General features: G+C 35.0%; 2 protein-coding genes and 1 non-coding gene across 48 annotated transcripts in view; all 3 read left to right on the forward strand.

Moving 5' to 3' along the window:
- The window catches only part of fnbp1b (formin binding protein 1b), a 174279-nt gene extending 156170 nt beyond the window's left edge, over positions 1-18109 (forward strand). For 21 of the 43 annotated variants that reach the window (XM_087300615.2, XM_087300619.2, XM_087300622.2 and 18 more), the window contains 5 exons: positions 2442-2551; positions 4189-4321; positions 4413-4540; positions 4977-5140; positions 6449-6642. In XM_087300615.2, coding sequence (XP_087156741.1) covers positions 2442-2551; positions 4189-4321; positions 4413-4540; positions 4977-5140; positions 6449-6627 — 714 coding nt within the window. In that variant the 3' untranslated portion in view covers positions 6628-6642. Of the gene's footprint in view, positions 1-2441; positions 2552-4188; positions 4322-4412; positions 4541-4976; positions 5141-6448; positions 6643-15128 lie in introns of those variants that run through there. The other 22 variants (XM_087300623.2, XM_087300640.2, XM_087300635.1 and 19 more) reach the window with 6 other exon arrangements.
- A 4340-nt stretch (positions 18110-22449) lies between these two features.
- Positions 22450-22577, forward strand: LOC137488893 (U6atac minor spliceosomal RNA). The gene has a single exon (XR_015520958.1). It is a non-coding gene; the product is annotated as a U6atac minor spliceosomal RNA (small nuclear RNA).
- A 1892-nt stretch (positions 22578-24469) lies between these two features.
- Positions 24470-49874, forward strand: cenpt (centromere protein T). Of its 4 annotated transcripts, none has more exons than XM_087300594.1 (13): positions 24470-24622; positions 29343-29442; positions 30741-30882; positions 32290-32383; positions 32459-32601; positions 34974-35073; positions 35624-35787; positions 38442-39104; positions 46473-47252; positions 47550-47649; positions 47731-47877; positions 49482-49586; positions 49673-49874. In XM_087300594.1, exons 1-13 carry the CDS (start codon positions 24588-24590, stop codon positions 49800-49802), a joined length of 2703 nt encoding a protein of 900 aa, XP_087156720.1. In that variant the 5' UTR covers positions 24470-24587; the 3' UTR covers positions 49803-49874. The 4 variants fall into 4 exon arrangements, with proteins under 4 accessions (XP_087156720.1, XP_087156721.1, XP_087156718.1 ...); XM_087300595.1 differs by having other exon boundaries at positions 35639-35787; XM_087300592.1 differs by lacking the exon at positions 24470-24622 and adding an exon at positions 27089-27315.
- The last annotated feature ends 22215 nt before the right edge of the window (positions 49875-72089 follow it).

A 72089-nucleotide genomic window follows, 5' to 3' on the forward strand; every position in this document is an offset into this window, starting at 1 on the left:
GCAATAATACTGTGCATTTAACACAGTGGCCATATTCATCTATGTAAACGCAAGAAAACAACATTAACATTATGCCAGACACTGTAAGAAAAACTCATCCCCAGTCACTAGACTTTTCTGACTGGGTATTCGAGTGTCAGAATGTTGTGGGACTGCTTTACAGGAGATATTATTAGGGATTATAGATAGCCAAATTTAGCTGTTTTTATTTTAGCATTTTTTTTAAAGCATGGCGGTAACACTCGAACACGGTTATGAATATAATAAAGCATGTGCTTGTTGTAAAAATTCGTATTAATGACAAAAAAATACTAATTTGTGGATCTCCTGACTTCCGGGTGTAACTATCTGCCATTGTGATTGGTGTATTCTGGGAAATTTTCTTACCCCTTGATTTTGAGTGTGCTCCGGAAAAATCTTCGCTTGAAGGGGAATTCACCCCTTCCACTTAGCCCTACGCCTTCAAGCTAAGGAGAATTGGGACACCCCTACCACTTCACGGGAAGGTGCAAAATGAGGGGTAGGTGTTAAGGGGATGGGCTAAGGGGTAGAATTGGGATTGGGCCCAAATTTGATACAGTGTGCTTTATTGGGTAAAAATAATCATAAGGGCTTTAAAGGGGACCTATTATGCAAATATTAAACAGTTGTGTGATAACTGTGTGTGAGTATAACCATCTTCTACTGGTAAAAAATTAATGAATTCTATTTTTACCCTAACCCAAACCAAAACTTTCCCTTTGTACGTGTCATCAGAGGGGAAAGGCCCCGCCTATTAGTGACTATCTTTTACTCATTAACATAAATAGCCCTGAGTGAGAAGCAGCCGTCCACCATTAGAGTTGTTGCACTGTACCTGTTGAAGACAATGTCAGCGACTAAGGGTGTACTCGCACTATGTACAGTTGCCTTGAACCGGGCCAAAGCACGCTTGTCCTCCCTCCCGTCTCCCCCGACGGCCTGCACTCACATTACATTCGGGCCTGGGCATGCTTATGTCATCGATGCCGCGCTGTTCAGTAGAGAAGCTCTCTCGCTCAGCACAGTGGAGATTTCTCTAGTTATATTGTTGTAGTCATTTGGGATACGATGACACACAGTCAAATATTTTGCCGAACAGATCAGCCCCTTTTGACGCTCATAAACAGTTATAAAGTCCTCGTGCTGCTGGAATTAGGAGGTTTGCTTAAGGCGCAGCTGTCGTGCAGTGAGGGGTTTGCGTCTTTAATAAACTACGACAGTTTGCGTTCATTGAACGGTAAGAATGATTAATTATTCCATATGGAACAGTCCCTTAAAAGTCATGTCTCGCTTTCAGTTTCGGGATCAGGCACGTTTTGCGCTCACACACAAGCGTACCGCGCCAAAGCCCAAGTGAACCGCGAACAGTGAACTGTGCCTGAGCCTGATTCAGCGCGCACACACTTCTCAAACGATACGGGAAACAGGCCTGGGTACGGTTCGGATAGCATAGTGTGAGTAAGCCCTAAGAGGCGTTATAAATTTTAGGATGCACAAATGAACAGCAAAGTCTCCATAGTTCTTCTGAAGACACATTTCACGTTTTCGTTTTTTTCACACAGGTAACGTTAGTCTTGTTTTGAATCTGCTAACATGCAGGCATTTGAAGCTCCGCCCTCTTTTGAAAAGAGCACAAGCTCGTTTGAATTGAAAGTGACAATCACCTACTGCACAGTTTGGATCAAACCCTAAAAGGGTCAATTATAAAAACATTCTAAAGTTAAAGATATAAAACATTATCTGTGTGGTAGTTTGAGCTGAAACTTCACATACTGTACACACATCAGAGACTTATTTTTTGCAACTTGTAAAAAACGGCCTAATAGGTTTCCTTTAACATCCTCAAAATCACGGCTCTTTAGCGCCATCATGTGGTTAAGATTACAGTTCCTGTAAGTGAACTAATGTGGAAAAACATTGGCTCGAGTGTTTGCAAGATCAATACATTAAAGTAGACAGAAACAAGATATTACTGAGAGAGAGAGAAGCCGATAGGGCACATGAGGACATATGCAAAGCAAATCCATCCTTTAAGATAGGAATCAGATTTTAAAGTTTTATAGATTATAAACCAAGCAACAAAAAAAGGTATGTGTATAATGTGAGAATTATTTGTTGTTGGCATTGGACTGAATAGGTTAATTTAATCATTGATCTTAGATGTAATCAGCTCATCTGGTTTGCCTTTGATAAACAGTTGATTTGTAAGCTAACTGGCTGGTTTCCAAAGTCAGTTAGCCAACCAGATGACAGGAAGAGAGTCATTTCTTAATAGTCAGTTGATGTGGTTGGATGTGTCCTGGTTTGACCCGCCCTATTTATGCATATGCATATTTATTATTGTTGTATTTTCTGGTGTGTGTTTTTTAAAAGTTTGAGATTCTCAGTGTTTGTGCCTTGATGTATGTGTGTTGTCTCAGGGTTCCAATCCTGAGGACTTCAGTCATCTTCCTCCAGAGCAGAGACGGAAGAAGCTGCAGGCCAAGATTGACGACATCAATAAAGACATACAGAAAGAGATGGATCAGAGGTACACACACACACACACACACACACACACACACACACACACACACACACCTCATATCATTCTAAATTATATCTTTCTTTCTTTAAAGATGGGAAAAGGAAAGAAGCTGATATAAATATGTAAAGGAAAAAAATAGCAATGCATCCACAATGTTATCTGCCTGTCAATCTATCTATTTGTTTGTCTAACTTTTTATCTATCTGTCCATCCATCCATCCATCCCCCTATTTGTTCTATTCTTTAGTTTTTCCATCTGTCAATTTATTCATCCATCCATCCATCTGTCCTTCCTTCTTTCCTTCCTTCCATCCATCTATTTCTTTGTTTTCCATCCAGCCATTCATCATGTCTTTCATTTATTTCTTTCCATCTATCTATCCATCCATCCACCCATCCACCTATTTGTTCCTGTCTTTGTTTCTTCCATCCATCAATCAACCCATCCATCTATTTCTTTTTTTTTTCCAACAAACCAATCATCCATCCATCTTTTTTCATTTATTTCTTTCCATCCATCCATCCATCCATCCATCCATCAATTCATCAATAATTTTTTTCATTAATCAATCCATTTCTTTCTTTCCATTCATTTTTCATCCATCTATTCTTCCAAACATCCTTCCTTCCATCCATCCATCCATCCATCCATCCATCCATCAATCCATTCATTCACCTACCTGTTTCTTTCTTTGTTTCTTTCATCCATTAATCTATCCATCCTTCCATCCATCCATCAATCCATCTCTCTTTCCATCATTCCTTCCATTCATCCATCCATCCATCCATCCATCCATCCACCCATCCATTTCTTTATTTTTTCCAACCAACCAACCATTCATCTTTCTTTCTTTTTTCTTTCCATCCATTCATCCATCCATCCACCCACCCATCCACCCATCCATCTATCCATCCATCCATCCATCCATCCATCCATCCATCCATCCACCCATCCATCCATCCATCCATCCATCCATCCAACCATCATGTTGTACATTCATCAATCCATTTCTTCCTTCCTTCCTTTCTTCCTTCCTTCCATCCTTCCTTTACTCCTTCCTTCCAGCTATCTATTCTTCTTTCTTCATTTATTTCTTTCCATCCAAATATCCATCAAATTATTTACCCATTCAATCATCCATACATTCATTTGTTCATCCATCTTCCTTCGTTCCTTCTTTTCATCTCTTTCATTTTCATCCATCCATTTTGTACTTTTTTTATTTTATGTTTTCTTTAATCATGTCTTTTTTCCATCCATCCATCCATCCATCCATCCATCTTTTTTCTTTCTTTCCCTCAATACCTTTATTTAGGACATATGTTAGGGAATTTTTACAGCATTTCCCAACATCTCACAGGGTTTTTTAAAACACAATTGTAATCTTCTAGAAAAACATTAGGACAGACAGAATGAATAATTTACTTCAGTTAATCTCTTTTTCCCTTTAATTTGTAACGGCTGTTGAAATAGATGGACGATATTCATGCTTGTCAGCATGAGAAAGCCAATCAAGAACTCTTAGTTGAAACTCTTTTTTGAATCATCTTCCAAAAGACCAGAAACTATTGGGGATTTCTATAATGTTTTTAAATATTTCAGTAAAATGTTTAAATTTTTCCCTTTTTTCTCTCTGCAGAGATGCTTTGACTAAAATGAAAGAGGTATATATAAAGAACCCACAGATGGGGGATCCCAACAGTGTGGACCCACGGTTAGCAGAGATCGCCCACAACATTGAGAAACTGCAGGTGGAGGCACAGAAATTTGAGGTGTGTGTCATTGAATATTTCTATATAGCACAGGCCTGGGTGAGGAGTTCAGTGGAAATTAGTTTGTGTGTGTGTGTGTGTGTGTTTTTAGGGCTGGTTAGCAGAGGTCGAAGGAAGGATGCCGGTAAAGAGTGACACTTCACGGAGGACGAGCACCGTATACGAGACCCAAAACAGCACACCACCCACCAACAACAACTGTGCACAGGATAGAGAGAGGTACACACTCACACACACATAAACACACGTCTGTGCTTCTGAGGGACCTTTTGACTTTTGAATTTCATTTGATTTAAAATGAATGAACTTTTGCTTGAGTTCTAACTACGCACCTATTTTGTTTATTACTGGTTTAATCAATCATTTTCTGCATTTTATCGCAATATATTTTAATTTATCTCAGTTAAAACATTTAAGTTAATGTTTTGGTCACACTTTAGAATAAGGTTTCATTTATTAATGTTATTTAATGTATTAACTGACATGAAATAATAATGAAAAATACGTGTACAGCATTTAAGAATCATAATTAAACAATGAACAACTTTATTTCCTTTAACTAAGGTTAATGCTCACTCTCAGTTTCCAGTTGGTTTTGTTTTCATGACAGCTGCTATAGTTATTGTGTACGTGTGTGTGCGTGTGTGTGATGGAGCAGTCCGGATGGCAGTTACACAGAGGAACCGAGTTCTGAGGTCCAGACATCTAATGAATCTAAAGTCCAGCCAGAAACAGCCGAGTCTGGAGATGAGTTTGATGATGCTGAGGAAGACATGCTTCCGACCATCGGCACCTGCAAAGCCCTTTACCCATTCGAAGGTATTTCAGCAATAAATACATATTCACAGCAATAATATGAGCTCAGGCTCAAACCCTAGTGAGCACCCTCAAATCACTCCAAATGACCCAGCAACTGCATAGCAACACATTAAAATTACACTAACAACTGCATAGCAAAATACTCAAATCACCCCAGCAACCGCATAGGAACATACTCAAATCACTACAGCTACTGCATAGCAACACACTATTTGCCATTCAAGTTACCCACAGCAACCTCAGAGTTACATACTCAAATTACCCCAGCAACTGCATAGCAACATACGCAAATCCCCCTAACAACTGCATAGCATTAGCAACATACTCAAATCACCACAGCAACCGCATAGCAACACACAATGGGCCACTTAAGTCACCTACAGCAACCGCATAGTAACATACTTAAATAACCCCAAGTGACCCAGCAACTGCATAGCAACATTCTTAAATCACCCTGGCAACCGCATAGCAACATACTCAAATCACCACAGCACCGCATAGCAACACACTATGTGTCACTTAAGTCACCCCTACAACTGCATAGCAACATACTCAAATCACCACAGCAACCGCATAGCAACACACTAATTGCCATTTAAATTACCCACAGCAACCTCAGAGCAACATACTCAAATCACCCTGGTAACCGCATAGCAACATACTCAAATCACTCCGGCAACTGCATAGCAACATACTCAAATCACCCTCAGCAACTGCATAGCAACACACTATTGGCCATTCAAGTTACCCACAGCAACCTCATAGCAACATACTCAAATCACCCTAACAACTGCATAGCAACATGTTTTAATCACTGTTACAACTGCATAGCAACATACACAAATCACCACAGCAACTGCATAGCCACACACTATGGGCCACTCAAGTCACCCACAGCAACCGCATACCAACATACTCAAAACACCCTAACAGCTGCATAGCAACATACTCAAATCACCACAGCTACCACATAGCAACACATGGGCCACTCAAGTCACCATTAGCAATTTCATAGCAAGATACTCAAATCACCCTAACAACTGCATAGCAACATACTAAAATCATCACAGCAACTGCATAGCAACACATGGGCAACTCAAGTCACCCTCAGTAACCTCATAGCAACATACTAAAGTCACCCCAGCAACCACATAGCAAAGTACTCAAATCACCCTAACAACTGCATAGCAACATACTCAAATCACCACAGCAGACCAATCAAATCACCCCAGCAACCGCATAGCAACGCACTGTAAATGTAATCATAAGAGACTTGTTTTTCATAGTTTGCCATCACTCTCTCTGTAGGTCATAACGAAGGCACGATTGCAATAACAGAGGGTGAGCTCTTGTACGTAATAGAGGAAGACAAAGGTGACGGATGGACGCGTGTTAGAAGAAATGAAGAGGAGGAAGGTTACGTTCCCACATCCTACGTCGAGGTCTTTCTGGACTCCAACGCCAAAGGTGCCATAACCTACATATGACAGAGAGCTTCAGCTCCTCAGTCTGTTTGTCTATGAACACTCTCTAGGGTGTGTGTATATATTCCTGACTGTCTTCAAGCCAAGAATGTGACATTTTTTTAACTGTTTTTTGTAAAGTGGACAGACTTTTGTTTTTCTGAATGACTAAATGATTGTAAAAGTCTAAGCACATGATGGTTGTAGACATTAGTCCACCATAGTTTCATATGGCGGTAGTATCAAGGACTGTAGAACACACAAGACATGTTACTCGTATCTTTTTGAATGGGGAAAGTGTAACCGTCAAAATGGCGAATAAAGCCCCATCTACTAGTACAGAAGCCAATCATTGGTCGCTATATGGCGGATAAAGTCTGCCTTCTAGTACAGGAGCTAATTATCGATCGCTATATGGCTGATAAAGCCCGCCTTCTAGTACAGGAGGCAATCATCGATCGCTATATGGTGGATAAAGCCCGCCTTCTAGTACAGGAGCCAATCATCGATTGATTTCTGGCAAACAAAAGCCCACCTTCTAGTACAGGAGCCAATTATCAATCGCTATAAGGTGAATAAAGCCCACCTTCTAGTACAGGAGCCAATCATCGATCACTATATGGCGAATAAAGCCCGCCTTCTAGTACAGAAGCCAATCATCGATCGCTATATTGCGAATAAAGCCCGCCTTCTAGTACAGAAGCCAATCATCAATTGCTATATGGCGAATAAAGCCCGCCTTCTAGTATAGAAGGCAATCATCGATTGCTATATGGCAAATAAATCTCGCCTTCTAGTTCAGGAGCCAATCATCGATCGCTATATGGCGAATAAAGCCCGCCTTCTAGTACAGGAGCCAATCATCGATTGCTATATGGCGATTAAAGCCCACCTTCTAGTACAGGAGCCAATTATCAATCGATTGATGGCGAATAAAGCCCGCCTTCTAGTACAGAAGCCAATCATTGATCATTACATAGCGAATAAAGCCCGCCTTCCTAGTATAGGAGCCAATCATCGATCGCTATATGGCAAATAAAGCCTGCCTACTAGTTCAGGAGCTAATAATCGATACCTATATGGTGAATAAAGCCCGCCTTCTAGTACAGTAGTCAATCATCGATCGCTTTGTGGCGAAGAAAGACCGCCTTCTAGTACAGGAGCCAATCATCGATCGATATAGAAATGAAACTAATGAGACAGTTGTTGTTGAATTTTATTGTCGATTCCTAATATGAAATTAATCGTAAGCTTTAAAAAGTTTTGGGGAATTTAATATTTCCTTATTCAAACAGAATGCCCGAGCATACTGTAGAGAGGCGCTTCAATGATGGCCGCCGAGTGAAATGACTTGTCTTAAAAGGACTTTGGTAGTATCTTGTAGTATTGAGATGCAGCGCATGTTAGATTGTTCCAGTTAAATCTACACGCAAATGCAACACATATGTGGAGATACGTGCAAGTTTTTCTACTTTTTTCATACGTAGTCATTGTAAATAAACGTACAGTCCAGCCTAGATCATAGAGTTAAAAATAATGTTTGTTCCTGAAAAATGATTTTTACGCTCACATTGGCATCAGCTTTAAGCAATAGGAAGAATAACGTTTACAAGTAGCAAATGTTTTTAGGAAACCTTAATTGTTAAATCATCATTTGCTAATACTTGTCAGATTATGGGTTTTATGGCTGTTATGTTTGGGTGTGAGATATATATATAGCTATGGTACTGTCATAATAGCTTTAATATGATAAAAGTTTGTTTTAACTTTACTAAAAACAATCAAAATTCCACTAAATTTTTAGTAAGTTATAAAATATACATTTTTGTTTTTTTATATAGTTTCAATTATGATGTGGTTCAATAATATCGCCCTGTCCACACGAACATGGGTATTTTTAAAAACCAGCTTTTCCACAGTATGAGCTCATTCACATCTAAAAAACAAGACGCAATGCTTTGAAATGGTTTTTAAAAAAGCACATAAATAAAACAATAAAGACAAAGCATGAGGGTATTCGCAGTGTCGTAGCGCAAAATGCAGAGGCCCCCCTGCAGGGATCACTGACGGGGGCCCCTTGATGATTGGGGGGAGGGCGATCGCGGGAGACGATCGCGGGGAAGCGATCACAAATTAAGGAGCGATCACATAGAGCGGGAAAGGGGGGCGGGGTGGAGCGACAACGCGGAGAAGCCTTCATAAACTGAGGAGCGAACCGAAACCGAAATCGGCGAGAGCGTCAAAGTAGCCAGAAGTCATTCATTTTCAATGAGAACCGGCACCGAGAAACAGTGTGGCGCGTCTTCTCCGGTGTGAGCGTCAACGAGAGATCAAATCAAGTCAACTTTGAGCAATGATATGATGCGGTTCGGCGGCAAGCAATCAGAATGAAGTAGTCCACCGCTTGAGAGGTGTTTAGAGAACACAGACCTGTGAACTTTGGTTCCGACCACAGTTGTTCCCAAGAGTTTGATTATTGCGGTTGCTGAATTTTCAATTATTGAAAACCGCGATGACGCGGGCCCCCTAATCACACGGGGCCCCCCCACGGTGCATGCCCTGTGGGCCCGTCCGCTACGCCACTGGGTATTCGTGAACAGAAACATGGAATTATTGTCCCAACTCTGAGCTTTTCTAATTGGTCAACTGCTTTGGAACTAACAGTGATGAGCTGCACTGGGTGTAAGGCTTCTTTTAACTTCACACGGCATCTGAAAAACATGGAAAACAATCGTAAAGTAGTACATTTGAAAGGAAAAACGCATTCTGTGTGAACTGTCCCTATTGTGTCACTGAAACCAAACATTTGTTTGTCAAGAGTTTTAAAAATCTTGGGGTCTAGTACACTGTGCCACAGCCATATCACCCTGCAGCCCAAGACCAGTTACTCACTGAAGCTAAGCAGGGCTGAGCCTGGTCAGTGCCTGGATGGAAGACAACATAGGAAAACTAGGTTGCTGTTGGAAGTGGTGTTAGTGAGACCAGCAGGGGGTCCTAATGCCCCAGTATAGTGAAGGGTACGCTATACTGTCAGGTCCCAACTCTCTAGGGTCATTAAATTCCATGACACTACTAAAGAGTAGGGGTGTAACCCCAGTGTCCTGGCCAAATTCTCTCCATCGGCTCTTACCGATCAAGGCCTCTCAATCATTCCCATTCACAGAATTTTATCACTGTCTCTCCACAATAGCTGGTGTGTGGTGAGCGCAGTGGCACCAATATCCTGTGGCTGCCGTCACATCATCCAAGTGGATGCTGCACACCATGATTGACCCCCCTCAAGTGCTTTGGTTTATTGGTCATTTTACATTTTTACAGTAACTTACTGCATATTAGGAATGTGTGGTATTCTACTGTAATCAAAGTACTCAAGTACTGCCTCTGTAGGTACACAGTCAATTGTTTGGAATTTATTAAATTGTAAGTTTTGAACTGCTAGTATAAAATTACAGTAAACTACTGTAAAGTTTTCATACTGTAAAATTAAAATAAAGGGCATTTTATCATAAAAAGAAGTTGCAGTAAGTAAAAAATATGTAAATTGCAGTATGGCCCTGTTACTGTAAAACACATTTACAGGTAATTACTGTAAAGAGGCAGTTGGGGTAACTTTCTGGCAACAGTGCTACTAGTAAGTTACCGCAAAAATACAATAAAATGTCAAACATTTGGCTTATTATTACTATTATTTCCTAGCTTTGGGTTTTATGCAGTGATCTTCATTGTTTACAAGACACATGTCTGCGCAATGGCTGATCAACCAAAATACACCATGTTGACAGCCAACTGGGAGAAATAATTGACTTGTTAAGTCGTTGTATTTGAATTGAGAAATTATTCGTTTATGACCACTTTTTAAGTCATACCACACATTAAAGTGAATGGGCTGGGAGAACAACCTCATTTGAATTTAAAGCAATAGTAACAAATTTCGAGCTGAACCTTCACATACACACTCTAAGGACATCAGAGACTTATCAATATATATATATATATATTGCGATTGTGATTTTCGAAAGAAAATAAACCCATACAGTTTGATAAAGCGATTGGACCTGGAAGCCACTTCACGTGACGTCACACTATACAAGTGGATAACTGTTTTTATTGTTTTCTGATTGGCCAACATGACTTTACGGTTAGAGATATATCGCCACCTGTTGGTTTGGCATGCTCTTGACATCGTTTCATAATCGTTTTTACATTTTCATGTAAACGTGTTTTTTTAAACGCGCGTGTGTGAATAATATATACTGTATGTCGGTCACACTTTACAATAAGGTTCATTTGTTAATGTTAAGTAATCCATTTAATAACATGAACAAACAATGAACAATACATTTACTACTGTATTTATTCATGTTAATAAACGTTAGTTAATGAAAATACAGTAGTTCATTGTTAGTTCATGTTAACTGCATTAACTAATGTTACCAAGCATGAACTAGAATGTTAATAATGCATTAGTAAATGTTCAATTATGATTAATAAATGCTGTACAAGTGTTGTTCATGATTAGTTCGTGTTAGTAAATGCATTAACTAATGAACCTTATTTTAAAGTGTTACCTTTATTTCTTTCCCAAATGAAAGAAGAAAAACTCAATTTACAAAAATACCCATGAACTTGTGGCCTAGGATTAAACCAGCCAAAATACCACACTAAAAAATATTAATTAATTGGATTTACTCACTATTTTTAAGATGTGGTTGCAAACAAATGAAATGAATTTAAACAAATTAAGTTGAACATTTCTACATTTAGTTTGTTTGTTTAAACTCAGCTCATATAAAATATTTGTGTCCACTTACCTTAAAATAAAAATAAAATAAAAATCCAATTATTTTTTTTTTTTTCAGTGCAGCATCAACACACACTGAGCAAAATATTTGTTAATTATCATTTTCAGAGCTATCCAGAAAAAACAATATAGAGTTCAGTATTAGACACCCATACTGTTATGGAGCTTATTTATTCGCATCACGTTCATCGCATAGTTCAAACTAATAATGCTACAATTTTCCCCGGTTTTGCTCAGTTTTTCTTGACATCCACACAAGCATGTTTGGTTCTCCTGCTCTTTATTCCTCATAGCACCAACCGGATTTCACCAAGTAGGACATGTTCCTGGATTAAAATATGTGGTGATCCTGGAACAACATTCCAATCAGCCAATCAGAATCAAGAGATATGTTTACCGTTTTAAATTTAAGCGTACAGTTAGGTTTAAGCACTTCTACATGATTGTTATCCAACTATTATTCCTCTCTGATCTTGGGAATGATTTACAGTTATGGTTGGGTTTAGGGGTAGGGAATAGGTATGGATTACATTTTCCAACAAAGATGATGTTCCAGGATCAACATAGATGTTTATCCAGGATCACATCATACTTGGCAAAATGATGACGTGCTCTTAAACGGTCTAGTTTAGCTATTAGATATGTTTTTTGTGGATGTTTCCTCGCAGAGCTGTTTTCCTGGAGAAGGGTTTATCTTTCTGAGGGTGAGATAGAGTACTAGTTGAGTGTGTTAACCCTGTGTGTGTGTGTGAGAATGAAAAAAAAATCCAGCTAATCATATTGTGTTTGACTGCCTATGACAGCTTTGGGGTTTCTTCTGAATGTTGGGTTGGAATGTGCGTTTTAGTTTAAACATGCATGAACTTACTTTACAAGTTATTAATGTCTCCATTATTACACACACATGCATAAGCAGTGAATTTAAAAACCGACAGAGGGAACATTGGGAAAAACAACTTCTCCTGAGTGGCCTGTTTCTGTTTTACTGAAACTTTGACAGTTTTTTTTCCTTCTCTGCATAAATGCATGTTTGAGTGCGTTTCAGGCTGTGATTTGTTTGTGAATTGAACGAAAGAGATCGAATTACTCTTATCAACACGTCATGCATATTATGTATCATACTGGAAACTATTCTGTGTGTTTATATGCTCATTTTTTTCAACCCATTTTACAAGTGTACAGCTCATTTTAAGCATATACATGAAATATCATATATGTGTGTGTTTAGGGGCTTTTCACACTTGTTTTCTTGGTCGTTTTTAACCCTGGATTATCTTGTTCATTATTTTAGACTGTATGAATTGATTGCATATACTTTTAAAGTAAAATAATATAAACTATATATTATAATATAGTTTTAAAGTGAAATAATTCAAAATTGTAATGAAGAAATAAAGAAATGAGTAATTGAATTCAAATTTCTAAAACAAGCAACACTAAAAATGTCACCGAGTTATTTGTTTGAAAACAAATAATTAATTTATTAAAACTGAATAAAAAATTTAAGTATGAAAACAAATTAATTTTTTAATTAACTAAAGTTTAAAAATAGATTTTTAAAAATTAAATTAATTAACTAAAATTGATGACAAAAAGTAAATAATAATTAAAAATAAAAACAATAATAAATACAATTTTTACTACATTTTAATAGTAAATAATAATATATTAATAAACTAATAAATATTTTAAAAAACACTTGCATGCAGTGCATACAGTTGAAGTTAGAATTATTAGGCCCCCTGTTTGTTTTTCCCCAATTTCTGTTTAACAGAGAGATTTTTTTCAACACATTTCTAAACATAATATTTTTAATAAGTCATTTCTAATAATTATTTTATCTTTGCCATGATGACAGTAAATAATATTTTTCTAGACACTTCTATACAGCTTAAAGTGACATTCAAAGGTTTAAATAGGTTAATTAGATTAACTAGGCAGGTTAGGGTAATTAGGCAAGTTATTGTATAATGATGGTTTGTTTTGTAGACTATCAAAAAAAAATATATAGCTTAAAAAGGGCTAATAATTTTGTCCTTAAAATGGTGTTTAAAAAATTAAAAACTGCTTTTATTCTAGCCGAAATAAAACAAATAAGACTTTCTCCAGAAGAAAAAATATTATCAGACATACTGTGAAAATTTCGTTGCACTGTTAAACATCATTTCGGAAATATTTAAAAAAGAAAAAAATCTAAGGTGGGGCTAATAATTCTGACTTCAACTGTACATCAAAATTATTTTTAATGGAAAATTGTTATAATTATAAATTATTCATGCACATCCTCATTCCTTTTTATAATCCATCAACCCCTCATCCTTTTTGATCAAAAACATAATCCACTCTTGTTACATCCACAGCCATGAGGGAGAACACACATGGATTGGTCTAGGGGAATTTATTAAGATAAACAAACAAAGTAAAAACAAAGTATGAGAGGAATCACAACAAAACTAAGGCTGAACACTTAACCGTACGTTCACACCGAAAGCGGCGAGAGCGTCAAAGTAGCCGGAAGTCATTCATTTTCAATGAGAGCCGGCGGCGATAGGCGGCGAGGAGCAGCGCGGCGCGTCTTTGCCGGCGTGAGCGTCGAGGAGAGTTGAAATGAAGTCAACTTTATGGTAATGAGCTATGACGCGGTTCGGCGGCAAGCAATCAGAATGAAGACGTCCATCGCTTGATAGCAGTTCAGAGAACACAGACCTGTGAACTTTGGTTCCGACCACAGTTGTTCCCAAGGGTTTGATTATTGCGGTCGCCGGATTTCCCATTATTTACAATGTTTAATTACAGGAACATGCATTAAATAAGTTACTGGCGAGTTACTGATGTTCATTAATGTTATATAAATTTATCTTTAAAAAGCGGGAATCTCACGCGATGTGACAGTACAAAACAGTACTGCTGCTTCAGGATATTTCAGACATATGGACACATATTGGATAAATAGAGCAAAGGCACACCACATGCAACTTGATCTTCCATTGTTGTATGAATTTGATAAGAAGTGCGCAACATTTTCACGCTAGAAACATGTTTTATGCAGGAATGTAACTGATATGCTGCAAAGGCTCCTTTAAATATGAGATCAATGTAGCGAGTTTTGACGCTCTCGCCGCAGGAGCTGAAGGCAGACAGCGTTGTCGCCAGGGCGGCCAGAGCGACCTTGGACGCTCTCGCCGCTTTCGGTGTGAACGTACGGTAAGGAGCACAACTCCGCGTCTGGATGGCCGCTCAAGTCCCCGCCTCCAGGTGCTGCAGCTTGGGTTCCTATTAGCCGGCTGTTAATGATCCGTAGGTGCAAAGAAATCTACTCAGAACAAAACAGGCAATACAAAAACTCCAGAGGGCGACAAAATAGAATGCGCAAAAAGCAATATGGCCTTGAGTCGGAGCACTCACTCTGGTCCCCCCGGGCACTGTGGTGGTTGGGGAAATTCCAAATTGAACCAAAACACTTGATTACAATTGGCTCAAGGTTGACAAGCAAAATTCGGGACATTGTAACCTAAAAACTTAAAAAAAAAAAAAACTTATTATAACAGATATATAACAGCCAACAAAATAAGACAATCCAGGGTTAAAGTATGTGTGAAAAGCCTTTCATATAATGCACGGATCCATCCATTCACCAAGTCTAACATGTTTTTCTTTGTTTTTGTTTTTTTTTTTGTTTTTTTGTTTTTTTCATCTGTTTGTTTGTCTGTTTGTATGACTGCAGATTCGTAAAGTATGGAAGGAGGACTCAGTGGTGCAGGGCAAACAGCAGCCGCATGTTGGAGAAACTACAGCCAAGGAGAGACAGACACAAAATACAGAAACGAAACCAGAGTGACAGGCTCTAGAGACTCTGTAGAGTGTGACATTAACAGTGACATCAGAGAAATATGACGACTTTTAGATTTATTATGACCTGTGTGTTATTTTATAATGAGGTGAATATGATCTGCGTATATCATTTTTGCTTTACGGCTCTTCATCGCTGCTGAACGACGCTAATGTTCGTTTCTTTCAGCCTGTGTGAGTGAATGAATGTGTGTGTGTGTGTGTGTGTGTGTGTGTGTGTGTGTGTTTGGCCTGGCTTCAGATCCTTTGGTCAATAATAAACTAAAAACCTGGGAATGTGGTCTGTAAAAGGAGCGAAAGTTGCGGATGATATACAGTTGAAGCCAAGATTATGAGCCCTCCTGTGTGTTTTTGTTATATATATATATATATATATATATATATATATATATATATTTCCCAAATGATGTTCAACAGAGCAAGGAATTTTTTTACAGTATTTCCTATAATATTTTTTCTTCTGGAGAAATTCTTATTTGTTTTATTTCGGCTATAATAAAAGCAGTTTTTAATTTTTATAAAAGCAGTTTTCAATATTATTAGCCCCCTTTTTCAATTAACTACAGCAGTGGTCCTCAACATTTTTATCACCGCAAACTGGTCAACACTTTACAATTTTACCGCGAACCATTGACTGTTTTTTCAGAGGATGACAAGCTGTCACTCAGATACAAGTTTTATTTATGGAGAAAATTACAAGGCCACTGCAGATCATTAGTCTACCGAAATATGTATATTTAATACAAGCTGAATGGTCTGTTATTATCGAGTAACTATCGGTGCACTCCTTGAGGCATTCGTTCAACTGGGTGCATCTGGAAGGCGCTAGCATGACACGTCTCTTGCACGCGCAAGCTGCACACCTTCATTGAAAAAAACGAACTTGCGTGAACTTTAGAAAAGACGTGATATGCGAACAGCCCCTATAAGGCCGCCGTCATTTGAGATCTCCAGCATTTGATCTTCTTGCACAGACATGATGGATTTACCCTATTTGTTGACAAATGGGTTGCGGATCTATTCCTTGGCAGTTCACAGAACTTTCACTGGGCTTTTTCCCGTACGCAAAGAAACTTTCCAAAGACTTCTGTTTCCTACTCATTTTGCTGCTTGAGGGTTAAATTTGGGCGCTCAAGTGGCCGAGATGTAAGCGAGAGTATATGGTCATTTTTCAAAATAAAAGATTATTCAAATTAAAAGATCCTTCAGACTCAGATAATAAATAAAACAGAAACAATTGATTTTTGATTACCAATTGATAATTGATTACCAATTGGTCCGTGGCCTGGAGGTTGAGGACCACTGATCTACAAAACAAACACTGTTATACAATAACTTGCCTAATTAACCTAATAATTAAGTCTTTAAATGTCATTTTAAGCTAAATACTTGTATCCTGAAAAGTATCTAGTCAAATATTATTTACTGTCATCATGGCAAAGATAAAATAAATCAGTTATTAGAAATGAGTTATTAAATCTATTCTGTTTAGAAATGTGTTGAAAAAAATCTTGTCTTCATTAAACAGAAATTGGGAGAAAATTATACAGCGGGGCTAATAATTCAGACTTCAACTGTAAGTGCTGCATTTCATCCAGAATCACACCGGTGAAGATGAAAATGCTAATTAAGGCTGTGTTTATTTGACTGAAAAATATAGGAAAAGCAGCAAAATTCTTAAATGTTATCACAATTCAACAGAACTGCTTTATATTTTGACGTATTTTTAAGATGGAATTGAATCCTGTGTTGAAATGCTGAATTTTGAGCATCGTTACTCTTTAGTCTCACCTTCAGAAATCATTTTAATGTTATGATGTTGTGCTGATATAGTATTTCATTTATCAATAAAGCTTTTGATTATTAATTTTGGTAGTGTAGCAAGGATTATAAAGCGCTTGAAGCCACAAAAACCTCACAATATGAATAATATTAATTTTTAATAATATGAAACAAGCTTAAATTTGTAATAACATTTCAGAATATGACAGATTTTGCTGTTCTTCATTAAATAAATGCAGCCTTGGTGAGCATAATTGTTACGAATACATTAAAGGTGCTGTATGTACGCTTTTGACTCTTCTAAAGCATAAAAATACCATAATATGTTTGCAGATATTTAAGAAACATGCTTAAGTGAACATTCTTTTTTTATCTGAAAAACAATGCTGAAGTCAGATATTCTGCTTGGAAAATGTGCGTTACGTGCCGTAATGTCTGTCTTTGTTTTGGTTATTTTAACCCGCCCAATGCCAGTTTAGCCAATTATATTTCAGCAGCCCGGGTTGCCTTGGTGGAAAACTGCGTATTTAATTCATTCATCCAGTCAGGAAGGCTTTTAAACATGTGTCTGTGACCAAAATGCGACCTCTGGTGCACAGTAGCAGACTCCAAAATGAGTCTCAGATTCAGAGTTCCACTTGAGGTGGTTATTAAAGTGCAAATAATATAAATATTATGGACATTAACATTAGGTGAGCAGGTTACATTGTAACCCTGTGTCCTAGCAACACGCTACATGACGAGATTTGCAGTGATAAGCAATTTGGCTCTTTGCACCAAACTCAAAATGTCAGAAATTTAAATACAGCCATTCAGAAGCACAGAATAGTGCACTCGCTGCACTCCAATGAAATGGTATGGTTTATCTAATTAATACATATTAAACCTCTTTAACATTATTAAATGTAGATGTTGAAACACGAGTTGGTTTTGAGTTCTAAAGTTCAATTTCAAACGGTTTATTTTGTTTTGAAGATCTGCTGCTGCTTTCAGTAGTATGGCAATAAATGTCATGTAAAATGGCGTTCACACTCACATTATTAGCATTTAACACTGAATAAAGCACATGTGGTGTACCTGAGGTGATCATTGTCAGTTTATCCTGTTGTTCATCTGTGAGAAATAGAAGCCTTTTCTAAAATCTAAATTTCATCTGTTGGTTAGGACAGAAGCTTAATTTAACATGGCAAATGCTCCTTCTATCGTGTGCCGTTGCTTTTATTAAGAACACGACCTAAATCAGCCTTTAGGCTCGATAGTCATGCACACTCCTGTTGGTGTCATCAATCTGGCAACCTGTGCTTGCATGTGTTTTGATCCAGGAATGCAATACTTAGTTCAACCACTGGGTGTCAAACTTACATACTGCACCTTTAAAAACAATCTTTTGGTCGTCATGCTTATTTTTTTTCAAACTAAAAATCAGATTTACGCTGTTTGTGTGTCTTCAAGTGCCCTTCAGTTGCACTTTTCCAAGGTGCAACTAATAATTTTTTTTTTTTGAGACAAACAGCTTCAAAATCCCTCATGATGTCACTCCTTTATCAGACCACGCCCCTTAAATACCCTCCGCCTCCCAAATATATCAGCTGCTGGCCATTGGTTGCGTCCTCATGGCATACGGGGAGGCTTCACTGACCAATAGCATGTCAGCTTGCCCTGGCACCTCCTCTGTCTCCGCCCTTCCAGTGCAATTACTAATCACGTCTGTTTACCATCTCTCTTTTTTGTACTAAATCAATCCCTTCACCTTTTCATTCATTTTACGCTTCACCTTAACCGTCCAATCGTCATGCTTGTGCGCTGTTTTATTTTACATTTGTTTGTTTGTTGTCTGGCAGGGGAGGGGCTGTATTTACATACATGAATATGCTAACGTCCTGTTGATATGGGTATGTATTTATTGTGACAGCTGTTTTGTTTATGTCTTCATGGTTTTTACCCTGTGGAGAAAAACTACCCTGCAACCTCATCGTTGTGATTACCATAGCAAAGAGGCCTATATATATATATATATATATATATATATATATATATATATATATATATATATATATATATATATATATACATATATATATACAGTATACAATGGTTTAAATGTACTCTGAGCCAAATGTACAGGATAATCAGACATTTAACATGCATCATGTGAGCTGTGTTTGGGGTTTGGCTCTTATAACCTAAAGAATGGAGGCTGAAGTGATCACTGCAGGGTTGTTTTCAATTTATTTTATTTGTTATGCAACGTCTGTCGTGAAGAGATTATATATTTTACATTTTATCTTCTTCCACTGACTACTCACCATCCCTGAGGCACATAATAAGTTTCACTTTTTATTATTATTATGTTTTTTTAAGATATTGTGCAGGACAGGTCTTAGATATTTAATTGTTTTTATTTTTATCATTACTTGAGCAAATTCAAAACATCATGGAAATCTGCGTACATCTGCCGAATGCTTTGGTTTAATGCAGCGCTTATCAACGGATTGTGATATTGTATGTTGTTTAAATGGAGCAGCCTCTCCTGATAACTGACCGATGTGTTATTGCTGAGCGTGTAAATATGAAAGTGTTATAAATGAAAGAAGGCTTGAAACATCTCACCGTTTTAAAGAGGAAAACATTGTTACGTCCGTCTTCCCAACACTCTGTCTCGAAAGCAAATCATCTTTAATATTTCTGCATTAATCAGCTCTGCTGGCGATCTCCATATAACATAAACACACACAGCTGTCTTATTTGGCCCATCAGTGACCCTATACTTGCTCTATTTGGGGCTTCAAAAACACCCAAATCTGAGAATTATAAATATGAATATATATATGTGGACAAGTCTAAGGTAAGAGTCTATTTTTAAATTTTGATTAATAAAATGTCCTAGTTTTTGTTTTTTGCTTTGCTAAATGATTTTATTTGTTGTTTGTTTGTTTGAGGGGTCTCCTTTGCTGGGCTCTGCCAAATGTTTTTGCACTTCTTTTTTGTTTGTTCAATTGGTTACGCTTGCAGCACTGAATACTTTGTATGTGTTAACTGTGCCAATTAAAGATAGAGGGTAAAAAAAGAGTTGTTGTCTGAGTGTATTATTTTGAGTGTATCATGCATAAAATCTGAAATCCGCCAACATAAACTCTCATTGTTACACATAAATAGTTATTTTATCTGTTGCAAATACATTATATTGTATATAATGATATTATTTACATGTTGTACATGCCCTTTGTTCAAATCTACATGTGCTGACAGACAGTTTGGGCTACTTATCAGAATTATGGGAGATATCGGCCCAACAATATTTAATTGGATGCACATTTTTTAGTTTTATGCCTTACCCAGAATATAAAAATACATATAAACGCATTTAGATCATTTACTTTAATCATTACTATAGGGTATATGCTGAAGCATGCTAATAGGACTTTTAATTTGCCAGTAACCAGGGTTAATTGTTTCTAGTGAACTAAATGCCATTGCAAAATCTGTGCATTTAAGGTGTGTTTTATTTAAAAATCAGCGATCTCCACTTGCTGAGTGATATCTGATATAAAGTGGGTCTCAGATTGTACAAGAAGCACTAAATTACATTTTCCCCCGCCATGTCTTTATAATATGAGCATTTATTTTACCTCAGTGTATTCAATGGAGCTTCTGCATTAGCCTGCCGATTCTGTTGAGCGCGTGCGAGTAAACAGCTTTTTGTCTCGTTTTATGCTTAAGCAACTAAATGAATGCCAAAGTCTGTTTAACTGAATGTATTTGAATTACATTACAACATCGATGCTGTAAAAGGAACTGTAATAAATGGAGAAAAAACTCACATTAACAGGTCACCGGAAGTTTATCAGTATGGGAAAAACACAACACAATCTCACGGCAATTCGTAACTTTTTCATTTAGTGGCTAATTCGTATGAATTCGTACGATCTAATTCGTACAATTTAGTACGATTTGCTTATCCCCCAATGACGGTTGGGGTTAGGGGTGGGGTCAGGTGCCACGCCTCCTTTTAAAAATCGTACTATTTCGTACGACTGAACTCGTACGAATTCGTACGAATTAGCCACTAAACTGGCAAAACGTAAAATACTTACGTTTTCTCGTGAGATCAGGCTGGAAAAACACTAGCTCTGCATATACCCTAGACTGTAAAAAGACTTTCAATCAGCACAACAACAAATATTTCTAAAGACAATCATCAACTGCACCTTTAAGCAGCAAACGCGCATATTAAAGTTAATTTGAACAATAAATTGGCTACTGTTGTTATCCATTAATTTTCAAATGCACTTTTTTTACAAGACACTAGACAAGTTGTGAAGTTCTACATTATTATTGTTATTATGTTGGAAGTTTTGTCATTTAAATGGCAAGAAAAGATGAATGTGCTGTGTTTGATATTTGCATATAAATGACAATAGGCCACAGACTTTAGCAGGTTTTAAAAAATTGCAGTGATAAATTGTGTAATAAATTTGTATTTTAAAAATAAGTCTTTTTTTCAATTCTAAACCTTTAATAAATATTATTAGTACTTCAAAAAATGTGGTTATTATGACATCACCCCATCATTGGGAAACACCCATACACGCTCATTCACACACATACACTATGGCCAATTTAGCTTATTCAATTCACCTATGGCATAGGTCTTTGGACTTGTGGGGGAAACGAGCACCCGGAGGAAATCCACGCGAACACGAGGAGAACATACAAACTCTACACAGAAATGCCAACTGACCCAGCCAAGGCTCGAACCCACCGCGCCACCGCGTGATTTTAACCGGATTTCAGTCGGTCTTTGCAGGAATTTCCAAGAAGGGATACAGCTGCAGCCGTAAGTTAACGAGAATTATTTATTATATTTTTTAAATGACCCAATAATTGGATTTATTTAACATGTACCCCAACCCTCACGGCAATGTAAAAAATGTATTTATACAGTGTATTACTCATATTAGTTATTAAATTGTATTTTAAACCAAACTCACAGTTTTGTAAAAATGTGAAATGTTGTACAATGTCACAAATATGCTTTATTTACTTGAGTATCCGCAGCTGTATCCCATCTAGACTGCATGCATAGATACATATATGATATATCTATGGGCTCGTGTTTACTTCCTGGCTAAGAGTTTGTGACGTAGTGTCTTGTGATTGGTCGATATACGCATGATGTAAACGAGACAACAATGCATTGCGCTTTTGGGTCGCAAAAATATATTTTTTATGACACGAATTAAGCTTAAATCCACAAAATACGCCAATATTGTGTATGTATACATGTTTATACGACTATATATAATACTTAAGATGAGAACTAAGACATTTTATCGTTATGAGCTACTCACCGTCGTTCATAAGCACAAGCAGAACCCGACCTTTAAATAAGGAGAGTAGCCGCTCTTTCCCACGTGTTGTATGAAAGGAGAGAAGGTTAGCACTCCCCTTGACAAGGATGGAAGAGGTCCTAGTGGCCTTCAACACACATATGGTTAAGGCATTGCCACCTACTTCGTGGCATCTCTAACCAAGTTTTTTATGGTTCTGTTTAATTGTTTTTGCAAATATGATAACATAGTATATCATAGATTATGCTCAATACGCAGCGGTCTTTCTGTAATAAATTACGTGTTTATACTATGTTATGAAGAGTAGAACGTGCTTATGAACCGTTTTAAAATATACTCTAGAAGTTCTGTTCTATTCTAGAACGTTCCAATGATCTATTCTGAAATATTCAACTGTCATGTTTTCTATTTATTTATCTTCAACTTTTGTTCCTCACTATGATGTATACATTGTCTTAACGGTACTCAAGGGAGTTTTATTATAACTCTTTTTCTAACACATATTTTCTGCTATTTATTTATTCATTTATTAGTTTCTTTCTTTATTTTCTCCTCGTTTATTTATTTAAGACTATTTATTCGTGCATTTTCTTTATTTCATTTATACTACATAAAGAATTTTTCTTATATTTTTTATTTTTTATTTATTTGTTTATTTTCTCCTTATTTATTTATTTATTTACTTTCATTTACTTGAAAATTTCAATTTACTTATTTATGTGTACTTTATTACACAGTTGTTCAACCTATTTTGCCTTGTTTTTCTAAATTAAATAAATGTAATATTATTCTTGTCTTTTTTATTTGTTTGTTTGTTTGTTTATTCTTTTACTCATTTACTTTTTTATTTATTTACTTTATTTATGTGTTCTTTTTTTACACAAGCAAGTTGCTTATTTAATCTTTTCCCCTTAATCTTTCTAAATTGATGTATTATGTTTTCCCTATCTATTTTTATTATTTTTTATTTATTCATTTATTAATTTACTTTTACTTTATTCATTTATGCATTTATTTATTATTTTGCTTAGAGTTTACTCTTTATTTATTTATTTGTTTATTTATTTATTTATTTATTTATTATTATTTTTTGCTTAATTTCATTCTTTATTTATTTATTTAGTTAGTTATTGGCTTAATTTCACTCTTTATTTATTTATATATTTATTTATTCATTTGCTTAATTTCACTCTTTATTTATTTATATATTTATTTATTCATTTGCTTAATTTCACTCTTTATTTATTTATTTATTTATTTATTTATTTATTTATTTATTTATTTATTTATTTATTTATATGTGTCATTTTTACACAAGCACTGTTTATTTAATCCTTTCCCCTTAATTTTTCTAGATTGATTAATTATTGTTGTTTTTCTTTCTTTTATTTATTTATTTATTTATTTATTTATTTATTTATTTATTTATTTATTTACTCATTTATCCATTTGTTTATTTACTGTAATTCATTAATTTATGTGTTTTTTACACAACCAATTTGTTTATTTAATAATTTTACCCCTAATGTTTGCTAAATAATTAATTAATTATTATTCTTTACTTCTTTTATTTGTTTTTGTATTTATTGTCTCATCATTTGTTTATTTATTTATGTGTTCATTCATTTACTTTATTTCTTTATTATGTGTCTTTTTTACACAAGCAAATTTCTTTATATCTCTAATTTTTTCCAAATCAATTAATTAATGATTATTATTTAACTTTTTCTTTCTTTCTTTCTTTCTTTCTTTCTTTCTTTCTTTCTTTCTTTCTTTCTTTCTTTCTTTCTTTCTTTCTTTCTTTCTTTCTTTCTTTCTTTCTTTTCTTTTTATTTATTTGTTCATTCATTCATTCATTCATTCATTCATTTACTTTACTTTTATTTATTTTTTTATGTGTCCTTGTTTGTTCTTAATTATTGTATTATTATTCTTTTCTTCTTTTATTCATTAATTTCTATATCATTTATTTAATAAAGCATCCCCGTTTCTCTCTGCCTTCTCTCTGCTTGGTCTTATCTAATCATGTGATCCAAATTATCATGTGACTTTCCTCAAATTAAGATGGCTACTATTTCCCATTACATGTTTGGCATTGACAATGGCCAACACTTGACCAAAACATTTGCCCTTTTTTTCAGTAAACTGAATCTCATTGGTGTCTTTTTGATTTTTGATGTTTAAGACTCAATTGTGATCTTATGTCTATGCACCTGTTGGACAATTTTGGAGGCTGGTGAGTTTTTGGTTGTTGTTGTTGTTGTTGTTGTTTTTTTTTTACTTCTAAAATGGTCTATAAGGTGCTATTAAAGTGATGATTACCACAAAAAATATTTTTCTCACTCTTTACCTGTTTTAAGTCTTCATGAGTTTCTATATTTTATTAAACACAAAAGAAGATATTTTCAAAAATGCTGAAAACCTGTAACCATTGACTTCCATATATTTGTTTTCCCATGAAAGTCAATGGTTACATTTTTTCAACTTTCTTCAAAATATTTTCTTTTGTGTTCAACAGAATAAAGAATCCGATGAAGGTTTGGAAATACTTGAGGGAGAGTAAATAGTGGATTAAGAGTAAGTAGATAGTGTTAATATTGTTTTGAAGTCATACTTGCATGTTAATTCAGACTCAATATTCAACATAGCATGGTAAACACTGCTAAATGAACAAATGTGTGAATATAAAACCAACTCTACCTCAATAATAGTGAGCATGTTTTTGTTTTTGGGTGAATTGTCTCTTTTAGAATTTATAGAGAACTTCTGAAAGGATCTTTACGGTACTAGATTATTAACCTGCAATATATCTAATGAAACTAATGTGCAACTTCTACTTCTAATGTCTGATATAGAGGTAAAGTTGGTTCTAAATAGCGAAATCATATTAGCAGCCAATGACTATCAAAGTAAAACATTGTTCACAGTCAAATAAACAGTGTTAATGTTGTTTAGAAGTCACACTTGCAGGTTATTTCAGACCGAATATTCAAAGTAACATGGTAAACAATATAGAGACTTCAAAATGAACGAATGTGTGAATATAAAACCTTTACCTCTACATGTCTGATTCCCTATTACATTTCAATTCAAGCTTATTTGTATAGTGCTTTTCACAGTAATTATGGTTTCAAAGCAGCTTTACATAAGGTGAGGACACTTTTTTTGCACTGGGATTTTATCCACAAACCTTTAGTTTCATCTCAGGTCATTAAAGCAGCAAATAAAAACAAATAAGCGACACTCTTTTGATTTAATGATTAGAAAAAGCATTGTTTTTTTATTTAAATGTCTTTATATGGGTGTGAATTGGATGGCAAGATGTTTTTAAATGTTTTGATTTGTTAGAGGGTAAAGTCTAGATGGGATTCAGCTGTGGATACGCACATCAATATAGCATCATTTTTGTAACACTAATAATAATTCATATTTTTACAATACTGTGATGATTGGGTTTAGTGTTTGGGGTAGGCGTTGATGTTAATAAATTACAATTTAATGTGTAATATAATAAATAATATGAATTATTCTGGTATAATTACAGTTTTTTACATTACTGTGATGGTTGGGGTAGGGGTAGACATTAATAAAATACAATTAATGTTAAATTTAGTAAATAATATAAATAATTCTCGTTAACTTCTGTCTGCAACTGTATCTGATCTAGCAAGAACCTTGTCAGAGCTGGAAAGGTTGTAGTTGATTTGCAATTAATATATTTATATTTTAAAATTCCCAATTTATTTAAACAGGTTTATTTCAGTTTTTTAAACATTTTACTTTTTATCTTTGTTTTTTTCCTTATTTTTTTAAAAGTTATTTTATGTTATAAATTTTTTTATTTTTAAGTTTTATTAAATATATGTTTATTTCTATTTAGTTTTTTAGAGTTAAATCTTTTGTTCTTTTTTCCCTTCCTTTTCTCTTTCTTAAACAGAATTAACAGTGTGTGAAGTATATGCATTTTATGTGTATGTATATTGTGTATGTATGCATGTACAGTGTGTGCATATATAGGGCCTGTGTGTGTAGATATATGTAATTATGTGAACATGTAGTGTGCGTCTATCTGAGTTTATATTTGTTGTTTATTTAGTTCTATTTGTTTTTTGTTTATACGTTTTTGTATCTTATGTTTTTTAATGCTTTTCTGTGAAGCGCTTTGACTTCCATGTATGCAGGAGATTATTATTATTATTATTATTATTATTATTATTATTATTATTATTATTATTGTTACTCTTTATTTTCCTTCTTTCTTTCTGTCTTTATTTTTATTTCTTTATTTCTTTAAAGTTTTCACCTAATGTTTATTACATTTTAGCTATAGTATAAGTATTATATATTATAAATTCCCAGTGTGATTGTTATATTTTATTTTATTTTATATTTTATTTAGTTTTACTTTACTTTATTTTATATTATATTATTTTTATTATTTATTTTATTTTATTTTATTTTATTTTATTTTATTTTATTTTATTTTATTTTATTTTATTTTATTTTATTTTATTTTATTTTATTTTATTTTATTTTATTTTATTTTATTTTATTTTATGTAGCTCAGTGAAGATTTTAAGTCAACTTGCGCCCTCCTGAGGATGTTTGTACTACAGCGCAGTTACAGTGAAGTACAGAGCCAATGAAAACCATTTCCAAAATATCGCGAGGTTTACTTGAACGAATTAGCGGGAGCACCGGCGAGACTTCCTTCCATTTCAAACATCAGGCGGATCAGTCGACGATGTTTTTCTTTGTTGTTTTGTTTCGTTTTTAACATAGCCTTTGCTTTTTAATGTTTATAAACATTTAATTTTGTGAAAACGACGACAAAGAACCGATGGATTTAACAGAGGAGGATTTATCTGCTCGCGTGTTGTTGAGGAAAGTTCTTCACACAGAGCAACCGAGATCTCCTGTAACCAGAAGGTGGATTTTATTTCAAATGTCACCCAAATCTGTTACGAAAACATGTTTGATATACGCACTTTTGTTAGTTTTTCTTACGTAAATGGTTTATCTTTACACGTTTATGTAAACAAACCGATACGTTAATATATATAACGTTTAAATTTAACGCTTGAACAGGTTTATCTATCTATCTATCTATCTATCTATCTATCTATCCATCTATCTATCTATCTATCTATCTATCTATCTATCTATCTATCTATCTATCTATCTATCTATCATAACAGTTATATACTCTATTTTAGTAGTTAATGTAATTTACTTTGTTGAAATAATACAATAACAATAACTAGTTCTTTAATACAAAAATAACCTTCATTGTCTATTTTTAAATCATACCCATCTTTTCTCTGACACCTTATTTATTTGTTTTTTTATGGTTTCTTAAGCATTTTTAATTGTATTTTATGTCCTGTTGGAGTTTTAGTCTTCTGTGAGTTACATTACTTAGATTCACTTTGGGTGTTTTTAAAATTTATTATATACTTTATAAATTTAATTTGATGGATTTTAAATGGTTAGATTCAATAACCATAACAGAATGTTATTTGGAGTAACTAATTTACAATCCTATGTTAACTTTAAAATCATTTGGTATTTGTGTGAGTCGAGGACGTAAAAAGGAGCTTCAAGCATCATAACAACTAGACATGGGACAAGAAACATTTTCAAGGTATACCGCGGTTTGGAAAAGTCAAGATTTTAAAACCGCCAAAATGTTCTGTAATACCGTTCCTACAGTATGTGTAAGATTTGTCACTTTTTTTTTTAAGACAACAGTTTCTTCAGCTCAAAATTTATCCAATGATGCCGTTTTAAATTGCAAAGAAATCTGTTTTTTAAACTAATGAAGACAGCAGAAGTGAATGTTTACTGTTCCAAAATATTATAAATCTTTCAAAAAAATAAAATATATTGTTATCAGAAAGTTTTGTTTTTTACCCAGATATTTAAAAATAATATATTTTAGAGCAGTTATCACAATACCGTGAAACCATGATATTTTTATCCAAGGTTATCATACCATCAGAATCTTATACCGGCCCATGCCTAATAACAACAAAAGTTCTCTTTGGCATTAAAGTTTTCTATTAAAATTCTACAATGAGTATCTTGGTATCTATATTTTGTTGTGTGATGTATTGCACCAAAATATATTGCAATAAACAATATTACTGTCACATTATGACCATTTTATGCCACCTGAATGACAATATTATATCATCATGGTGCAAAGTACACTCTTCCAAAGAAGGCATAATATTTTATTCTTAAGAATATTTAATTTAATCATAGTCATTTTAACAGTTTAATAACTAGGCATCGGTATCCGACTATCCGTATGTGAAAATGCGTATCCTAAATAAATAATAACAAATTTAAACAACACTGCAAAGTTTAAAAAGCAACAGAGGCTGTGATATCTGCTAACAGATCTATTTTCAGTTGTCTGACACCCACATAAAAATATACTACAGTAATTTATAGTTAAAACTATAGTGTTTTTTTAACCATCCTGACATTTACGCCTCCAATAGAGAGACAGAGATGTTGCACAGAGCTAAAACATTGCTAGAATAGTTTTTAAAAATTTTTTTTTATGTATGGACGATATATTGTATCACCAAAAATGATTGAGGTTATGTCCATGTGTTTTTTTGAGTTTATGTATTATGGTTTTGTAAACTTGTATTTTTATTTCATTAAAAATGTAGACCTTTTTCTGTAAAGCTGTTTGACAATGTTTAAACAGTGTTTTTAATAATTTAAAAAAACAAAAAGCAAAAAAAGAGCGGTGTTAGACGAAAATACAAGGCAAAATCATGCTTATTAGCTTTATACCTTAGTTTCAGATACATTACACCATAACAAAATTATTCACATTTCTACAAAGAAATATTTGTAATATTACATTTTCTGTACACTATTTCATGATATTTGTGATATTTATACTGATATTTTCAATGTTTCTGATGTATTTACAGTGCAAACAGTGTACGGCGGAGTGCTAGGATGAAAAATGCCGCTGGATTGGAGAGTCCTGGATCTGCCTTGCGTCACAGACTCAAGAAGAAACTCCATGAGGTAAATCATGTGGTGTAATCAGTGTTGGGGACAGTTACTTTTGAAAGTAGTGCGTTATAATATTGCATTACTCCCCTAAAAAAGTAACTAGTTGTGTTACTTGGTTACCTTTTATTGTAAGTAATGCGTTACATTAGTTTTGAGTTACATTTGCATTACCTTTTATTACCTTTGCTGAGACTTAATTGTTTTTTTCAGAATTTGCAGAGTTTTTCTTCTTCTTTTTTTAATAGAGCTCCGCAATTAACAATGCACTCTATAACCTACTTTTACCTTTAAAAAACATAGAAAATAATAATATGGGATAATGTTATCTTGAGAACTTTGTGTCGCCAGAGCTATACATACTGTATATACAGATTAATGAAAGTTAAGTAAAGTCACTGTCCCTTGAGACGATCCCCTTTTCCCTTTTTTTCATACATTTAAAATAAGGAAAATTCTTCCGTTGCAGAAATGTAAGCCAGAGCCATCCTGGTTTCTGTCTGTTCCCACAGGGAGTGCATTCTCTCATTAAGTGCGGGATTCAATGTGACTATGTTAATTTTAATTCTGCAATTTATTTGTAAGAGCTAATTAATTAAAATAAAGTAGCTTGCATTACATTTATAATTGCATCTCTTTATTAACATTTTAACTATTAATCACAAAAAACATTAAAACAAACCAACAGACAATGCATTTTAACAATGCTAAAGAAAAACAAAATACATTTTTGTATATTCATAATTAATAAAATAATTATAATAAATAAATAATAGTAATAACAATTGACAATAATGATAATATGTAAAGCATGTTCTCCCTGCCTTCGCGTGGGTTTCCTCCGGGTGCTCCGGTTTCCCCCACAGTCCAAAGACATGCGGTACAGGTGAATTGGGTAGGCTAAATTGTCCGTAGTGTATGAGTGTGTGTGGATGTTTCACAGAGATGGGTTGCGGCTGGAAGGGCATCCGCTGCGTAAAAACTTGCTGGATAAGTTGGCGGTTCATTCCGCTGTGGGGACCCCGGATTAATAAAGGGACTAAGCCGACAAGAAAATGAATAAATGAATGATAATATGTAAATAAACAAACAAAAAAAAACATTAAAGATAAAAACAATAATAAGTGTTTTTTCCTTATGTTTTACTTACTTTTACTTGCTATTTTTAACAATGTGTTACTTATAAAAGTAATATTATTGTGTAACTTGTGTTGCTTGTAATGCGTTACTCCCAACACTGGGTGCAATAATTAAATCTTCTGGAACTATGAAGTGTGTAACAGCATGGTTAATGCCTTCATCTTCTGTTTTAGAGTGCTGCAGCTTCCCCTCTCCCTTTACCTAAACGTATGAGGTCGTCTGTAGTGAAGCAGAACCCTCCTAACATGGCCCCATCCACACTGGATGATGAGGACCTGACGACTCGTGGTCTGCTCAGGGGGATCATTCACATGGGTTAGTGTATAGCTAATAATCATTCATTCTGTTTCTTTTGATCGTCAAACCTGGAAATGTTGTTGCTGTTGAGAAATAGAGATGATTGACTCCAAGTAAAAATGTTTGTGCACCAGAATTATTTTAGTTTTTTAAATGAGTTAATTAATCTATTTATTTTCTCGATTTCAGCTTTTGTTTTAACTTTTATTTTGACTTAGTTTTTTTTATAGTGTGCTTTTGTTATGTGTATTATTTTAAATATACAGTTGAAGTAAAAATGATTAGCCCTCCTGTGAATGTTTTTATTCTTCAAATATTTCCCAAATTATGTTTAACATAGCAAGGCTATTTTCACAGTATTTTTCGAAATATCTTTTTCTTCTGGAGAAAGTCTTATTTCATTTAGTTTGGCAGGAATAAAAGCAGTTTTAATAAAAAAAAAAACAATTTTAGGGACCCTATTATTTTATTAGTTATCATGGCAAAGACAAAATAAATTAGTTATTAGAAATTATTTATTCAAACTTATGTTTAAAATGTGTATAAAAAACTTTTCTCTATTAAACTGCACTTAAGAAATAATTTTAAAAGAAATATTTAACATAAGGGCTAATAATTTTGACTTCAAATATTTATTTATTTATGATTAGCTTTTAGTTTTAGTATTTTAGTTATTTTTCATATAGCTGGCTAAGTCAACTAGAGACACAATTTCATCTATTTTTATAATAAAAAATATATATAGTCATTTATTCTTGATTTTCAATTTACAAAAAAAAACATAGTTGTAGTTCACACATTAATAAAACACGTATGTAGATTTAATTTTTGTTTTGTTGCAGTTTTCTTATTCTGTCTTCTTGGCACACTTTTAATAGCTTGCTTTAAATAGAATATGAAATTGTCAATGTGATTTTAATTACATTTTGAAAATTTTCATATTCAATTAATTTCATCTTCTATAGCGCTTTTACTATGTAGACTGTGTCAAAACAGCTTTACTGAAAGTCTCAAATAAAAAAAAAAACTACATTTTAGGCCTTAAAAAGTCTTAAATTCACTGAAATATTGCCCATTAGGTTATAAATCATTTTAAACGGGCCTTAATTTTGATCTGTCCATGTCTCCAATCACCAACTATCCAAACACACTGTTAACTAAACCCAGAAAAGTTATGTGCTTGTATACAACTAGAGTTTGCTTGTTTTAACACATTAAGATGTCTCAAAGAAATATAATTTTTTAAAGAATTTTTTGGGTGAGGCAAGTAAACCTTTTCTGCAGGACCAATCAGACCATTAGAAAAATCCTTTGTGTTTAGCCCTGTATAAGTCTGAAAATAATTCATAACTGTCTGAAAGACTTCAATTTGACACTGTGAAACCTGCAGATCTGATTTTAATATTTCACCTTTGTGTGTTTCAGAGACCGAAACATCGCTGTTGATGTCGGGTCAGCCTGCACTACAAGAATCAGAACCGAATCCAGAGACCAGTGTGTCCAGTGCTGGGGAAAGAACGTTAGTACCTCTTCATTCCCATGTACCCTCACTAGTTCTATACATGTCGTGTTGATGTGTTTGTGTTTTTCTCAGTGAAGGTCTATCTGGAGCCGAGCTGTCTGATCTGACTCTGCACACTGAACCCTTGACGCATGTGGTCCGAGGACTGAGTCGCAAGAAACAGCAGCGCGTCTTCAGTGTTTCAGCGCTTGAGAAACAGTTTGATCAACTGACAGGTATTCATTTATTATTATTTTTTATTATATATATATATATATATATATATATATATGTATATATATATATATGTATATATATATATATATATATGTATATATATATATATATATATATATATATATATATATATATATATATATATATATATATATATATATGTATGTATATATATATGTATGTGTATATATATATATATATATATATATATATATATATATATATATATATGTATGTATATATATATATATATGTATGTATATATATATATATATATATATATATATATATATATATATATATATATATATATATATATATATATGTATGTATGTATATATATATATATATATATATATATATATATATATATATATATATATATATGTATGTATATATATATATATGTATGTATATATATATATATATATGTATATATATATGTATGTATGTGTATATATATATATATATATATATATATATATATATATATATATATATATATATAGACAATAACAGTACAAACAGGAAAAAAAAAAGACATTGATTAAAAAAAAATCAAAATAAACCACACTATAACCCTCATATTGTGCGACATAGTATATGACATGCATAAACCCTATATGATGTGCATAAATCAATTTTCAAATTGAGCATATAAACAGGTCGGTACCAGACGTTGAGGTTGACAGCATGGTGTATTAAGTAAAATAAACAATAATAATAAAAAATAAAATAAATAAAAAAATAAAAAAATAGAAAAGAAATAAAAAAAAAGCGAGAGAAAAGGGAAAATGTATTAAACTAAATAGGCTGGGGGGTGGCACGTTCTTAAAACTTGTGGTTTTATGTCAAGAAAAAGTTGTATGTTTGTGCTATATCAGCAGCACTAATACTCAACTGGAAGCACATAAATACTTCTTTTTTAAATATTTCCCAAATGATGTTTAACAGAGCAAGGAATCTTTCACAGTATTTCCTATATTATTTTTTTTTTATCTAGAGGAAGTCTTGTTCGCTTTATTTCGGCTAGGATAAAAGCAGTTTTAAATTTTTTAAAAACTAATTTTAGGGTCAATATTGCTAGCTCCCTAAAGCAATATTTTTTTATTATGAATATTACTATTAATTTACATATGTTTATTTCATTTTATGTTTATGTGTGCAGTTGAATATTGACATAATGGATATTTTATCAGAATAAATTGACAATAACACACACCTGCATTATATTACTTATAGTCGAACTAACAATAGAACTAGTTTGTTGTTTGACTTTGCTTGAAGTATCTGGAGACTTTACAGGGGTAGTTCACACAATTAGTTTTTGCTGAACACGAGAGAAGATCTTTTGAACAATTGTAAACACTGGTAACTTCCATGCTATTTGTTTTTACTACTACTGTGTAAGTCAATAGTTGCTGATTTCTAACATTCTTCAAAATATATTAAAATATATTTATTTATACAATTATTTTGTTTATTTTTTATCTCTCATCTCGTCTCATCAAGGTTTAGAAACACTTCAGGGTGAGTTTCATTTTTTGGATGAATTATCCCTGGTAACTTCTGGTAACTTCCATGCTGTTTCTTTTTACTACTACTGTATGTAAGTCAATGGTTATTGATTTCTAACATTCCTCAAAATATATTAAAATTTATTTTTATTTATTTATTTATTTATTTATTTATTTTTTAACTCTCATCTCGTCTAATTAAGGTTTACAAAACACTTCAGGGTGAATTTTGTGTTTTGGATGAGCTATCCCTTTGAATTATGCATTACAAATGCTCCTTTTTGTCAATTAAATTGGACTTGTTTTGTTTATTTCTGCAGTGCATTAAAGCTAATGCATAAATTGGGTTTATTTGTAAAATATTTATTAATATTTTTTCAACTCTGCATTGTTCCATTAGTACGTAATAGGCAAATTTGGCAAATTAGCAGGGTTTTTTTAATATGAATGGGGTATGTATTTCATATACAACACGCCACGTACAACAGGCCATTTAATGTTGAATTGGCCATAGAGAACAGGTCGTGCTCAACTGAGCCTGGTTTTTCTTAAGGTTTTTTTCCCCCTCACTTTCATTAATTGGTGAGGTTTTGTTCCTCGCCACTGGCTTGCTTGGTTTGGGACTTCGGAGCTGCGCATCGCTGGATTTGCTCTTTAGTGTTTGGATGTTCAGCAGTGAAATTTACATTGGACTGACCTTAAACTGAAAACTGGAATGAAGAAGTTTTAATTTACTAGAACTTCTATGTTAAACTGCTTTGACACAATTTCCATTGTAAAAGCGCTTTAGAAATAAAGATGAGTTGAATTGAATTAATGTCTCGCTATGTTTTTTGCTTTTTCTATTTTCACAGATAACACAGAGGACGTCTCACGTGTCTCTGAAAGAGGTGATGTTTTCCAAGAGAAACCCGATACATCTCAGGATTCAGATTTTTCTGCTGGCTCAAAGAGGTAAAAGCTTTTCCGTGTTTCACAGTAGATTGCCACTGAGTTGACAATAAATTAAATTGATTGCTTGTTATTAGGATACTTACAATTGACTCGCTTTCATGGCATCTTTTTGTTGGTTTTGTCGACCTTTTTCCTCCAGTTGAACATTCAGTAAAGTTTTAGCTTAACCAGTTGTCCTTAAGAAAGTCTACTGGCATATTGAAAACCGTCAAAGAACAAATAGAAAAATAATATTTGTGGCTTATAAAGATGATTTATTGGACTTATGATTGAGCTTCCTGTTGCATAATAACATCTATCTAAACATTATTAATTTCCAATTCAAATGATTTCCAAATTCCGAAAGTGATAAGTTTCCTTGCATATTTTGGATCATCAAAGAGCCATAGTTTTAGTTCATTATCTTTATTTTACTTAAAACACAAAACAAATGTAACTCTTTTTTTTGTTTTTGTAAACTTTTCTGTGAACTTTATTAGGTAATGAAATGGTTTAATGGAATTGTGAAGTCATTGAGCACGATTGAGGCGTTTCAATGTGATTCTTCAAGTTTGTGTTCTGTCAGTGGGCTGAACCTGACATTGAAGACCCCGTTTGTGGAGAGACGCTCTGAGAGGGCGGTGCTCCAGAGAAAAGTGTCCAATAGGAGGCTGCAGTCTGTGGAGGCGTTTGATGAGGCCGTTCAGAGATGCTTGGAGCAGGGTCCTAACCAAGGTTTCTATACTTAATGTTTTTGTGTAATTTATGTTTTGTAAAATGAATATTATTTCACCAGATGACTTAAATAGCTTTATTTGGAAATAATTCAGAATTTGGGACTGATTGGGATGATTTTGTACAACATTTAAGCTGCATAAAATATAATATACAAATTACAAGTGTAGATGGTAAACAAAATAAAGCAAAGATACAAATGAAATGGCGTTTTCTAGAGAGTCTTACATTCATTCTGCATTCAGGTACAAAACTGCAATAATGAAATGTAAATAAATGCCATTACAGTCTTCGTTGTATAAAAATATATATAATTTATTTTTGTTAAAACTACAAATGTTTTAATGTATAGGCCTCAAAAACAAAGCAAACAAGCAAATGACTATACAATGTTCTGATCTGTGGTTCCCAACTCCTCTCAAATTTCTTAAGTGATGACTAAACTAAAACTGAAGTTACATTGCAAGATTGATGCTAAAAGGATATATTGTGCATCCCTAATCCATAATTTAGATTAATTTAGATTTAATCTCTTTATATTTTTTTAGTTAAAGTCTTATTTTTAAGATATTATGAGAGATCTTAAATTTTACATGATAGTGTGACTTTTTCAAAGAATAACTGCTTCTATTCTCTGTGCATTCGTTTGTTGGTGTGACAGTTCAGAATGTGTATGATGGTATGTTAGGCTACATTTCTTACAGAAACGAAAGAGTGAACCAAAGGAAATTGCTTGAATGCATCTTGAATTGCAGGTTCATTCTGTTTACCTGTTTACGTTTTAGTAAAAATAAAAATATTGTTTAGGTTAATCACAAAAAATGTCAAAATATATTGATATATAATTGATTTGTTTATTACACACCCTAATGTAGAGTTACATTTTTTTAAATTTAATTTTACATTCAAAAGTAAAATATGATTGTGCAGCAATGTGGTTTCTCTCCTGTTTTTTTTTATTTATTTTTTTTTATCAATATTTCAAAAGCAACCTAACTTCCAGATATATATCAATTTGCAATGCCCTATTTTTAATGTTATTAGACAATGATATTTATCTTTAACCCTTACGTGTTGTTGGGGATGTTTCATCCACTCTGGTGTGATTTTGAGGCTTAATTTGGCCACAACTTTCTCTGTGTTTCAGCAAATGGAATGATTTTTGGTGACAAATCTTATTTTGAGATATATTTTGGGACAATGCTTTGAAATTTTTCAAAATTTCAACAATACACTCTGGGCAAATTAACTACCCATTCATTATGTTGGTGGCTATTTTTGCCCTATTGGCTTCCATTATAATGACATTATTTGATAGCAAATCTGTGACACCATATAAATATCCATTCTTGATTGTTGCTAGGTTTCCCTGTTGGGAAGAGGTTAAACATTTAACAGGCAAAAATTAAACATTTTTACTAGTTGCAGTGCGAAAAGCTTAGTTTCTGGATAAAAATGATATGGTTATATGGAGTATAGTGGGCATGGGTGAATGTGTGAGAGAGACCTTTGCGCTCTAACCTTGATATGTTTAAGAAAATAAGAATTAAGCAGTCCAGCTCTCAGAACATAAACATAAACATCAGGAGCTTTTTTATTTAATTTTCACTGGCCCATCTAGTGCCCAGGGTTAATACTGACAATGGAGCATCAGCAATAAAAATTAAAAGGTTTACATCTTCCCAACAGGGAAAAACACCATCAGTAAAGAATGCATGATTATTTGGTGTCATGGCTTTGCAATCGAAAAATGTGGTTATATTGGAAGTCAATGGGGCAAAACAGCCCTGAACATAACGAAAGGGCAGTCAATTTGAACAGCACACAAGGGTTAAAATATTTATTTTTAAATGCGTATCCCTCAAAAACGGTAGAATTTTAATGGAAAGTAAACCTTAAACAGTTTGAGATTTGTGGCTTGTTTTTTTATGCATTAATTATTGTATTTGTTATTGTTAGAAATCCTTTTTTATTAAGTAAAGTTTCAAAAAATGATTTTGAGAGGAGCATGTGATATGATCGACTACAGCTGATCCTTATCGCTGATCATTAGCTAGCCTATCAGATCATTCTAAAACTACTATAAAAATTCTGCCTAAAACTTCATTCCCTATCTTCGTTTTTTGTAAAAAAAAAAAAACCTCTGTCATTTCCTTCTCCCCCCTTCTCATTCTACGATTGAGCGACACGCCGGCTTAGTGGCTGGCACTGCTTCCTCGCAGCGGGAAGGCCAAAGGTTTATGTTCTAATTTAGCCGGTCGGCACTTGTTTGCATGTTCTCCCCGTGCGCCTGTGGGTTTTCCTTGGGTGCTTCGGTTTCCTCCCACCGTCTAAAAACATGTACGAATTGTAATAACAGTCAGAAGCACTTAACGCATACATACTGAATCAATCAGAACCACCATATTAGCCATAGTATTCCTCCTAATGCTCATCGACCAGGCGGGAACCTTGGGCTCATCTATCACCGAGCTCAGTATTCTCTCCCGGGAAAGAATGCCAAATTTGTTATCATAGTTATCAAGCAGTATATAAGTGTGAACTTTTGAAAGTGTTTATTTGGTTAGTTATATATGTTTTTTTGTTTTTAACATGAGAAATCCAGACAAGCTGATACGCCAATAATCTCAAATCTCTCTCCTGTTTTTCTCCAGAACAATCTGTATCTTTGGCAGGAAAAACTCTGGACGATTCTTCATGGCAGAAGTTCACACTAGGCCTCAACGATGTCACAGAGCTTTACGTCCAGATGAAAAAAGACGACACTGTTGGACCGTCTGCTGAGATTGACAATGACAAACAGGCAGAGACAGAAAAGGATGAACAATATCATATCAGTGAAATTCCTAATGATCGAGACTCAAAGATATTAATTCAAGACGAAAAAGAACATGAGATGGAGTCACTACTACTGGATGATGAAGAGGTGGTGCCTTCTTCCCAAGAATCCCCGAGAGATGAAGTTTTTTTTAATACTGAATATGATATTATACTTGCTCCAACACAAGCAATGACCGAATCACTTCCCGAATCTCAGAATGCAGAGCTAGAAGGTCAATTATCAGGTCAGAATGATGTGGTTGTGGAGGAAATTGCTCATGAGGAGATTGTGGAAGATGTTGAACACGAGAACGTGGTGGAAATTGAGGCTGAGGAGGTTGAATATGTTGAAGAGAACTTTGATGGTCTGAATTATCCAGAGCGAATAACTCGCAGAGCACACCGTTCAGAGGGAGCAGGGGCTGTCTTGGCAATTCCAGGCACTTCAACAAGAGTCACAAAGAGCTTTGGAGCGGGATTGAACCCCAGAGAAAAAGGTAAGGACAAGGAGACTGAAATGACAATGGCAAATTTCACATTTACAGGTTTCCTAGTAGCGGAAGTCGTCATAGTTGTGTAAACTAATGCCGAGTTCAGACTGCATGATTTTCAAAGTAGTCGTGTCACAGATGTTTTCACACTGCTTGACTATCTGGGCTTGCGTTTCGTCGCTGCTTTGTTTACACTGCAAGATGGATCGGCGACAGGGGTTTTCACATTGCATGACTTTACTATAGGAAGAATCGCCGACAACTTCATCCAAACTACGTCTCACAGCCAAAAACACGTAGTATATCTTTTGTTATTAACTACATAATGAGAAAGAAGCCTTTAATGGGGTAGAACATGTACATGTTTGCTCACCTGGGTTTAAAGGGAATTAGCCATTTCTCCTCAACGTTGATAATAAACTAATTTCTTTCTGTATGAAACGTCAAACAGACACGGTTGCTCCTGAGTCCTGTCAAACCTCCACTAGTTTTTCCTCCATTTCGTGGGTCCAAATAAACCGAAAAAGAGCGCTTTTAACTTCTCCCCCAGCCTCCCGCTGGCCTGCAGCAGGTAAACACGCACGTCGCACTCACACACACACAAGTGAAAGCCGCTCTCTCATTGGCTGTGGGCGATCGCTGATGTTATTTTCAGTCAAAACTCAATTCACACGGCATGATTTGAATCGCGTCTTTGAAAGTTCATACTGTGTGATTGTCACTCACGTGCACGAGCAGCGATTTGCCTGTGATTTCAGGCATTTGTCGGCGATTTCTCAAAACCTGTCGGCGAGCCAAAATCGGGGCTATAATCACGCAGTCTGAACTAGGCATTAGAGTGCAGCCAGGGAATGGAAGAGTACAGCAAATAAATTTTTTACAATCTTATTTGCTGAAATAATAAAAGAAAAACAACATGCTGGTGCGGATGGTTTTATACCACATATTATATAATGTCAGAACGTCAATATAATATCATCACAATGCAAGTACAAGCATCCAAAGAACACATGATATATTATTCTTAAGGATATTTCATTTAATTATAGTCATTTTGACAGTTTAATAAACAGGCATTGGAATCAAAATGTGAAAATGCATATCCTAAATAAATAATCATAAATGTTAACAACAAAAGTGCATGATACAAAGTAACAGAAGCTGCAATATCTGCTACCAGATCTATTTTCATTCGTTAGGCACCCACATGAAAATATTTATAGTAAATACTAAAGTGTTTTACAACCATACTGACACCTTTAACGAAGATAGAGATGTTCCACAATCAGCTAAAATGTTGCTAGAATTGGTTTTTATGTATAGGTGATATATATATATGGCTGATTCCAGCGTTATGGACGTGACATTTGCAGTAAAAAAATGAAACGTATATTCTCAGAGAAGGTATGTGTTAACAGTATATTGAAATATATGTTTATATTTTTCTTACCCCTTAACCATGGAGTTCAGGCATCAAAAAAATATCAGTCTATGCAGGTGTTTTATATTTAAAATGACGGCAAAATGAATGCGTTACGGACGTGACAAAAAAAAGACATGAGTTTTGTGAGTTGACATACTTTGTGAAAATTCTGTGAATGAAAATGCAGAAGCCAAAAAAATATATAACAGTCAAAAGGATAAGGGTTGGCTCTGCATGGGACATATATAATTAATTTTATTTAGTTTTTCATTTTTGCATTAATGAGGAAAAACTATCGTTACGGACATGACTTGTCTTCGTTACGGACGTGACTGCTCTGAAATTGACAGTTGACACATTATGAAAATCAGATAGGCTAAATGCTTTCAAACTTGACCAAAGACCTATTTGTGGATATCTGTTGGGTGTGTAAACCAATAAACTTTAACCTCTGAGACATCTGAATGGTAATGTTGCACAATTAATCAAACTTAAATAGATATCACCTTGTTATATTTAATTCGTATTATGGCATGTGTGTTGTTAAAGGTTAACGCACGTTCGAATGTTCAAAACTCAATTCGGTAACAATGTTGCATGCTAACATGGTGCTTTTATACTCTGAATAATATAGAATTGATAATAAACATAATCAGCTATAATGGGCCTATGTTTAGCAGGCTCCTAAAGTTAGTGTTTCCAGACAAACTTGAATTAAATCATTGCCCGACTGTTGCGCAAGACTGTGTCTACGTGGAGAATATTTAAAATCTAGTTTTGTCACAGATATGGCAATATTATATTTGACAAAGTTTATTTTAGTTTTTTCTAGTTAATGTGTTAGTTGATGGAATAAATAATTTAATTTCTCCACTCGCGCTTGCTTTCTTTTTCTCGTCGGCAGTCACTTCAGGACAGGTTGCAAAAAGTTCATACGCACCAGGGTGAGAGAGAAAACTTTAAAACTTAAGAAAGGTTTTGTGTAGGCTATGTTAAACAAGCATAGAAAAATAGTCATTGGTTGTAGGCATGTACGATGGATGACTATAATGTTTATATTTTTAGGCTATAGTTCATAACCGATTGTGTAAAATATTTAATTAAATATTTACAGCTGCAGGTCCTATCGATTTTCTAACAAATTTAATACTCATATAATGTAGTTAAAGCTTAGATCAATATCAAGATTTTATTCTTATTTTATTCTTATTCTTATTAAAATAATTTTAATAAGCACTCAAGCGCATTTGCCGGGTGCTGGAAATCTTTGAAAATGTTTCAATTTTAATGTAGGCTATAGCCAATTTTCAAGCTTTGAAAGCGCTTAGATTTTGGATAAAGGGCTTGGAAAATGAATTTTGTCGCTTTGATAATTTATCTTTATAAATAGTTATTTAATTAATGAAATAAAAAACATATTTATGCTCTGCATGAAATGAAAACTCCGCTGTGGCCTGACCCGCGGCGTGCGCATTTTGAGCAGTGGGAAAAGACCAAATGCATGGAGGTTATTGATTATGCGCTTTGCGCACCTCGCGTTTTGTCATTGCGCGCTTTGTGCGCTCCAGAAGAAAAGCATGTTACCTCAGTGGCGTCTTTCATTCTTCAATCAAACGAAAGCAGAGGCGGGGTTTCCTTGGAGGTGACAGCAGTGTCAAGATGACTACGGCGAACTTTTTAATGACGGAGAGACTTGTGGTCGCTGTTTTAAGTCATCCAAAGTTGTATGACTTTACAAATCTTGAATTTCATAATGTTATTTAAAAAATTTAATTATGTAAACATTGACAGCTACACTCGCGCACAATAGACCAGCTGATTCAGTTGTTATCTATAGTGACATTCAAAAGAGCACCGTGCTCCTTTTCTTCTTGTCAACATAAAATGCATTGCGGAGCGCCTCACGTCTCTGGAATGAAGAAGCGCGTTCGTTGTGATCGGCTTTTATGAGCAACACATATTTGTTAACTCGCATGACAGTAACACGTGCAAACACACGTGCTTACAGATGTTTTTTGCCAAAAAAGCAAAATGAAAGAAGGATATTCTGGCCACAGTTTGACACAGGAGTTGACGAACCAGCGCTGATCCTGGTCGTCTGTGCTGCCTGGAGCCGCGTCATAAACTCAACTAGGCATATTCATGATTTAGTGCAGACTACAATCAACAAACCACCCTTTTTTCCATTTGGAAAATAACAGTTATTAATAGTTCTTATATACATTTTAAATAGCCTAATCTACAAATCAAACAAAGACAAATATTTTATAACTTCGCACCAAACTGATGCTTTCATTTTACAGCTTTTAAAACATGTATGCAAATTAATGCAGTATCACATGTAAATAACAAAATTGTTATATGCTTAGCCTATACTTTACAAAATGTATAGGTTCAAAGCCTTATATGGTTCATTGTCATTATCTTTCACTATAGGCAGTGCGTGCGCACATGAACCGCAAGTAAGACGGAGGAAATAGGTTAAGTCATTATGGCCAATTATGGCAATATGTAAAATGTTGTTTTCTTATTAAACATTTATTTCTGAAATGTTACTAAAGTGGTTTATAGTTAAATGAAATGTTCAGTTCTTGATATAACATATGGATGTTATGTAATGTAAGTCAGTAATTGTAATGCAGCATCATAATGAACAAATATGCGCTAGTCATTGGCTTATATTAATAAGGAGTTCAAAAATGGTCACGTCCGTAACGCAAAATTGTGGTTGTTTAGAGCAAAGACCTGAGATGAGTTGGCGATCATAATTAGTATAAACATATTTTGGCTTTGTATACAAAGTTTCATTTTATTTGTTATAATATTTATTCCACAATATAAACTTTTTCATTAAATCGTTACGGACGTGACACGTGACCGAAGCTGCGTGATGTCTTAAATATGTAGCTCATAAATCAAAAGGGCAATAATGTTATGAAAAAGTAAGGATAATTATTTATACTACAGACTCCAATCCTTCTGCAGAATGATTACTGTTAACATAAAGCATGGAAAAGGTGAGTCTTTAACCCCTTTTTTAAAAGCACGAAAAGTGGTTGGATGATAATAAAAATTAGCATTGGCACAATTCTCATATTTCATGGATAAACAAAACAATTTCCTTAAAAATTCAACAAGAGCACATCATAACAATAAAATATAGACCTTAATAAGCAAATTGAAATAGGTTTTGTTATTTTGGTCAAAAGTTTATTTTTTCATGATAAGGTTGACATTTTCATGGAATTGCTCATATATATTGTATCCAGGGCTTGACATTAACTTTTTTGATCACCAGCCAGTGTGGCTAGTAGATTTCCAACATTACTAGCCACTCGCCATTTTCACTAGCCACACTTTTCTTGTTGGGAAAATATATTTTGCTTAAATTTGACTTTTACATGCTAAAATGACTTGATTTAGATGTTGTGTTATGTCCACATGCCTTCTCATTCATTTAACTTCTTGTGTGTATTGTGTAATAGCTAGCTCAGTGTGCATGAGCAAATGGGTTGTCACAATGCAATCAGTTTTTATTTTACATGACTTTACAGGGCTCAAAATGAAAGGATTTACCAAATTTATCTCTGACCACACCAAATGAGTATTTCTTAGCCACAATTTTGAATGTGTCAAAACAAGGAAAATATAGTTATAGGTGCACTTTTTAATTCAACAAAACTTTTCTTTAAAAAAACATTACATTTAAAAAATAATTATTGTCATGAATCTAAAATATGCACAGTAATCTGTCCTGGCTAAAAGTCCCAGATCACCAGTTAACTACACCTAAACAGTGAGTAATCTCCCATTAAAGCAATGTTATTGTAAAAAATAAAATTAAACCATATTAACAAAAATTACTGTGAGCAAAAGAAAGCAAGTGAAACATACTGTGTTTGATAATGAAAGGATGTTCACGGGTACATGGTTAATACAGGCCTTTTAATAATCTGTTCAAAGAATAATTATAATTAAAGCAGTGACTGGTGCTACTTACAAAACAATGGGCTCTATTTTAACGGTCCATGCGCAGAGCGCAAAACGCAGGGCACAAACGCTTTCAGGGCGTGTCAGAACACATTTTTGCTAATTTAAGGATGGGAAAATCCGCTTTGTGCCGTAGCGTATGGTCTAAAAGGGTTGAGTTTATTTTCTTAATGAGTTATAGGTGTGTTTTGAAAATAAACCAATTAGAGTCTCATCTCCCGTTACCTTTAAGACCCAGCTGCGTCGCGTCATAAGCGCATTTTGACGTAAAGTAAGTTCACTTTTGCTTTTTCTCTCGTGGATAAGGAAACCTTTACGCACAGAAATCAATTAGCCTATAAATAATTAATTTAGTTTGTTATGCGCAAAGATTTGTTTCAAAACTATTTCTAAATTCAGTTCTAATTTCTAGCAAACGAATAAATGAACAATAATAACCAAGTGTGGTCAAAATACTGAGTTATTTTTAAATACACCTGCCATGCCCCATATGGTCTAAAACCTGACAGGTGGGCAAATCTAAGCTTGTTTAATAAAACAAATATAAATATGGATATAATAAATAATACTGCTAATAACAATAACATTATACAAAAGCAAATTAAATGAACTGAAAAAGCCTCCCGAGATGAAGAAAGTAAGGCAGTGGTTTTTAAATCTCCATGTAGGCTAGAAAATAATATATAATATATATATAAGGATATATATATATATATATATATATATATATATATATATATATATATATATATAAGGATATATATATATATATAAGGATATATATATAAAATATATCATATCTTAAGGATATATATATATATATATATATATATATATATATATATATATATATATATATATATATATATATATATCCTTAAGATATGATATATTTTTCATATGTAAAGATATTTGCGTATTGCTCTGCATCTTGTTTGTAGTGTGTAAGCCAGGCGCACTTTGCGCCAGACAATAGACCTACTTTGTTCTGGTCTAAAGATCAGACTATTTACAGTTTCTCAAAATAGCAATGCGCCAAAACATGCATGCTTTTTTAGACCAGAACGCCTATGGGCGCACATTTGAGCGCAAATGCATTTGCCATTTAAACAGCGTGGCGCAACACCTCAAAATGACCCTTGCGCTGAGCTAAAAGTAGCAAAAGAGTATTGCGCCGCGCCTTGCGCCACATTGCGCCGGGTATATGATAGGGCCCAATATGTGTGTTTTTTATTTTGAGCTCTTAAAAGCTGCAGGACCATCTGTGGGTGAACGATCATAGCTCTTTGTCCTGTCTATTTCAAAGTGAACAGATCGCACCAGTTGCTCTTCTTCTAGTGATGATTGCTTTGCGAAAGTAAACGAGAGCGCGCACACTTTTTAACAGTCGCACGCATCAAATCACATCACCTATGCGTGCGAGTGATCATCCTCTCGTTCAACATTTACCTTCTTTTTTGCTGTTTTGCTCGCGCGAACAATTATTTTTGTCAGTCCTGCTGCTTCTCGATTCTAAGATCACATTTGCACGGATATTGGTTCATGCTTATTGTCGAACCCTGCTTTTAAGAAAACTACACTTTGTAGCAGATTTTCAACCAGCCAAAGTGGCAAGTGGAGGTGTCTGTAACCCGCCAGAGCTGACATCTACCCGCATTTGGCGGGTCGGCGGGTGTTAATGTAAAGCCCTGATTGTATCACCAAAAATTATTGAGGTCATGTCAATGTGTTGTGGGATAAGTCAATATATTGATTATTGTGACAGGCCTACTTTTAATACATACATTATATATTATATACTGTGCTGTTGAGTGTGTAAGTCTATAAGTGTATAGTGTGTCATTTGGAACGCAGTGATGGTTTTTTCTAATTTAACAGGTAGGTTCATTACTAGTGATAGCTAAAATGGGTTTACATTTGAATGTTTGTTTGTGACGCTTAATGTTATTGTTGTTGTTTAGATCTTCTGGATTTAATCGATGGAGACAGAGAGAGTGTGGAGAACATTTTAGATGAAGAAAGACAAGCACTTGTCAGTCCAACGTCTCCCCAATTCCACCATGAAGAAGTAATCATCACATCTGAGCAGAGGTCAATACAAAATGAAGCTAGTTTGAATGAAGATGATCTGCCGCAGGTTACTGAAAATGATGATGTCAACCAATCAGAAGAGAAGAGGGAGGAGCTAATAGATTCAGAGCCTGCCAATCAAACCCCCGAGCCTGCAGAGGAGCTTATAGAGTCTCAATCAGCCAATCAGAGCACTGAGTCTGATGAGGAGAAGGAGCTAATAGACTCGGAACCAACCAATCAGAGCGCTAAGCCTGAGGATGATGAGGAGGAGGAGGAGCTAATGGACTCTGAACCAACCAATCAGAGCACTAAGCCTGATGATGATGATAAGGAGGAGGAGCTAATGAACTCTGAACCAACCAATCAGAGCACTAAGCCTGATGATGATGAGGAGGAGGAGCTAATAGACTCTGAACCAACCAATCAGAGCACTGAACCACCACAGGATGAGGAGGACATGATGGAATCCGAATTAGCCAATCAGAGTCTTCAACCTGCAGAGGAAAAGGAGGAGATGCTAGAATCAGAGCCAGCTAATCTGACATCTGAAGCTGCGGTGGAGGAGGAAGAGGATATTATTGACTCCGAACCAGCCAATCAGAGCTACGAATTTGCCCAGGAAGAGGAGGAAGAAGAGGATGTTGATGAAGATGATGCTCGCAGTGCAGGTGACTTGTTTTATATCTTGAAAACACATTCTTTCCCTCTTATAAATCCACAGTATGTGGAGGGAGCTTATCAGAAACATGCTAATTAATACTATAAACATGCTAGTTCATAATAAAATCATGCTAACAACATGCTAGTATTATTTGATATAAAAAAAATTTATCAGACCTTTTTAGAATAAATATTAATACAAATACTAACATTTTACTTAAACACATACCTAGTAAATCCATCCCATTCATAGAAATATTTAAGAGTATCTACTTTTGCATTTATTGTTTTATCCCGTATTCCAGAACTGTCCATAAAAACTCCAGCTTTCGTAAAACAGAAGAGAGTGTTCGCAAGTCCTTCTGCGCAGACCACACTAACAGTCCTCAAAGAAGTGAATTCTGGGTAATTGACCAACAACATTCCAATTCTTAGTATCAATCGTACAGTGATTCCTAATGCAGTTTTAAACACTATTTCCCTCAGTGCTGGCCCTCAGGTGTCCAGACGAGCCCCCAGACAGAAGCGTCAGACGGGGACCGATGTTCTTCCCAAAAGTTACGTAATGAGCATCTTCAAGCACTTCGCCAAGACCAAGGTGGCCAGTGACGTCTATCCTGTCATTAATGAGATGTAAGCACTTGTGGAAGGATTATTTACATTTATCAGCATGAATATATGAAGTTAATTCATATTCAAGAAAATTGATTGTGATTAATCACATCCTACAGTTGAATTTAATTTACAAATATTTCCCAAAAGATGTTTTTAGAGAGCAAGGAATTTTTCACAGTATTTCCTATAATATTTTTTTTTCTTCTGGAGAAAGTCTTATTTGTTTTATTTTGGCTTGAATATAAGCAGTTTTAATTTTTTTAAAGCAATTTTAAGGTCAACATTATTAGCCCTGTATGTAAATTTTTTTTTGATTGTCTACAGAACAAACCACTGTTATACAAGGATTTGCCTAATTGCCATAGTTAACCTTTAAATGTCACTTTTAGCTGAATACTAGTATCTTAAAAGATATCTAGTCAAATATTTTTTACTGTCGTCATGCCAAATATAAAATAAACTATTAGAACTTATTATAAGTTATTAGAAATGGGTTATTAAAACTATTATGTTTAGAAATGTGTTAAAAAAAATCTTCTCTCTGTTAAACAGAAATTGGGGGAAAATAAACAGCAGGGCTAATAATTCAGGAGGGCTAATAATTCTGACTTCAACTTTAAAAGTTTGTATTTATGTAATATTCATCTGTGTACTGTAGAAAATACTGTGTATAGACCACAAAACCACTACTCATACGTAGGCACACACGGAATCTGCGCGCGCAGAATTCCGCAGATTTTCCACTGATTTTCTGCAGAATTCCGCAGATTTCTGCAGATTTTTAGCCCATTATTAATTCTGTTTATTTACTTGAGTAAATGTGTAAATCTGAATTTGTTCAGTTATTTATTACTTTTTATTTAATATATTAAGGTTTTAGTTATGATAATCTGCTGGATGCTCCTAAAATTATTCAGCAGAAATCCGCAGATTTTTACCAAAATTCTATATGTTTTCATACGTTTTTTAACGTGATTAAAGTGGTCAATTTTTGGAAAATTACTGACATTTTTAACGTAAATATTAAGTTTAAGTGAAATGTTAAGAACAGTACAGACTTTCATGGCGCCACATATGATATGGATTACAAAGGTGCTTGTTTTAAAATAAAAGGTGTTTTTAAACGTTCTTCAAACTGCTGTTCATGAAAGCGTTGGAACCCTGACTGAAAGAAATTTTACTAAATGTCTTGGGGAAAGATTATATTTACTTTTTATTTTAATGATTTTTGGCATAAAATATATACTTTTTTTTTTTTTTTACTTATGCAGTGTGTTTTTGGCTATTGCCAATATCATTTAAATGTAAATAAATATATACAAATGTGTGTGTGTGTGTGTGTGTGTGTGTGTGTGTGTGTGTGTGTGTGTGTGTGTGTGTGTGTGTGTGTGTGTGTGTGTGTGTGTGTGTGTGTGTGTGTGTGTGTGTGTGTGTGTGTAAAAATTATCTAGTACAAATGATATACAAAAATAAATATGTATATATTTTGGTTATGTATTTATACATGCATAACTATACACAGCACACACTTTGTATTCTTATTCATCACAGTCTTTTGAGATCACTAGATGACGTTATGTCTCCTGCAATGTCTGTTTGTGTTTGTTTTCTGTTTCACTCAGTCTGAAGAAGTACTTTGACCGGTTGGCTGATGATCTAGAAACATACGCTACTCATGCCAAACGTAAAACTATTGAGGTTGAGGATTTTGAGCTCCTCATGAGAAGGTAAATGTCAATTTTGTACAGCATTCTCCAAAACTCGTACAATCACTTGTGCTGTGTTTACTTATTGAAGTACTTGTTTTTCTCAGACAGGGCTTCGTGACCGACAGCATGCCTGTAAATGTGCTGATAGAGAAGTACCTCCCGCTGGAGTATCGCAAACTTCTCATCCCGGTGGCCACCAGTGGAAATAAAGTCATCCCCACACAAAGAAGGTGAACATGCAGATGTGACTCGTGTTCTTGTAAATATGTGAATATGTTCAAAACAATACAAATACCTTTTTGTAAATTATGATTTGTGTAATATATATCTGTTTCTTGCATAACCATTAAGAAAACAACTTTACTTTGTATTTTTAGCCATTAATGTATATTTTTCAAAGCATTTTTTTAAAAAATAAGACATTAAAAAATCAAACAGAATTTAAACTGAAGTCCTTGTCTTGTTTTGCATGATTGATTCCTCCACAATATTCCAGAGTAAATGAGCTTTCCTCAATGATTAGCCTCAGAATTGTTCTTTGGAGAAATATACAGAACACAAATGTCCTCCTGAGACCCGCCCATTGACTTGTGTCCTCGGTAGTGGACATTGCGTTTTCATGAATTTTTTTTTTAACGTTTTGAGACACTCTGTCAAGTCCTGTTGTACTGTTCAGAGGACATCATGGGCTTTCTAGTGATATGTCATTTGATTGGCTGGCATGCTAGGAACCACTTCTTACACTGCATCCAAAATGGCCGACATACAAAAAAAGCACATTTTATGGGAAGGAGAGAGATATGTAAAATCTAGCTTTTTAACTATTTTTATTAGATATTTATTTGTTTATTAAAGTGTCAGGAACAACACATTTAGCTTCCAAAGCTGTTAACTTGTTTGTGTTTCAAAATATCATCCTTTTTTAAATGTTCACTGTAGTGGACACCAGGACCGTCTTAATGTAATTAATGACTGCATGTTGTAGGAGGCAGAACTGAAGCAGAGAGGATTCTTATAAAATAGTTGAGGGAGACTCTGATTTAGAGTCTGACAGTCAGATAATTAGAGAATGACAATCAGTTTTAAATCACTTATGTTAAATTTGTTTTGTGTTAACATCACTATTTTGTTGTTTTTGATTTTGTTTTATTGAGTTCGGCTCTCTTCAGACTAAACTGTTTCAGGAATTTCAATACAAAATGAAAAAATGGCTTTTGTTTTGTTTTTGTTACATTAATATTGGATTATTATCCCTTTACAGCCATATTCTGTACAGTTTTGTTGTCTGAGTGGCGGTCGTTTGGAAGTAAAATGGTCCTGTGGTCCACTATAGTGGACATGCTGTGAAATTAAAAATAAAAACCAAATGTAAAAATTCTAAATTGTAGATTTTTTTTAAACCCAAAGAATGTAGGAAATCACAAAAAAAAAAAGAAAAAAATGTCTTTGGGTCTCAGGAGGATATCACAAAGGGCTTTCATAAAATGATTAGATTCATCCTGGTTTGGAATAGAGATATTATTATTATTATTAATGGTGCACTTTGTACTGTAGATTTCCTTTTTTTTTTTTTTTTTTTGCAAATAGTTTATCAAAAAAAAAAACACAAACGTGAGTTTGCAATGACTTTTTTTTTTTTTTTTTTTTTTGTAAACTTTAGATTTTTAATATAATTTTGTGTTAGTTCATCACTAAGTAAGTACTCAAACTAGACACAGTTGCATTGAACCATGCCGGGGCGCAACCGTCCCAGATGACCCGCTCTCATGAATTCAGTTTTTTTGTCTCCACTTCACTTCCTAATCTGCAATTGCCTCTCTGGATATACCACTAACTGTACTCATAAAAAAACAATAAAATAAATAAATAAATAAAAAATTTACTAATGCTTTCCTTCTTAGACATTTACAGACCTGAAACTTGCCTACAGCACTTATTCATTATTGCTCTTATAGTTTTGTAAATTGCTTGCTTGTCCTCATTTGTAAGTCGCTTTGGATAAAAGCGTCTGCTAAATGACTAAATGTAATTGGTCTTAATATTTTAATTTAAATAAATTTGAAAAGATGATGGATTTCCATTTTTTCAAGTCGCAGAAGTTTAATTTAGGGCAGGGATTCTTAACTTGTAGGCCCCGGCCCACTAGTGGGCCTCAGCGATCCTGCAGGGGGACCGGAAAATTAACTCTTATTATTAAGGGTGTCATGAGATCTTGTGACATTAAATCGGTAAAATTAAGGTAAAAAGTTGTCTTGTGAGTTGAGATGTTAGCATGATGGAGCGTGTGGGTGAAATTAGCCTTGAAGATTGGAAGCAGGATTGAATTTGAACGGGGTGGGCGAGTGGGTGTGACATAACTGAATTTTTTTCCTCACCGGAGTTAGATGTGCAGAAAGCCGCATTATTGAAGTGCAGTACAGATATGTAAACACCGCAATTAAACTATTACATTAATTGTAGGACTTCTAGCCGCATTTTGCGACAGGACAGTCCACACAGCTGTTTGACAATATATTCACGGCGCGCGCACACATACTGCTGGAGACTTAACCAGTGTTGCCAACTATTTCCAAAAAAAAGTAGCTAAAGCCTGCCCAAAAAGTAGCTAAATGTTGCCCGATGACTTCACGCACTAATTTGTATATCAGTGACGTCATCACGTAGTATCTGACAAGCGTATGCCTGTCATGTCTCTATTCTCTGAGGCACTGTTTATTACATCATATTAAAACATTACATCCAGATGCACAATTAATAGGTTCTTATTAACATATGCGTGATGACATCATTCCGTAATCGCAACTTAAATCTACATCTTTATGTAGTAAACAAAATAATGTTTTGTATAAAAGAAAGTTGCAAAAGTTTCATTTAGGGCATATTTGTGTATATAGTATTTCTGATGGTTTACTAAGATATGCTAGATCTTGTAGATTCCCAATCACTCCTGAAATGGGATTGTCAATGAATAGTTTAATAAGACAAAAAACAATCTAGGCGTAACGGTGGCACAGTGGTTAGCAATGTTGCCTCACAGCAAGAAGATTGCTGGTGCCAGCCCCTTCTGGGTCAATTGGCATTTCTGTGTGGAGTTTGCATGTTCTTCCTGTGTTGGAGGGGGTTTTCTCTGGGTGCTCCGGTTTCCCCCACAGTCCAAACATATGCGTTGTAGGTGAATTGAATAAGCCAAATTGGCTGTAGTGTATGAGTGTGCATGCAAGAGTGTATGGAAGTTTCCTAGTGGTGGGTTGCAGCTGGAAGGGCATTCACTGCGTAAAACGTATGCTGGATAAGTTGGCGGTTCATTATACTGTGGCGGCCCCCGATTAATAAAGGGACTAAGCTGAAAGGAAAGTGAATGAAAAAACAATCTAGAAATCTTGTTTTTGCATGCTGTGTCCACCAGATGGCAGTCACACTCCACCAAGAGCAGTTTCACAGACAAAGATGTTGTTTCTGCACTTGTATATAACACACATTTTCAACATTTCATGCTGATTTATAAATAAAACATGCAAAATAGACATTTTAGTATTCTTCATATCAATTATACACTATCACTAAGCCCAGGGGTGACCAATCTCCCTCCTGGAGGGCCGGTGTCCTGCAGATTTTAGCTCCAACTTGCTTCAACACACCTGCAAGGATGCTTATAGACTGCCTAGTAGGAGCTTCATTAGCTAGCCCAGTCTGTCTGATTGGGGTTGGAACTAAACTTTGCAGCACACCGCCCTCCAGGATCGAGTCTGGACATCCCTGACTAAGCCTATCATGACTTAATCTAGTAGAAATAAACGCTTCACTTAAGCTTAAAGTCAATGAGGCACAAAAGACCATGACATTTTGTAAATACAGTATGGCTTAATGAAACTCATTTCCCATTTCAGTATACAGGAGTCAACATTTAACGTGAATAAAAACCTTAAAATTTGACGTCAAATGTTGAAGCCTCTATTCTTATTCAAATATTTAATAAATGTATAAATTGCCCTTTTATTTGCAATCTATAACTGTTTTCTATCTTTTATTAAGCACTTTAATGAGATGCAAACTGTATTAAAGCGTGTGGTTTATGTTTAAAGTAACTAATGCAGCATTTCTTAATCTTCTCCTTCAGCTTTTTTTCTTTTCTTTTCTAATGACTGCAGCAGACGTGTGTATGTGTGTGTGTGTGTGTGTGTGTGTGTGTGTGTGTGTGTGTGTGTGTTTTACAAGGCCAAGTCTGTTTTTGAGATTTGCAGCTCCAGACAGACGATGGATTCCTGTTTCCTTCTAAAAACTCCTTCAGTATCTTTTGTCTTTATTTAGTGTCAGACTGGATCGAGATCCAAATCTTGCTATTCCAGATCCGGCTCTTGTTTCACATCGTTGTGGTGTCGCTATATATTGAGCCGAATATCCAGATGTTGGGTCCCTGTGGCCCTCTGGGGCCCCAAACCTCCTCCCGTTCTTCTTCTACATTCTCCACAGTATGAGTCAGCACTGCAGCGGCTCCAGCGGACTCAATCTATCATGTTGAGTTTCATTACAATGTAGCACTTAAACCAAACATTGCTTGAAAACGAACCTCTGACAAGCCAATCTGTTCTGTGTCTCCTTCATAAAACCACAAACGCGGGTCACAGAGCACAGCCGTCGCCAGAACCTTCACGTCATCTCCAAACGCATGACTCATGGGGTGAGAGATGATCCTCGATGTGGCAGGATCTGCTATAGCGAACACGTGTGTGTGTGTGTGAAAGGCATGTAAGGTACAATGGAAACACATTTATTTAATGTGAGAGTTGTTGTGAAAGTGATCAAGTCCGCTGACTGTTTTTTTTTTCTTAAAGGGATAGTTCACCCAAAAATGAAATTTCTGTCATTAGCTGTTCCCATCTATTTTATGAACGTTTTAAAATATTACATAGAAAAAAGCTTAATGGAAATGCCAAGATGTGCATGCATTTTGGAATTTTACAAACTGAGTAGGATCAACGTTTTATCCTATAATGAAAATGTACATAAACTGCAATGAACAACTTCAGGATGCACATCTAAAAAAGTAATTTCAGGATGCACATCTAAAAAAGTAATGAAATTTTATTTTAGGTGCGATGGAACAGCAAAAATGCACAATGCTAGCAAAATCATGGCTATTTACTCACTCTTCAGTACATCGAAACCTATTTAAGTTTCTTCTGTTGAACACAAAAGAAGATATTTTAAAAAATGTTCACCCTTTGACTTCCATTAGTAATTAGGAAATCGATGGGTCCCAGCAACCAACATTCTTCAAAATATCTTCTTTTGTGTTCAGCATAAGAAAGAAATTGATAAAGGTTTAAAAACCACTTAAGTAAATGAGGCATTTTAATTTTTGGGATGAACTGTCCCTTTAAGAAAACGTGTCAAAGGCATCATTTGCCTCTGAAACAACTTTATTTCTGCTATGACATCATCAGGTACTTATTTGTGTTAGCCCCTCCCTCTACAATGACCACTTTTAACTACCTAATCAGTTCCACATTAGAAAAACATGACTTTTTTTTTTTAATGAATTTCATGTTATGAGAGAAAAGGAGTTTCCAGATGTTTCATGTTGACTTTACCTACATGGCTATGTGTTTGGGCACAACTAAAGGGAGCAATCATATATAGGCTAATTTCAATTAATGTTTATATTACTCTCTGCCTCCTTAAAGTGGTTGTTCACCCAGAAATTAAATTTTGGTAGCCATTTTACTTATCCTCCACTTGCTCCAAACAGGTTTGTTTTTCTGTAAAACACAATGGAAAATACACTGAAGTATGTTGGGGAAACGACACCATCAACTTCCATTGTATATTTATATCAATGGCTGATTTATTTCTTTATTTTTTAAAATATTTTTGTTTTTCAACAGAACTAAGAAATTCAGTTTAGAACCACTTGAGTGTGCAGTAAATGATAACCATTTTTGGGTGAACTACCTCTTTAAGTCTTCACATGTGTCATGTTAATTTGAAAGAAAATACTGGAGATATCTTTGTATTGCAGAAATGGTAACCGTATTATGTTATTTTAAATTTGGCCCTTGTCATTTTGCGTAAAAGCTGGAAGTGCTCAAGTTTAAATTAAGATTGATTAAAATTGCATTTACAATTACACTGCCCTTTATATTAACTTTTTTTTTACATTGTGCATTTCACTACGCTACTTTTTCTTTGTATGCTAACATTAAAGGGATAATTTACCCAAAACTGATTTTTTTTATTTATTATTTACTCATCCTTCACATGTTCCAAACCTGTTTGAGCTTCTTTCTTTTGTTAAACACAAAAGAAGATATTTTAAAGAAAGCCGAGTATCTGTATTTATTGACTTCCATAGTATTTGTTTTTCCTACTATGGAAGTCAATGGTTACAGGTTTCAGCTTTCTTCAAAATATCATCTTTAGTGATTAACAGAATAAAGAAACTCAAAAAGGTTTGGAACCACTTGAGAGGAGAGTAAATTTAGATTTTTGAGGTTTTTTTTTTTTTCAAGACAACCTAATTGTTTTATGTTTAATCCGCTTAAATTTGTTAAAAATTTGTAAAAAAAAAAATAAGTCAACCTAATTGCTTCAAGTTTTTTATTTATTTTTGATTGTGTCCAACCTAGCATCATTTTACAGTGTCACAAGTTCAAGAAGTTGAAAAAAGGTTAGGGTTGTCAAGTTTAAGTAATGTAAGTTTTCACTTTTTTCATTAGGTTAAGGGTAGCTGAGCTTGTTGCTGTTTTAACATTTATGACCGCACAAAACATTTATACTAATTTATACACTAAATGTTTTTACTTCTAAAAGAGGTTGAGAGTGTGCTTGTACTTTGCTTTGTCCACTTGTAATGGAATGGATAAAAGTTTCATTTTAAAGGGATAGTTCAATTAAAACGGAAAAATCTGTCATCATGTTTTAACCCTTTTCCAGTTCCAAACCTTAGAGCTGTTTTCTGTTAAACGCAAAAGAAGATAACAAACATTTATACAAATTTATGTTTTTGACAACTTCTAAAAGAGGTTGAGAGTGTACTTGTACTTTGCTTTGTCCTGTTTGGATGGACTGGATTAAAATAGGCTTTTAAAGGGATAGTTCACCCAAAACTGAAAATTCTGTCATTTTTTAAGCCTTTACTCTAAACCTTTGAGTTTCTTTCTGCTGAACACACACACACACACACACACACACACACACACACACACACACACACACACACACACAAACACACAAAGATATTTTGAACATATGCAGAAAATCTGTTTCCATTGACTTCCATTGTATTTGTTTTTCCTACTATGGAAGTCAATGGTTACAGATTTTCAAATAGTCTTTTTTTAGTGTTTAACAGAATAAAAACCTCATAAATCTAAAGTTTTAAGAGTGAGTAATTATTCATTTTTGGGTGTACTATTGTTTTTTTGCTAGGTGTAAATAGTGCAATATCTGTCCTTATGCCTCATACACACCACAAAGCTCAATTCGAATGTAATCACCCGATAGATTGGACATTATCAGTGGTTATCAGCTGATAGATATGGAGCAGTATGGGCCTTCTGTGCCTACTGGTATTTGTATTTTATTAACGTGTACCCCAACCCTAAACCCAAACATCACAGTAATGTAAAAACAAATCTGGATCTGGAGTCTTCTCTATAGTACACTGTAAAACAGTCAACTTTATCAAATGAAATGAGTGTAGTTAACTCAAAATTGACTGAAAGTTTATTCTACTCACTTGAACTAAGTTTTGAACTTAGCGTTAAAGGTAACAAGTTAATTGAAAACCTCATTACTTCAACTTAAATTGAGTAAGTTCACAGTACTCATATAGATTAGTTTAACTTAATTGGTTTGAGTTCTCTTCATTTATTGGGTTTAACTGTGCTCAAATTGCTTCATTCTCTCAAATAGATTAAGTTTACAGTACCCATTAGGATCAGCTTTTGAACTTAAATGGTTTGTCGCAATCGGTTTCCTCAAATGGTTTGAGTTACCTTAACTTATTGGGTTTTACAGTGTATGACCTCTTGCACACCACAAAACCCAGCCGATTTGAATATTATCACTTGATTGAATGGTCGTTATCAGCTGATAGATATGCGAGATATGCATCTTCTACATTTAGTGGTACGCTCACAAGGCTGTTATCATCAATTCACATGGTAAATCAGCTATAGATCACACATGACTGGCCGGAAGTTTACAAGAATTATTTATATTATTTACAAAATTTCTCATAAAATTTTCTCTCCAGTTGAATGCAAGTAAAACAAAAGATATCGTGATAGATTACAGGAAGGCTTCTCCAACCCCGAACATAACTAATATTAAAGGCTTGGACATTGAAATTGTTGACACGCAGAAATATCTAGGGGTTGTTATTGATAATATGTTGACATTTCAACCTTTTTTTTAATAAAAAAGTCCAACAAAGACTGTTTTTTTTTTCTGAGGAAACTTAGATCATTTCTGGTTTGTACCTCTATGATGACGCTGTTTTATAAACAATTTATCAAATCTGTTTTATCTTTTTGCATTGTAGCTTGGTACGGCAATCTGAGTGTGTCAAGCAAGAACAGGTTGAGCAGCCTGGTGAAGGTGGCAGGCAAGATCATTGGTTTCTAACCAGACTGGGCTAATGGTAATCTACCATAACTATGTTCTAAGGCAGGGGTTCTCAAACTTTTTGGCTCGCAACCCCCAAAATGACAATGCCTGTGACCTCCAATATTCCTTGAGGTGGTTATAAATACAGAAACATTGTATGCCATGGCGCACACACACACACCAATAGACCCAAGTCTATTCTTCGTTTAATTTTTTTAATGTATGTGAGTGCTGTAAATGGGCTAGAAAGTTTAACTTGGTGTTATAAAATCAATCTTCTGCATCTGATGCTATTGCTGAGTCTTTAATATTATGTAATTACCACAGGGGTTGCAGTCCAATACAACTATCAACTATAAGCTACTATAGTAACTATAGAATATAGTAACTATAAATTAAAATTTTTTCTCTTCAGTAGGTTATGGATAAAATATGGTAATTCTAATGTTTTAATAAAAATAAAAGTTTTTGGAAATCACCAGGCGACCCCCCCCCCCCCCTTTATTGTCCCATGACCCCTCGGGGGGTCCCGACCCCCACTTTGAGAACCACTGTTCTAAGGAGAGCTCAGGGTATCCTATGCAACCCCGGATCACCCACTGTACTCTGTATTTCAGCTGTTGCCATCAGGACGTCGTTTTAGGGTTCCTAGTTGCAGGACAAATAGAACCAGAAATTCTTTTATAAAGGTGGCCATTAGGTCATTAAATGAGTCCAGGGGGGAGGGGGGGGGGTGTTTCTATATACTGATGTATGGATTTTGTGTGGTAATATTTTATTAATGTGTACATGGAACTTCGCCTGTGTTATGGTACCATGTTGCAATTTTAGTTTCCCTACCGGGATAATAAAGCTGAGTCTGATTATTGTATTTTATCAGTGTCTACCCCAACCATCACAGTATTGTGAAAACAGATCTGGAGTCTTCTCGATTAGTATAGCTGATTAACCATGTGGATGGATGATAACATCTTTCCGAGTCTACCAGTAGCTCAGAAGGCCCCTACTGGCCCATATCTGTCAGCTGATAAGCACTGATAACAACCATTTAATCTAGTGATAACATTCGAAGTGGGTGACAAAACCTCAGGGCTAAAAAAAAACAAATCTCATATTGCTGAAAATGACTTATCAGAACATTTTGTGATGGGCTGTTTCCCACAGACAGATTATTGGCTGTTTGGAAGATAATGCATTAATTTGGAAAGACGCTATCAATTTTGTGAGCCTGCAAATGTGCTCCCGTATGCGGTCGTTTTGACATTTTATGACATTCCCTATTTATGAGAGGTGACGTCAGCCTTGATCTCTTTTTGGATGACAGCGTAGAGACTCATGTTGTAAATCTCGAAGCTTAAATAGTCGACTTATCCAAAACAAACAAGCATGGGGTCTCCAGTCCCATCGCTGGTCACTAGGCGCGGATGTTTTCCTGTTGTTCTGTATCTGTTTTTCAGTGTTGTGTGAATGTTTTCCGCTCTTCTGGCTGTGGGGGAAGTTTCCGTGTTTTCTGGCTCTTTTTCTCGACGGTTCCTGCCAGATCTTGGACCCAGTGGACCCGAACCAATTTCATCATCACTGTGGGACTGAGTCACACTGCTACTCAGCAAAGAGAGTGAGAGAAAGATTTGTTCAGCCAAAAATACACAAAGATTACACACCAGATGGACATTAAGTGAAAAGTAAATAGCAAAACTAAGATCTTGAAGGAGAACTATTGATATCTGGTCAGAATTGTGAACTCCGACAAGTAAAGGTAATCTAGTTAGTCATATTAACCTCAGGCAAATATTACCTAATGCATTATATGGTTTTAATTACACCATTTTTTCTCCAAGGTTTCTGGTGGATTGACCGTGACATCTAAAATTCCTAGTCGAAACCACAAAATGGAGTCATTTCCAGGAAAGGTGAGGGTGAAAACCATATTTCCCAGAACACAATGTGGCTTTTGTTCACCTAGTGGACTTTGTAGTGTCCAGACACATTTACAGTATATTTCCTCTTATAAAATGCTATGGTCCAGATTTGAACTGGTTTCCTCTCAGTGGTTCTGGTCTGAAGCATTCAGAGTGCCAGCATACTTCAACCTTTTCCATTTTGTGGTCTTGCTGTTGTTAAAGCGGTAGTTCGCGTCCGCAGTTATTTAGGTCTAAACCTGTATGACCTTGTTTCTTTAATGAAAAAGAGATGCCACATACTTTTCCGTGCAGTTACAGTAAATGGAGCTTTCAAGAGTTTTAAAGAAGTTCAAGTTCTTTAAAATACATTCAAGTTTAGTGTTTTTAAGCCACTTTTGGTACCATGTTGGACCCGTTCTTTTACATTCTGAACTGCCGTAAAGAGACAAACTAAAGGTACATTTTAGAGGTCAGTGTTACCATTTTTGACTCCAAATATGATCTCCATGTCTGGTGGAAGCACTTTTAGCTTAGCTTAGCTTAAACCATTGAATTGGATTAGACCATTAGCATCTCATTAAAAAGTTACAATTTTCCTAATTAAACCTATAGTCTTCTGTAGTAAATTCATGTACTAAGACCAACGGAAAGGCGAGTCAGTGGCGCAGTAGGTGGTGCTGTCGCCCCACAGTAAGAAGGTCGCTGGGTCACTGGTTCGAACCTCGGCTCGGTTGGCGTTTTTGTGTGGAGTTTGCATGTTCTCCCTGCGTTTGCGTGGGTTTCCTTCGGGTGCTCCGGTTTCCCCCACAGTCCAAAGACATGCGGTACAGGTGAATTGGGTAGGGTAAATTGTCCGTAGTGTATGAGTGTGTGTGTGAATGTGTGTGTGGATGTTTACCAAAGATGGGTTGCGGCTGGAAGGGCATCCGCTGAGTAAAAACTTGCTGGATAAGTTGGTGGTTCATTCCGCTGTGGTGACCCCAGATTAATAAAGGGACTAAGCCGACAAGAAAATGAATGAATGAAAGAAGATCAACGGAAAGTGAAAAGTTTCTGCTGCTATTGTGACTTTTTCCATCACCACATGCTGTTTTTTTTCTTTGTGTTTTTGCCTTTAACATAGATGTGATGTGTTGTATTATTTGTATTATTTTATTTTATTTTATTTTTAATAGTAACCAGTTTTACCATTTTTGAATCGATTCAGCTGATCTTCAGGATCTCTCTGGCAGGAGTACTTTTAGCTTAGCGTAAATCATTGAATCAGATTAGACCATTAGCATCTCACTCAAAAAAAAAAAAAATTTAAAATTACCAATTAAACCTTAGTTACCAATTAAAATCTTTAGTTAAATCATGTACCAAGACCAATGGAAAGTGAAAATTAGGATTTATTCAGCCCCAGTCCTCATTCACTTACCTTAACTAATAGATTCCAAATATTTATCTTGCACAGAGAAATGAAAGTCTTGGAACAACACTAGGTTGAGTAAATGAAGACAGAACTTATATTTTTTGGGTGAACTGTCCCTTTAAGAGCTTAATGACATTTTCAGAGTGTTTCAGGTTGTGTGTTACATTAATCAAACTGACTAAAATATGATGTTAAACTTTGCATAACGTAAAATTATTGAAACCTAATTAAAATTATATATTTGACTTAAAATCTATGCATTTTTTTTCAATTTCACTTAAATTTCCAAAATAAATATGGCGTAAATGTTCTTTTTACATCTCTTTTTAATGTGTTTTTTTGTGTCATTTTTAGAATTTCAACAACCCCAGTCCTCATTCCCTTACGTTGAATGATAGTTTCCAAATATTTCTGTTGCACAGATGAATGAAAGTCTTGGAACAACACAAGGGTGAGTACATGGAGACAGAACTTATGATTTTGCGTGAACTGTCCCTTTAAGAGCTTAATGACATTTTCAGAGTGTTTCAGGTTGTGTGTTACATTAATCAAACTGACTAAAGTATGATGTTAAACTTTGCATAACTTAAAAGATTTAATTGAAACCTGAGTAACCTAAAATAAAAAAGTTAATATAACTTAAATTTTTTTATCTATGTTTAAAGGGACATGACACCCCCCACTTTTGGTTAAAATCTACTTCAGAATTTTTTCAAAAAAGTTGCATGATTAATGGGCGTGGAGCTCTGCGAGCATAGGGCAGGAGTGGGTGTGGCCAGCAGGGGAGAAGGGGAGCGAACAACTGTTGTTGACAGTTAGCTCACAAAATGAGACAAACCGTGAGGAGACGCATGAGTTTATAGTTTACAACGTTAAAATGCAAAGAAATAAACAGTCATTTAATGCCCTGCTACATTTGTTATTCGAAATTTCATATACTCATAACCACAATTTATATCATTATAAAGATAAGTGTGTTCATGTAAACACTTTAAATGAGGATTCTCCCTCGATCCCCGGGTCTATTATAGATCTTGAGTGCAGCAGGTCTCCTGACCTGTCTATTTTAACCGTTAGCCCTGCTGGTAATATAGAGGATTTAGGCAAACACAGCAGCATGGTAATGTGTCTGAATGTGAATGAACTCCTGATAAAAGTCAACGTCTGCCATTCTCTAATTCGCATGCTGCTCTCCCGACAAAAATGCTTGCATCACACACACAGCTTTGCTGTATGATCGGCCCTGACAGGATTGCGGGGATAAAACATGCAACAAACCCCGTGGATCATGGAAACAAACACATACGAGCCTTCATGAACGGCTACTGCGTCCCGTTGGTCTGTGTCTCACAGCTTGCTTGAAACTGGCAGGTCTGCCTTCGGATTGCACATGCTCTCATGAAAAATTAAGCAGCCGGCTCTTCTCATAGGATAAGAAAACTCCGCTATGAATAATAAGGTGTTTTTTTTGTGTTGATTTTGTCAGCCCCAGTCCTTAATCATTTACACTAAATTATAGTTTCCAAATCTTTCTGTTGCACAGATGAATGAAAGTCTTGTAACAACACAAGAGTGAGTAAATGAAGACAGAACTTTTGTTTTCGGGTGAACTATCCCTTTAAGAGCCTAATGACATTTTCAGAGTGTATGTGTGTGTAGACCACAGTATCTGTATCATCATGTCTCGCAGTAGACTTTCAGACCACCTCCAGCATACTGAACGGTCTCGGCCAATCACCACATCCCACTGCTGCTTTCAGAAAGATGGGGTGATGGATGGAAAGTCAGGATGATGACTGTTTTTCCTCCGTTTCTCTCTCTCCGTTCTCCCCCTCCCCTGTTTTTTTCTTTCATGTCTTGCTGAAGATATACAGTTTCCTGTCTGAATGTACACGTGGAACTCTTCTCATGTTCATTTTTCCTCTTTCCCTTTTTTTCTCGCTTTATAATCTATTTTCTGTGCTTATTACTTCCTTTACGTGTTTGTATTTTTTCCTACGTGAATGTGACATGAAAGGCCAAGTATGCATTGTAAAATCAAAAAATGCGACAACTTCAACTCGGCCAACTTGTTGCAGAGCTTTTGTAGTTGATTCAACCTAAAATTAGTCAATTTACAGTTTACAATTTTAAGTTGAGTTTTTTGTTGTTGTAATGTTTACAGATTATTTATTTACAGTGGTGGAAATAAGAATTCAACACGTCATCGTTTTTCTCAGACTCGTGGAGAATGATGTCGCATGCATTGCTTTGGTATATATATATATACATACATACATACATTATTTTTCACAGACAGTGTTCAACAGTGTTAAGTTCTTGATGGTTCTGTGGGTCACGTCTATCAAATCTGATCTTTTTGTATTTTCTATTGGATGTAAGTCAGGTGATTGGATTGGCCATTCTACAGTTTGGTTTTCTTTCTCTGAAAGCATTTTAGAGTTTCCTTGTCTGTATTTTGGATCATTGTCTTTTTGAAATGTCCACCCTGGTTTCATCTTCATTCTCTTGCTAATGTAGATGTTGGACTGAAGCAGCTGATATTCGTTTACGCTGAGAAGGGCAGATGGTTGCTGAAGAACTACTGAGAGATTTCAGCTGCTGTCTGGGCTTTCACTGCCTTTCTACACCTCCCTTTTCTTCATGGGTTCAATACATTTTTCCTGTTTCATTTCGTTTTATTACACAGAACGTCAACAATGTAAACTGTAATTAAATATGTTTTCATATGTATTTTTTTGGTTGTTATCAACATCTGGTAAAATTTTAAGTCAACAGTACCTTTAGAAATATGTTTTCTGAGAAAAATTGTGACTTATTCAATTTTATTTCAGTATCATCCATCTATTCACATTGTTACACTGTTTTTTATTGTCAATTGTGAATCTCTCTTTTATTTCTATTCAGGTTTTTTTTTTGGAAACAGTATCCATTAAAGATAATTGGGTGTATTTGATATGGCATACTGTTTATGCAAAAGTACACTGTAAAAAAAATAAACTTGCTGCCTTTTTATTTTTTGTTTTAGTTAAATCAAATTACCTTTTCTAGTCATCTCAACTTACATTAAACAAACTGACTAAAATATAAAGTAAATTTTGAGTAACCTAAATTTACTTAACCTGATTAACTTGTTAAAGTTAATGCAACATAAAAATATTTGTTGTCTTTTTGTCATACTTTTTTTACAGTGTAGTTCACTGTAAAAAGTTATTTGTTATTTAAAGCCAGTAAAACAATTGACTTAACTTAAAATAGTGCCATTGTAACTTGAAACTGTTAAGTTGACTTATTTTTTTCCCAATTATGCTCACTTTTTTAGATGCAGTTTACTAAGTACGTTTTTAGTGTACAGTGTTTTTGCAGCGTATACAACAGAACGCGTTGCATGAAATACTGCATTTCAAACAGCAATAAGCTTAATTTAGCCTGCTATAACAGACAAGCTGTTTGACTATTATTTCATCTGACTGCCAAATGTTAAGGTGATTTTTGCACAGAACTGGATTGAAAATGCAAAGTAACAGTTTTTGTGTCCAAGATAATATTTCTGACAGCCCTCGCTGAATTAACGACGTGTAATGATGACAGTGAGGTCATCAAATGACAACCAGTTAGCTGTGTGTAAGATTTATTGCTCACATTTTATTTTTGCATTTGTAAATAATAGTGCTTTTTAAAGAGAAATGGCTACTTTAAGGTAGCAGTCATCCCATAGATTTATCAGACATGATAGTAATGACATTAATAACAATGCAAAAGATTTATATTTCTAATAAATGCTGTTCTTTTGAACTTTCTGTTTAATAATGATTACTGATAAATTGATCATGCATCAAACACATCTGTACGGTGATGTCTGAGTGATGTCTAAGATTGGCATAACAGATATATGTTTATTTTTGATTTTGTAATGCATTGCAATGTAATACGTTTATTTTAAATTGCTAGAACATTTTACAATATTACTGTTTTTTTTTCTGAGCAAATAAACACAATCTTGAAGCATAAAATACAGATGGAAATCTTTTTAACACAATTGTATACTTTTTAATTAGCGTAATACAGTTATTTTAAGCTGCATTTTACAATATTACTGTATTTCCCAGCCAAAAAAAAAAAAAAAAAAAAAAAAAACGCAACCATGGTGGTGCAAAAAAAGCAGACAGAAATCTTTTTACCCCAGTTACTTGTGCATTAAACTGTAATAGTTGTTTTTAAATTAAAATTATAATTTTACTGTATTGCCTGATAAAATACATGTAAAAATGAAGCATAAAAGACATAGTTTACTGCAATTTTATACTTTAAATCCAAAGTATAATAGTTATTTTAAATTGCAATGGCATTTTACAGTATTACTGTATTTTCTAATCAAGTAAACACAAACTTGAAGCATAAAAAAACAGATGTAAATCTTTAGACCACAACTGTATAGTTTTCACAATAGTGTAATACAGTTACTTTAAATGGTGATAGCATTTTACTACATTACTGTATTTTCTGATCAAATAAATGTAAACATGAAGCATAAAAGACAGACAGAAATCTTTTTACTGCAATTGTATTCTTTTGCATTAGTTTAATACAGTTACTTTAAATTACGATAACAGTTTACTACATTACTGTATTTTCTGATCAAATATACTTAACGTAAAGCATAAAAGATAGATAGAAGTCTTTTTACTGCAATTGTATACTATAAATCTAAATTGTAATAGTTATTTTAAATTGCAGTAACATTTTACTATATTACTGTATTTTCTAATCAAATAAACAACCTTAAAGCATAAAATACACATGGCATTCATTTTACTTCAATTTGTTTGCATTAAAGTGTAATTCAGTCATCTTAAATCAATATAGCAGGTGGTTCATTCCGCTGTGGTGGCTTCTAAAATAAATAAATAAATCTCTATAACATTTTACAATATTACTGTTTTTTTCCTGATGAAATAAACACAATCTTAGTGTAGCAAAAGACAGACAGAAATATTTTTACCGCAATTGTATACTTTTGTCATAGGCAGTACACTAGTATTTCATTTTAGCCATAAATTTCCCCCAGGGCAGTGGCTCCCTGCCACCAGCTTTACTGCATTGCTGCATGATGTCTCTTTACTAGGAGAAAGTCCTAATGGTTTCCTCTCTGGAAGTAATTTAGGATCGCTGTATGATGACACATTTTATTCTAATGACCTTTTTATTCACTATGTATTCTTTTCTGAATTTTCTAGGTGGATGTAAGAGTTTTCTGGCACTGTCAATTTCCACGTGTTCCTTGGCTCAACCGAAAGCCTTAGTGTTTACCTTCCATCGTTTTTTTTTTTAAAATTGATTTTAATTAGCTGTGATTAGTTGATGGTTGGATTGTGTGCCTGGCTGTTTGCAGGGGGAAACATTGCGCTCATGTTTATACTGGCAGAGAAAAGCCAAAGTAAACCACAGAAACCACTCACCTATTACCCATCTAATACAAAACCATGTCATATATCAAGTCTATATGTAGACTAATATATAAAATATATCTTTTATTGAACAGCTTCCGTATTTTATCATTCAGTGTTTTCAGTTTATTTACAGTTGGCAATTGCAATACTAGATCTCTCCTATGTCAACTTTAGATGTTAAAAATTCAACTGTACTGTTTAAAGAAGTGACTTTTATTGACGTTTATGCAGTTTGAAATAATATCATGTATAATAAATAATATATAGAGAAATAAGTGTGTAAAATAACAGAAAATGTACTGGCAGTCTATTACAAGCTTTTGTAACATATTTACATTTAGTCATTTAGCAGACGCTTTTATCCAAAGCGACTTACAAATGAGGACAAGAAAGCAATTTAAACAACTTTAAGAGCAACAATCAATAAGTGCTGTAGGCAAGTTTCAGGTGTGTAAAGTCTAAGACGGAAAGCATTTTTTTTATTTTGAGTACAATTAGTGGTTTAGCTAGAGAGGCAATTGCAGATTAGGAAGTGAAGTGGAGACTAAATAGTTGAGTTTTTAGTAGTTTCTTGAAAACAGCGAGTGACTCTGCCGTTCTGATGCAGTTAGGGAGTTCATTCCACCAACTGGGCAGATTGAGCGCGAGCGTTCGGGAAAGTGATTTCTTCCCTCTTTGGGATGGAACCACGAGGCGACGTTCATTCACAGAACGCAAGTTTCTGGAGGGCACATAGATCTGCAGAAGTGAGAGCAGATAAGGAGCAAAGCCAGAGGTCGCCTTGTAGGCAAACATCAGAGCTTTGAATTTGATGCGAGCAGCAACTGGCAGCCAGTGCAAACGGGTGAGTAGCGGAGTGACATGTACTCTTTTAGGTTCATTAAAGACCACTCGTGCTGCTGCGTTCTGAAGCATCTGAAGAGGTTTGATAGAGTTAGCTGGAAGCCCCGCTAGTAGAGATTCAACAAGGAGTTGAGCTGCATGTTCAGATAGGAAGTGTCGGACCTAATGCAGTGGTTTCCAAAGTGGTGGTCTGGCCTTTCCTGTTTGGTCGTGACACTTGGAGATTGCCAAAATTTTATTAATTTTATTTAACTACTAGAAATACCATATTTTACCTATAAAATACAAAAGAAAAAAAGCATTTAATAGACATAAAAAAAGCAAATAAAAAGCCATCAGCTTATTGTTTTTTTTGCGACCCCTTGGCTGGTTACGTTATATTAAAGACTCAGATGCAGGTTAAACTTTCTGACACATTTATGGCACTCATATACTAAAATTAAACACAGGCCACAACTGAACATGGAGGATGTTTTCTGAGTGTTGTTCTCCAAAATGAAACCATAATTAGACTTATGTGTGCCCCTTTTCGTGCAAGGTTTATACATTCATAACCACCTCTGTTGTTAAAGTGTTCTGATTTATTACTGTGTTGCTGTTACTATGCAATCTATGCTACAGGTTGCATGTTGTGTGTTGATTTGCAGTTGCTAGGGTGTTGCTATGCAATCTATGCTACAGGTTGCATGTTGTGTGTTGATTTGCAGTTGCTAGGGTGTTGCCAGGCTGTCTATGGCATCGGTTCTGAGTTGTGTGTTGATTTGCAGTTGCTATGGTGTTGCTATGCAATCTATGCTACAGGTTGCATGTTGTGTGTTGATATGCAGTTGCTAGGGTGTTGCTATGCTGTCTATGGCATCGGTTCTGAGTTGTGTGTTGATTTGCAGTTGCTATGGTGTTGCTATGCAATCTATGCTACAGGTTGCATGTTGTGTGTTGATATGCAGTTGCTAGGGTGTTGCTATGCTGTCTATGGCATCGGTTCTGAGTTGTGTGTTGATTTGCAGTTGCTAGGGTGTTGCTATGCAATCTATGCTACAGGTTGCATGTTGTGTGTTGATATGCAGTTGCTAGGGTGTTGCTATGCTGTCTATGGCATCTGTTCTGAGTTGTGTGTTGATTTGCAGTTGCTATGGTGTTGCTATGCAATCTATGCTACAGGTTGCATGTTATGTGTTGATATGCAGTTGCTAGGGTGTTGCTATGCTGTCTATGGCATCGGTTCTGAGTTGTGTGTTGATTTGCAGTTGCTAGGGTGTTGCTATGCAATCTATGCTACAGGTTGCATGTTGTGTGTTGATATGCAGTTGCTAGGGTGTTGCTATGCTGTCTATGGCATCGGTTCTGAGTTGTGTGTTGATTTGCAGTTGCTAGGGTGTTGCTATGCAATCTATGCTACAGGTTGCATGTTGTGTGTTGATTTGCAGTTGCTAGGGTGTTGCCAGGCTGTCTATGGCATCGGTTCTGAGTTGTGTGTTGATTTGCAGTTGCTAGGGTGTTGCTATGCAATCTATGCTACAGGTTGCATGTTGTGTGTTGATATGCAGTTGCTAGGGTGTTGCTATGCTGTCTATGGCATCGATTTTGAGTTGTGTGTTGATTTGCAGTTGCTAGGGTGTTGCTATGCAATCTATGCTACAGGTTTTAAGTTGTGTGTTGATTTGCAGTTGCTAGGGTGTTGCTATGCAATCTATGCTACAGGTTTTAAGTTGTGTGTTGATTTGCAGTTGCTAGGGTGTTGCTATGCAATCTATTCTACAGGTTGCATGTTTTGTGATGATTTGCAGTTGCTAGGGTGTTGCTATGCAATCTATTCAACAGGTTGCATGTTTTGTGTTGATTTTCTGTTGCTAGGGTGTTACTATGCAATCTGTGCTACCGGTTCTAAGTTGTGTGTTGATTTGCAGTTGGTAGGGTGTTGCTATACAATCTATGCTACAGGTTGCATGTTGTGTGTTGATTGGCAGTTGCTAGGGTGTTGCTATACAATCTGTGTTCTGAGTTTTGTGTTGCTCTGCAGTTGCTAGGGTTTCTGAATTGTCTGTGTTGTATGGCGTTGCTAGGGTGTTGTTATGCAAGCTCTGAGGCAGTGTGCACAGTAGTGTCTTGCTGCACAATTGCTAGGGTGTTTCTATGTAGTTAGAGGGTTTCTGATTTGTTAGTCTATTGCTGTGCAGTCATCATGTGGTTCTTGAGGCCTTCTGATTTGCTAACGTGTTGCTGTGCAGATGTTAACTGATTCCCTCTTTTATTAACTTCAAGCTATAAAGTCTAGTAATAGAAAATAAGCCACATCATTTCATTTATGCATGGAGCACATGAACAGCACACGGTTATGACCAAAGTCTAATACTTTTTGTTGAAATGTTGTTTAAATCAAAACCCCTCAGTATGAGAAAAACTAAGTGATGCTCGGCTTCACTAATGAGGTCTGTTGATGACTGATTTAAGTTTTGTTTATAAGCCTCCTGTGTATTGTTTGTATGTTCGAAGGCGCATGGGAGGTTTCATCATGCAGCAGAGCCCTGTATTAAACCCTCCCAGCCTTTAGACGTCCAGATCTCACTCACTTTTTAAGGTAGAACCACATGAATACAGTGGAACCTAGACCCATATTGATGCTAAATCAGGCAAGACCTCCTTAAAAGGTCATCAAGGGTGTAGTCTTCATGCATTTTTGTTGCCCAACAGAAATAAATGCCCCCTGCTCACTTGTAAAGTATTTTCAAATGTGGTGGACGCTGCCAATGGAGAAATATTGAGTAATCGTCATCGAGGATGGGGCGGTGTGTAGGAGAGAGAGCGAAAGAGGTTCAAACATGGTAATATGCTGGAAAGTGTTTGGCGAATATTGGTGTTGGCCGCTGGTTTTGACTCCCGAATCAAAATGATGGGGCGCTTTTCTGCTGAGCTGTCAATCTTCACTTCATCTGCTGTAATAAATCCAGCATGAGGTTTTTCTGCATGGTCACTCCACTGAAAAATGTCTCAGAGCTTCAGATGTTCTGATTTTCCCTTGAAATAACATTTGCTTTTAATGTGGCTTTTAAAATACACTTGTTTCAAGCATGGCTGGATAACTTCATACATAAATAATTGTGATTATGAAATGGGATATATATATATATATATATATATATATATATATATATATATATATATATACACACACACACACACACACCCTTTTTCCTTCAGAACCCCCTTAATCCTTTGTGGCATAGATTAAACAAGGTACTGGAAATATTCCACAGAGATTTTGGTCCATATCGTCATGATAGCATCACGCAGTTGCTGCAGATTTGTTGGCTGCACATCCATGATGCCAATCTCTCATTACATTCACATCCCAAAGGTGCTCTATTGGATTGAGATCAGGTGACTGTGTAGGCCATCTGAGTACTGTGAACTCATTGTCATGTTCACGAAACCAGTCTGATATGATTCACGCTTTATGACATGGTGCGTTATCCTGCTGAAAGTAGTCATTAGAAGATGAGAACACTGTGGTCATAAAGGGATGCACATGGTCAGCAACAATAATCAGGTAGGCTGTGGCGTTGACACGATGCTTAATTGGTGCTAATGGGCCTTTACTTTTGGTAACTGGTGCAATTTGAACAGGAGCGGGCGGTCTAACAATATCACTCCCGACTTCCGAACAAGCAAGCACTCGTATGTATGTGTATGAATGAGAGAGCGCGATGCTGTGTGTGTGTGTGTGTGTGTGTGTGTGTTTATACAGAGAGCTTGTTACAGGCTGTCTGGACTCTGTATCATGTAGCTGGGTGATTTTTGGTTTTATAATGTAGAACTTAACATCGGCATCTCACAAAACGCCACACAAGAGTCAGCAACTAACACTCCACTACTCATCCGTTTGCACTGGCTGCCAGTTGCTGCTCGCATCAAATTCAAAGCGCTGATGTTTGCCTACAAAGTGACTTCTGGCTTTGCTCCTTCTTATCTGCTCTCACTTCTGCAGATCTATGTGCCCTCCAGAAACTTGCGTTCTGTGAATGAACATCGCCTCGTGGTTCCATCCCAAAGAGGGAAGAAATCATTTTCCCGAACGCTCGCGCTCAATCTGCCCAGTTGGTGGAATGAACTCCCTAACTGCATCAGAACGGCAGAGTCACTCGCTATTTTCAAGAAACGACTAAAAACTCAACTATTTAGTCTCCACTTGCCTCTCTGGATATACCACTAACTGTACTCAAAAAAAAAAAAATTACTAATGCTTTCCTTCTTAAACTATACACATCTGAAACTTGCCCACAACACTTATTCATTTTTGCTCTTA

Source organism: Danio rerio, chromosome 21 (assembly GCF_052040795.2).
Source record: "Danio rerio strain M-AB ecotype USA chromosome 21, GRCz13ab, whole genome shotgun sequence".
Taxonomy (NCBI): Eukaryota; Metazoa; Chordata; class Actinopteri; order Cypriniformes; family Danionidae; genus Danio; species Danio rerio.

What these genes read in the sequence shown, in the direction of transcription:
- cenpt (XM_087300592.1), top strand. Translation starts at nt 27,227, where the DNA reads ATGGATTTAACAGAGGAGGATTTATCTGCTCGCGTGTTGTTGAGGAAA. An exon ending in AGATGATGCTCGCAGTGCAG is followed by an intron (nt 47,253 to 47,549) that starts GTGACTTGTTTT and finishes CCCGTATTCCAG; the next exon opens with AACTGTCCATAAAAACTCCA. An exon ending in CTCAAAGAAGTGAATTCTGG is followed by an intron (nt 47,650 to 47,730) that starts GTAATTGACCAA and finishes TATTTCCCTCAG; the next exon opens with TGCTGGCCCTCAGGTGTCCA.